Source organism: Podarcis bocagei (assembly GCF_964188305.1).
Source record: "Podarcis bocagei genome assembly, chromosome: 12".
NCBI lineage: Eukaryota > Metazoa > Chordata > Lepidosauria > Squamata > Lacertidae > Podarcis > Podarcis bocagei.
In genome coordinates, this window is record NC_138137.1 from 54,236,632 (window position 1) to 54,308,466 (window position 71,835).

General features: G+C 46.3%; 1 protein-coding gene across 1 annotated transcript; it reads left to right on the forward strand.

Moving 5' to 3' along the window:
• Positions 1-10,192: 10,192 nt before the first annotated feature.
• Positions 10,193-51,429, forward strand: GHRHR (growth hormone releasing hormone receptor). Its single transcript, XM_081163817.1, has 13 exons — positions 10,193-10,440; positions 17,571-17,673; positions 19,767-19,874; positions 21,404-21,501; positions 31,365-31,462; positions 32,167-32,299; positions 34,603-34,756; positions 35,760-35,820; positions 36,852-36,921; positions 37,804-37,895; positions 40,079-40,208; positions 43,726-43,767; positions 50,075-51,429. The coding sequence occupies exons 1-13, from the start codon at positions 10,390-10,392 to the stop codon at positions 50,198-50,200; spliced, it is 1,266 nt and encodes a 421-aa protein (XP_081019943.1). The 5' UTR covers positions 10,193-10,389; the 3' UTR covers positions 50,201-51,429.
• The last annotated feature ends 20,406 nt before the right edge of the window (positions 51,430-71,835 follow it).

Consider the following 71,835-nt stretch of genomic DNA (forward strand, 5'->3'; position numbering starts at 1 on the left):
GAGGCTGCTGATCCCTTATTTTCAAATCTGAAAGTTGACAGCTGTGCTTCTAAGTAGGACTGAGAATCATCCCCTTCCTGATACTCTATCAGTCAGTGCCAGCAGTACTGAGCTAGCTAGATTAATGGCCTAATTCAGTGTAAGAAGACAGCAGCCTTTGGCCTATGAGCTAGCAGATGTTGACCCCCACTGAAAAGCACAAAAGATGAGACTCCTGAAAGTTACTTCTAGTAGACGACATGAGATAAACTCTGGGGATGTGTGCTTTTGACAGAAGAAGAACCCTCTAATCGTGTCAGCCAGACAAACAAATATCTGGATGAATTTGTGCCCTGCAAGCTCACGCTCCATCCGTCCCCAGAATTGATCTACTGATTCCAGCTTTGTGCACCTGACAAAGTAGGTCGTGGCCGATGAAAGTCTCTGTGCTAAGAGTAACAGACCTTAGTCTCTCAAATGAGCAACCAGAAACATCATAGCCAGACACTGGAGAAACCTGTCAGGAGTAAGCATGGGCCAATGGTACCAAAGAGTATGGGAAACAGCCTTATTAGAAAAAATAAGCAATAAACTGAAACTGACATGGGGACAAATAGAAGACGCCTTCACCCTGGTATGGCTCCCTTTCACAGCCCAACAAGACAACAACAAGAATCCACTAACAGCATATGAATCAATATGGTTAACCTTTCCGAGCACAATTCAAAGTGTTGGTGCTGACCTTTAAAGCCCTGAATGGCCTCAGCCCAGTATACCTGAAGGAGCATCTCCACATTTATACCCCGCCCATCTGGCTGAGTTTCCCCAGCCACTCTGGGCAGCTTCTAATCAAGTGTTAAAAACAATACAGCATCAAATATTAAAAACTTCCCTAAACAGGGCTGCCTTCAGATGTCTTTTAAAGAGAAGATAGCTGCTTATTTCCTTCACATCTGAAGGGAGAGCGTTCCACAGGGCAGGCGCCACTACCAAGAAGGCCATCTGTCTGGTTCCCTGTAACCTCACTTCTTGCAGAGAGGAAACCGCCAGAAGGCCCTCAGAGCGGGACCTGAATGTCTGAGCTGAACGATAGGTGTGGAGATGCTCCTTTGGATATACAGGACCGAGGCCATTTAGGGCTTTCAGGGTCAGTACCAACACTTTGAATTGTGCTCGGAAACATACTGGGAGCCAGTGTAGGTCTTTGAGGAGCGGTGTTATATGGTCTCGGAGGCTGCTCCCAGTCACCAGTCTGGCTGCTGCATTCAAGGTGATTATCTTGGTGTTTCTGCCACTCGAGGAGGCTGCCTGGAGTGTCTGTGCAAGGAACCAAGGCTGAAGAACACAGGCCTGTTGAGTTAAGCTGGTCTTATGAATCATAGATTTGTGGACTTTGAAGGGAAGAATTACACAAATACCTGGAAAGAAATAAAAAAGGACTTGGATACCTGGAACAGAGTAAAATTATCATGGTCAGGAAGAATGGCGGCAATTAAGATGAATATACTTCCAAAATAGGGATGCAGGTGGCACTGTGGGTAAAAGCCTCAGCACCTAGGGCTTGCCGATCGAAAGGTCGGCGGTTCGAATCCCTGCGGCGGGGTGCGCTCCCGTCGTTCGGTCCCAGCGCCTGCCAACCTAGCAGTTCGAAAGCACCCCCGGGTGCAAGTAGATAAATAGGGACCGCTTACAAGCGGGAAGGTAAACGGCGTTTCCGTGTGCGGCTCTGGTTCGCCAGAGCAGCGATGTTACGCTGGCCACGTGACCCGGAAGTGTCTTCGGACAGCGCTGGCCCCCGGCCTCTTGAGTGAGATGGGCGCACAACCCTAGAGTCTGGCAAGACTGGCCCGTATGGGCAGGGGTACCTTTACCTTTTACTTCCAAAATTGCTGTTTTTATTTAAAAATATTCCGGTGATTAGGGGAACCATGGTATTTAAGGATTGGCAAAAAATGTTATCAAAATTTATTTGGCAGGGGAAAAGACCAAGAATTTAATTTAAATTACTTACGGACCGAAGAGATAGAGGAGGATTTGCGGTACCAAATTTAAAATTATATTTTGAAGCCTCGTGCCTTTGTTGGATTAAAGAGTGGATTGTCATAAAGAATACAGATTTATTGGATTTAGAGGGTTTTAACATCAGATTTGGATGGCACGCATATTTGTGGCACAATAAGGGGAAAGTGCACAAAGGATTCTCCAACCATATCATTAGAGTACCACTGCTTGAGCTATGGGAAAGACGTAAAAAACTGCTTGAAAGAAACACTCCCTGGTGGTTATCACCAATCGATATCTTAACAATCAAAAAAATAAATATGGAAGGTGAAAGATGGACGTACGAAGATCTACTGGTCAGAACGGAAAAAGGATGGAAAATCAAAACATATGAAGAGTTAAGAAATAAATTAATGGGCTGGCTACAGTTTCATCAAATCAGTGCTCTGTGGACTGAAGACAAAAAGATAGGGATGAATGAAAAAACATCTAATGTATAACCAATTGTTAGAATGGGACACTAAAGACGAGGAGATAAAAGAAGTTATGGTAAAATGGGCCACAGATTTGGGATATAATTTGGGATATGACAGTTGGGTAATGCTCTGGAATAAAGAAATGAAATTTATAGCTTGTGTTGCACTTAGAGAAAATATGGGAAAAAATGATGTATCGATAGTACATCACACCTGTAAAATAAAAAAAAAATTACAAGACTGGAGATAAAGGGTGTTGGAAATGCAAAAATAAGGAAGGAAATTTCTACCATATGTGGTGGACTTGTGAAAAAATTAAAAAGTTTTGGGAACTTATTTACAACGAACTAAAAAAATATATTTAAATACACATTTGTTAAAAAACCTGAAGCTTTTCTTTTGGGGATGATTGGAGGCGAAATTAAGAAAGAGGATCAGATATTATTTCAATATGCAACAACAGCTGCTAGAATACTGATAGCACAAAACTGGAAGACAACAAACATACCAACTGTTAAAGAGTGGCAAAGTAAATTATTTGAATACATAGAATTGGCAAAAATGACACAAAAACTTAGAGACCAGAAAGATACAAAGTTTATTAAGGAATGGAATAAATTTCTAACATATATTGAAGTAGAAGTAAGAAATTTAAATATCACAGTATGTTCAATATAACCCTTCGACGCGCAGATGTTATAAATCGAAACTGTGGGGAAAAATTATTTGTTATATAACCCAAAACCGAGGTGGAGGGAAGTCAATTATTTCTTTGGTGCTCTTTGTTGTTCATTTTCTTTTTTGTGGTGATTTCGTTTCGTTTTGTTGTTGTTTGTGTTTGACTGGTTAACGGAAATTAATAAAAAGATTTTTTTTTTAAAAAAAGGAGGGAAACTGTAATGGGTATGGGGTTGCTCGTGCGTAAGTTGCCGCCTCTCCTGGTTATGTTGCCTTGTTAAACCTTTCTGTCTGGACAGCCCTTCAATTCGTGGCTGCCTCAGTCGCTAGCAGAATCCGTCAGTGGGCGTTTCTTAAATCTTTTCCAACATAAAAGTTGTTTGACACCCAGTCTCCTCCTAGTCTCTCTGCACGGAAGTCTTCTGCGTAGGGTGGGCGTGGGTAGCGGAGGACCCATGCTCTCCCCGCTGGTGTCCAGTGAAGAGTCCTGGAGCCCTCTCGCCGATTCCCCCATCAGCCCCTCTATATCCCTGGTGTTGCGCTGATTTGCTTCCCCATCTGCGGAGCTGCCTCTCTCCCTGCTGGGCCCTTCTCCAGCATCATTTGAGAGCCTTCCCTCCGCCTCTAGCTCCGATGTCAGTTCCCTGACAGAAACCAATGATCACCCAGCCCCCTGCGATGCACATCTATCTGTCCAAGGTTCCTTGCAAATATGTCTTGGTACACAAACATCCACGTGCCCAGGCACACACATGGGCAGCGACTGCACACAAGCAGCTCTTCCCCAAAACTCAGGAGCTTTGGTTTAATTGGATGGCAGATGAGAAAGCCCAGGCCTCGCTTTCAGAAAGATGTCGGAGCTTTTGATTGAAGTTTGCTCGTTGCAATGAATCTTAAGGAACTGTTTTGTATGCAGCAACAGAACTTGGGACAGATTTCGTCCCTGGCAGCCATGGAAATGTTTCAAATTACCTGGTTAGCTGCTATTTGCTTTCTTGCTTTTCTTTTTTTAAGTCCCTCCATTCACAAACAGATTAATCTATGTACTTGGCTGGCTACACTGAGGTGCGTTGATTACGCTTGTTTTTGATACGTCCGAAGGCCAGAGGCTAAGTTGCTACAATGGGAGTGAGTCCTTCTGGTTACTTGTTTCTATGCAAAAATGTTCCTCCTGCGTGGAAGATATAAATAGGCCAGTTTAGTGTCAGTGCTGTTAATTTCCATATTGATGGGATCCATGAGCTACAGCTCCTGTAAACAATCCCATTTTCAGAGTCCATGTTCTATGCAAGCTATGCAGCTTAGTGTCAAAATCAGTTTCTTCAAAGTTTTCTTCCTCCGGGAGAGAGGCTTCAATGTTTCTGCCTAATTCTCAGGGCACTTACAGAGGTCATTTAGAACTTCAGCCAGTGAAGCATCTCAAGCTTACCTTGTCACGGTGAAATATGTGTTCATATTATATATATATATATATTTTGTATTTATTGCATTTATATTTCACCTTTTCCTCCAAGGAGCTCAAGCTGGCAGTTCACCCCCTCCTCGTTTAATCCCCACAATAAACCCTGTGAGGTAGACAGTGAGGCAGTGACTGTTAGAATTCCTGCTCTGTGATTGCAGTCATGGGATTGCTGTCTTTCACATGACGGTGTATGTTTTGTCTCCACAGAGTGGGATGTGACGGAGACAGGATGTTTGTGTTACTGTGTTCCGTGAAGTGGGACTATTGTCCTTTGTTCTTTTTCTCTTTGCTGTCTGATGCTAGAGAGAGAGAGGGAGCCATGTTGCAGTGCTCCGTGTGTGTTTATATATAAATAAAGTAAAGGGACCCCTGACCATTAGGTCCAGTTGCGGACGACTCTGGGGTTGCGGCACTCATCTCGCTTTACTGGCCGAGGGAGCCGGCGTACAGCTTCCAGGTCATGTGGCCAGCGAACCAGAGCGGCGCACGGAAACGCCGTTTACGTTCCCGCCAGAGTGGTACCTATTTATCTACTTGCACTTTGACGTGCTTTCGGATTGCTAGGTTGGCAGGAGCAGGGACCGAGCAACAGGAGCTCACCCCGCCGTTGGGATTCAAACCAATGACCTTCTGATTGTCAAGTCCTAGGCTCTGTGGTTTAACCCACAGCGCCACCACGTCACATTCATAAATAAAGTAGATTAGCCAAAATGCTGAGTTGCTGAGGTCTGTCACGCGAACTGCGCAGACTCTGCGGATCCCTAAGTGTGCCAATGTCTGTTGGCATCAGTCACTGTGATGTTCGGGCAGAAGAAAGCTTTAGAAGCTCCCAAACGATCGACAAGGAGGGAGAGAACATGCCAGTCGGGCATGTGTCTCTGCCAGGGTCCTACTCGAGTGTAAGATGAGCTCCTAACAGTGACTGGCCCAAGGTCACCCAGCAAGCTTCATGGCCAAGAGGGGAATTCGAACCCGGGTCTTCAAGATCCTGATTTGACACCCCAACCATCACACCACCACTGGCTCACAGAAATATGTTCTTGCCCAGAAATGGAGTAGTGTGCAAAAGAAGACGCTTTGTTTTATATTGTTGTGGTTTATTTGGAAGGAAAATCCCCACTTGGCTGTTAAATTCAAGAAGTGTTTGCCCTAGACTGTGGAAAGCCAGCTCTGGCAACTAAGAATTCAGTCGGGACAAAGTCTCCCAGGGGAAGGGGGCAGAGTCCAGAGATGTGAGAGTAAGGAAGCAGGAAGCAGGCAGGCAGCTGGAGGCAAAAAGACATGCTTGCTCTGAGCTGAATGAATGAAGAAGGAAGATCATTTTGGGTGTGTCGAAGCTGCAAGCTCCCCCATCTTATGCTCAGGTGGTTGTTGTTGTTGTTTAGTTGTTTAGTCGTGTCTGACTCTTCGTGACCCCATGGACCAGAGCACGCCAGGCACTCCTGTCTTCCACTGCCTCCCACAGTTTGGTCAAACTCATGCTGGTAACTTTGAGAACATTGTCCAACCATCTCGTCCTCTTTCATCCAGGGTCTTTTCCAGGGAGTCTTCTCTTCTCATGAAGTAGCCATAGTATTGGAGCCTCAGCTTCAGGATCTGTCCTTCCAGTGAGCACTCAGGGCTGATTTCCTTCCGAATGGATAGGTTTGATCTGCTTGCAGTCCATGGGACTCTCAAGAGTCTCCTCCAGCACCAGAATTCAAAAGCATCAATTCATCAGCGATCAGCCTTCTTTATGGTCCAGCTCTCACTTCCATACATCACTACTGGGAAAACCATAGCTTTAACTATACGGACCTTTGCTGGCAAGGTGATGTCTCTACTTTTTAAGATGCTGTCTAGGTTTGTCATTGTTTTTCTCCCAAGAAGCAGGCATCTTTTAATTTTGTGACTGCTGTCACCATCTGCAGTGATCATGGAGCCCAAGAAAGTAAAATCTCTCACTGCCTCCATTTCTTCCCCTTCTATTTGCCAGGAGGTGATGGGACCAGTGGCCATGATCTTCATTTTTTTGATGCTCAGGTTGTATCTATGTGTAAATAACACCATACTGTATTGGCCTGAATATAAGTCACACTTCTACCCCCCACCCCCAAATTCCGACCGTGAAAAGTGCGGCTAAAATTAATGACCTCACAAAAATGGGCCTTTTGTAATATTGCTGCTGAAACAGACATCATTGATCTCTCTCTTCATTCAATTCAGATGCATGGATAGGGGTGCGGGAAGAGGGGAAAGGATGCAATTAGGGAAATCCCCTAGGATGGAGCCCAGTTCTTCCCATAAAATAACATGGGGGGTTGGAGGAGAGAAAACATTTCTAACTAAGGCAGAAAAACAGCTCCTGTTAGCTCTATATCTCACTCACTCACCTGAACGTAGCTACCTCCTACTTAGTGCGATTTAAAGCTTCCTATTCAACATTTCCTCGAATCAACTCCACTCCTCATCAAAACCCACCTGCCCATTTTATGCGTAATTAAAATTAATTCATTGCCTCCAATTACTCTTCCTGCACGCTCAGAGGTGGGAGGGCGTTCCCCGCTCCCCATTGCAATCTGACTGTGCTTTGTCACCCAGAGAATCCATCATTGTAGAGTGTTGTCATTGCACTAAGGGCCATTGCACTTCCTAGTGTGCAGTTGCAGGCAGTGAATTGATCTTTATCTGGCCATTTCAGCCACAATAAGCCAGGTCTTTCAGCTGACAGGTGAGTGATGAACTATGGCTTCTCCCTGCCATAAAGATACAGATGACTATATGAAACTGCCTTCATCCCCAAGCAGCATGGCCAAAAATTAGGACTGATGGGATCTCCACCCCCATCGTTCTGCCCGGACGCTGAGGTCCAGCGCCGAGGGCCTTCTGGCGGTTCCCTCACAGCGAGAAGCAAAGCTACAGGGAACCAGGCAGAGGGCCTTCTTGGTGGTGGCGCCCGCCCTGTGGAACGCCCTCCCATTAGATGTCAAAGCGATAAACAACTACCTGACATTCAGAAGACATCTGAAGGCAGCCCTGTTCAGGGAAGTTTTTAATGTGTGACATTTTAGTGTATTTTTGGTCTCTGTGGAAGCCACCCAGAGTGGCTGGGGAAACCCAGCCAGATGGGCGGGGTACAAATAAATTATTATTATTATTATTATTATTATTATTATTATTATTATTATTATTATTCCCCCCTTGCATTCTGGGATTCAGCACATGGCTACAAACTTTCCTGCAGTCCAGCAACAGAACCTGTTGAATTACAGAAGTTGTTGGACTCCAACTTCCATCAGCCCCAGCCAGCATGGCCAATGGTCAAGGATAATAATAATAATAATAATAATAATAATAATAATAATAATAATATTCTGCCCATCCTGCTGGGTTTCTCCAGCTGCTCAGAGTAGCTTCCAGCACATATAAAAACATAATAAAACACCAGACATTAATAACTTCCTGATACAGAGCTGCTTTCAGATGTCTTCTTAAAGTTGCATTGTTATTTTGACATCATCTGATAGGAAGTGCCTACAAAGGGTGGTGAATACAGCACAAGGTTTTATGGACTGTCCCGTGAATCCGCTGGATGAAACAGTGGAAGAAAGTTGCCTCAGGAGAGTGAGAAAACTCTCAGGGATGATTCACACCCTGGCCGGCACTTTCTTGATCTCCTGCCCTCGGGCAGTAGATATAGAAGCATGATTAGTCTCACCAACAAGGTAAAGAACAGCTTCTATCCGTGGGCCGTTAGGCTGCTGAATGAAAAGATAACAACAGGGCAACTGAGTTTTGGGTTTGGTGGGTGTGTGTCAGTATACGTGGGGAATTAAGACTAAGAGAGCTGAGTGGGGGGTGCTCGTGTAATCTCACTGTATACAAGTTGTACAAGTGACAATAAAGTATTTCAATTTATTTATCTCCTTGACACCTGATGGGAGGGTGTTCCCCAGGGAAGGTGCCACCACCGAGAAGGCCCTCTGCCTCATTCCTTGTAACCTCACTTCACACAATGAGGGACTCACCCAAAGGCCCCCAGAGCTGGACCTCAGTGTCCAGGCTGAATGATGGGTGCGGAGACGCTCCTTCAGGATGATAGGAGTTGTAGTCCTCAACGTCAACAATGACAGGAAGGCACCCAGGTTGGGAAGAGCCATGGCTCAATGACAGAGCACCAGCTTCACGTGCAGAAGGTCCCAGGTTCAAACCACAGCATCTTCAGGTAGCCCTGGGAATATCTGATATCTGAAACCCTGGAGTGCTGCTGTTAGTCAGTGCAGACACTACTGGACTAGATGGGCCACTGTTGGCTTCCTATGTTCCAATGCTGAGGGATGGGAGACTGAGTCCAGAGACGCAACCTGATTGAGGTTGAATCCTGACAAGACAGAAGTACTATTTTGGGGGGCCAGGAGGCGGACAGGTGTGGAAGATTCCCTGGTCCTGAATGGGGTAACTGTGCCCCTGAAGGACCAGGTGTGCAGCCTGGGAGTCATTTTGGACTCACAGCTGTCCATGGAGGCGCAGGTCAATTTTGTGTCCAGGGCAGCTGTTTATCAGCTCCATCTGGTACGCAGGCTAAGACCCTACATGCCTGCGGACTGCCTCGCCAGTGTGGTGCATGCTCTGGTTATGACCCGCTTGAACTACTGCAATGCGCTCTACGAGGGGCTACCTTCCGGGGTGACCCGGAAACTACAACTAATCCAGAACACGGCAGCCAGACTGGTGACTGGGAGCGGCCGCTGAGACCATATAGCACTGGTCCTGAAAGATCTTCATTGGCTCCCAGTACATTTCTGAGCACAAAGTGTTGGTGCTGACCTTTAAAGCCCTAAACGGCCTCGGTCCAGTATATCCGAAGGAGCGTCTCCACCCCCATCATTCTACCCGGACACTGAGGTCCAGCACTGAGGGCCTTCTGGCAGTTCCCTCACTGCGAGAAGCCAAGTTAGAGGGAACCAGGCAGAGGGCCTTCTCGGTGGTGGCACCCACCCTGTGGAACGCCCTCCCACCAGATGTCAAAGAGAACAACAACTACCAGACTTTTAGAAGACATCTGAAGGCAGCCCTGTTTAGGGAAGCTTTTAATGTTCGATGTATTACAGTATTTTAATATTTTTTTTGGAAACCGCCCAGAGTGGCTGGGGAAGCCCAGCCAGATGGGCAGGGTATAAATAGTATATTATTATTATTATTATTATTATTATTATTATTATTATTATTATTATTATTATTATTATTATTATTATTCTCTCCCAATGTTGTTGGACTCCAACTTCCATCAGGCCCATCCAACATAGCCAACGGTCATAGATGATGGGAGTTGTAGTCCAAAGCATCAGCCCACAGTATCAGGTTGGGGAAATTTGCTTTCCTTCTCCCTTCACCCATAGCTCCAAACAATCCAGCTCCTTGCTTGGAACACCCACATTCCCAATTAATATGTTTCCTGCATGTGCAAGTTGCATTGATTTGCATGAAAGCAGTCAACTTGAGCAGGTCTGTGCACATCTTTTGTGTTGTCGCTGTTTGCGTTGCATTTCTGAGGGACCCGCCAGCTCCCGTTGGCAGTAATTGGCAGAGTTCTCCGAATGCACACAGGTGGAAGGCAAATCAATCGCAGCCAGGAGAGTTGCTAATAATATTGAGTCTCTCTCTCTCTCTCCACCACTCCCCCTCCTCACTTCCACTACACATATTCACCGGTTCTGTTGGTCATTTGTGTGCTTCAGATCAGTAACAGGCAATAGGGAGGAGAGAGGAGAGAGGGATGCTCCGAAGTGGGGGTGCCTCTCTAACTCCTGCAACATGAACTCGGGAAATATATGGATCTTCTTCCTGTTGACTCTGCCGTCTCTTGTAAGTAAACAGTCCAAAAGTCTTGTTGTCGTTGTTCCCGTGTATCTCTCCACTTCTGCTCGGATCAGATCCCTGTTTGATATCGCATCAATCTTTCTTTCTTTTGGCGTTGATTTGGCAGAAGGTGCTCAGAGAAGGGCAGAGAAAGGTGCCCTAATGGGATTTCTTTTGACTGTCAAATTGCAGCGCTTACCTCCGAATGTTTCCTGTGAACGCAAACTCTGATTTACAGAACTCCAGTTCTGTTTCTCAGAAGCACTAAGGATAAGAGGAATAAATGAGGAAATTTAAGGGCTTGTTCTGATACAATGATGGGACAGAGCTTGGGAAACATTGCGTGGGGACGTAGTGGCAACTCTGTGTGATCTGTTGGTTTGTCACCTTGAGTATTGCTTAAAATGTCTTGCTGAGTGGTCCTGGCATCTACGGATAGGCATGGAGATGCCCAAAACCCAGCCAGTCAGTGTAGACAATTCAGAACTGGGTGGACTGATGGTTTGACTATATTCCAGGCTGCCCTGCCAACTACCTCACCCCTTCCGGTATTCTGCTAAAGGTCACTTGTACATGATTCGAAATATAAATCAAGTAATCGGGAAAACTGCCAGTCTTGTCTGCAAAATCCACCTATGTTTTCCACTCCACCATCACCGTTTCCATCTGTGGCGAAGCAAATCTGGGAGAAAGAAATTCTCCAGTCAGTTAGCTTGCAAAAACTCCAGATGCAGGTTTTCCTAATTCCAGAGTGTTCCCAAGATTTGCAGCTGTGCATAAATTGAGGATTGAAGGGGAAGGTGTGTGTGATGGTTGTGAAAATATTCGCAGTGGCAAGTTGCCATTTAAAATCCACTGCCAAAGCTTGAGGTCTGACTTCATTCAGAGTGAGCCTCAGAGCTTTATTTCGGAAGCAAAATCTGAAAGATGCCCAAGAGAATCCCAAAGTTTCAGTTCAGCATATAAACTAAATGCTTAATTCATGCGATGTTTTTCTCAAATGCTGGGACGATCCATGTTTCCAAAAAAATTGGCTCCCAGTTTGAATCCTGAATTTTGCCTGAAGCTAGACTGAAGTGAGTCCTGATAACCCATTGCCTCCAAGCCCATCTGAAGTTGTCCCACCAACCCCCATTGATGAGCAAATCAGTTAAAAGGGGTGTTAGCCATTGTTACCAAACACCTCCAAATCCAAGGAGGACTTTTTGAAGGTTTAAGCTCCCCACCCCCCAGTTAGTCATAGTGTTGGAACCCTTTGCTCTGGCTATACAGTGGTACCTTGGTTTAAGAACAGCTTAGTTTATGAACAACTTGGATTAAGAACGCTGCAAACCCTGAAGTCAGTGTTTTGGTTTGTGAACTTTGCCTTGGAAGCAGAACATGTTCTGCTTCCAAGGCAGAGTGTGTTCCATTTGTAAATTGAGTCCCCCGCTGCTATGGGAAAGCACACCTTGGTTTAAGAACACCTTGGTTTAAGAACAGACTTCCAGAACGGATTAAGTTCGTAAACCAAGGTAAAGATAAAAGTACCCCTGACTGTTGGGTCCAGTCATGGATGACTCTGGGGTTGCGGTGCTCATCTCACTCTATAGGCCAAGGGATCCGGCATTTGTCCACAGACAGCTTCCGGGTCATGACTAAGCCGCTTCTGGCGAACAAGAGCAGCACACAGAAACTCCGTTTAGCTTCCCACTGGAGTGGTACCTATTTATCTAATTGCACTTTGACGTGCTTTTGAACTGCTAGGTTGGCAGGAGCAGGGACAGAGCAATGGCAGCTCACCCCATCGTGGAGATTCGAACCGCCGACCTTCCGATCAGCAAGCTCTGGGCTCAGTGGTTTAGACCACAGCGCCACCCGCGTCCCTAAACCAAGGTACCACTGTATATTATTTAAACTTAACCATGCCAAGATTAAAGAAGGGAATGTTATGACATCTACTGTGTGGTTAAGTCATTCAGCGCCCCACGGCATTTCAATTAATGTGCACATTTCAATGATTGTGTACTGGCTAGAGCTTTTGGACCAGGAAGATTTAGATTCATAAATCTCACTATCTCATCTGCACTACACTTATAAAGCACTATAATCCCACTTTAAATCATCACGGCTTCCCCCAAAGAATCCAGTAGTTTGTTAAAGGTGCTGGGAGTTGTTTAGAGACCCTTTCCCCTCTCACGGAACTACAGTTCCCAGACTTCTCTGGGAAAATGGATTGGTTGTGAAATTCTCCCCATCCCTAATCTAGGGGCACCCAAAAGGTTTAGTATAGCACAGACTCCCCTCTTGGGACAGTGTGTAGAGAGGGTGAGAAGCAGACTCTTTATATGTTCTTACAGAATTGAGAGGAGTGTGGCAAATAGAAGACTTGCATTGGGTAAAGTATTTGCCATCTCCAGCCATGTATTTGGCTGGAGGCCTCTTCATTAATGAAGAAGGCTGTGAATATGAATAGTGCATGCATTAGGGAGTCATTGCCTTCTGCACTCTTTGTGACCCGAAAAAAATATATGATCCAGAGATCTGGAAACTTTGCTGAATATTTATCCCGCTGGCGTGGAAATGAGCTGAGCAGCATCAGCTAGGCCACCTGTCAAGTAGGTCGATTTCACCGTGTTTTGATTGTTCTGGGTCTCATTCTCTCCCGCCCCTTAACAGGAACAAATCAATGGGTTGTAGCATCCAGCCATGACTAGTCAAAAGAATCAGGAGCAGAGGCCAAAAGGAAAGTTTGCAGCCATGTGCTGAATCCCAGAATGCAAGGGGGAATAATAATAATAATAATAACAACAACAACAACAACAACAACAACAACAATAATAATAATAATAATAATTTATTTATTATTATACCCCGCCCATCTGGCTGGATTTCGCCATCCACTGTGGGCAGCTTCCAACAAAATATTAAAAATGCAATAAAACATCAAACATTAACAACTTCCCTAAACAGGGCTGCCTTCAGATGTCTTCTAAAAGTCAAGTAGTTGTTTATTTCCTTGATGGAAGGGTGTTCCACAGGGCAGGTGCCACCACCGAGAAGGCCCTCTGCCTGGTTCCCTGCAACCTCATTTCTTACAGGGAGGGAACTGCCAGAAGGCCCTCGGAGCTGAACCCCAGTGTCCGGGCTGAATGATGGGGGTGGAGATGCTCCTTCAGGTATACTGTGCCAAGGCTGTTTAGGGCTTTAAGGGTCAGCACCAAAACTTTTAATTGTGATCAGAAACGTACTGGAAGCCAGTGTAGGTCTTTCAGGACTGGTGTTATATGCTCATCTGTAGATGGCTTGGTACATTTGGAGGAACAAATCTTTGCCCTTTTAAAAAGCAAATTAATATATAACATCCTCTGTATATGCATGTCTAGATTTTAAATTGGCTGTGATTCACAGAAAATCAGGTGGTCCAAAAGTGGAATTAGCAAAGAGCCCCTGGTGGTGCTAATTTACTTGTTCGCTAAGGAATGGAAGGCCAGCCTTACAAAGCTTTCCCAAACTTGCAGGGGTAAAAATTGGCAAAAGCTGCATTTGAGGCTGACAATTGAGGAAAGGTCATAGGCAGAGCATCTAAGGTCCCAGGTCCAATCTCTTGCAATGCCAGGCAAAGCTGGGGAGCCTCTGCCAGTCACTGTAGATGTGCTGGGTCCGGGGGTAACCCGTGAAACGTGGTCCAGGACCAGTCCAGAATCCGAAGGTTCTGCTGGGAATCAGTCTGACGGAGCCAAGGCAGGACACGAGGCAGGAAACCAGGCAAGGACAGGTACAGGATCTAGCATACAGCAGTGTTGCTCCCGCAACCTGGGGCGGGGTCCGACAGCCTTTTATCTCTGTCGGGGCAGCGGCCGGTCCTGATCTCCCATTGACTCACCTCCCTGTCTCGCCTGAAGGTGAGCACTCCTCCTGCGAGTACTCAGGTCTCTCCTTCTCTCAGACCTGAGTCTCTGCAGCTCGGGAGACGTCGGTGGGTTACTAGACCCAGGGGCTGCCTCAGCCTCCCCTGACCCAACTGGTAGAGGAGCAGCTGTAAGTGATGGCCCAGCTGAAGGCAACGAGGTCATCCCGGCATCTGGAGCCAGGGCAGGCTCAGGCCCCTGACTCGGCCCAGCTGGTGTTGGTTGCAGGGGAACCTGTGCAGGCTGGGGCTCTTCAGGATCAGGCCCCAGACTTGGTTCTGATGATGCCTGAGGCAAAGGATCCGGTGCAGATTGAGTCTCCTCTGGTTCCAAGTCTGAGCCCGAGTCCCAGGCCATCACAGTAGATAAAGCTGGGCTTGATGGAGTACTGTTTTGATTCTGCATAAGCATCCTTTGTGTTCCTAAAGGATCCTTTGTGTTCCTAAAAGGTGGTGGTCTCCAGGAAGGAGAGGTTGCATAGCTCAATTCTTTAGAGCCTGGTGCTGATAACACCAAGGTTGCAGGTTCGATCCCTGTATGGGACAGCTGCATATTCCTGCACTGTAAGCAGTTGGAAGGGCTGTCTTTAGCATATGTGGTGCCGGGGTGCAAAAAACTGCCCAGAGCCCCCAACTGGTGGGGGTGTGGGAATGTTTAGGGATGCGGGGGAGGATATATTGTCTAAGATATCCTATCCCAACTTGTCTTTACAAGTTCAAAAAAATCAGCAGAGTTAACATTCCCCCTTTTTTAAACACAGGCACAGCAGATAGCTTGCTTAGACTCGCTAGAGTCTCTGTAAATATTTCCTGGTATTTTCCCCATTTAATTCCTCCTAAAATAAGACGCTACACAGTCTTCTGTAAAGTATAAAACATTTACTCACAAGTAATCATCTGTTCACACAAAGGTTCCCAGAAGGCAGACTTAAAAGGTTAGAACATAGTTTAAATGTGGTGACTATCTCCTTATGGGAGAAAGACCCCCTTTTCTTCTCTTGGCCTGGAGCCAAGGGTGCATCTTAGTAGTGCTGTTGTTAAGATGGCATTGATGGAGACAAGAGAGGCAAGATGGTCGCCAGCCTGTGGTTCTTTCTTTTTCACTTCAGGAGAGGCCATGCCCATCTCAAGTTATACAGTGGTGCCCCGCAAGACGAATGCCTCGCAAGACGGAAAACTCACTAGACGAAAGAGTTTTCCGTTTTGGAGGTGCTTCGCAAAATGAATCTCCTATGGGCTTGCTTCGCAAGACGACAATGTCTTGCGAGTTCCTGCTGGTTCCCCCCCCTTTTTCTAAGCCGCTAAGCCGCTTATCAGCTGATCCGATAAGCTGATAAGCTGCTAAAAGCCGCTAAAAGCCGCTAATAGCGCTAATAGCGCTAATCCTCTAATCCGTCAATGGGCTTGCTTTGCAAGACAAAAAAACCGCTAGACGAAGAGAATCACAGAACGGATTCTTTTCGTCTTGCGAGGCACCACTGTACATAGGAAGTTTCGTCTCAGACCTGGAAAGCAGGAAGTTCCGGCTGGAGGACTGAGATAACCTTCATGTCTACTCTAGCCATGTTGTGTTTGACTGCACCTGCTTCTTACATCCCACAGGGGGCAGGCCAAAGTTTCTGAGCTTTTTTAAGGGGGCAGCTCAGAGTTGTCCAGCTTTTTTTGGGGGGGGGCCTGCAACTCTCGCCCATTCCGCTGTGGGTGGAGGGAGGAGAGCAATCCCCACAGAGGCTTGGGACAGAAGCTGCGCGCCTCATGCGAGCAGTGTGCGTGTGCCTCTCGACGGCCCACCAATCCCAGGCACGCAGGAGGGCAAAGCTGGCCTGCCACCTTAGTGCCCACAGCAGAAAACCCTGTGGCGCTCCAATGAGCTCTGCTCCTCTCGGCAGTGGCTGTCGGCTGGCCTGGCTCTTCAATCCCCGGACTCCAAATCTCTGCCCCAGACTCTCAGCCTGGCGCCCCTGAGAGCCCGGCGCCCGGGTGCCCTGTACCACTGGTGCCTATGGGTAATCCGGCCCTGGCGGTTGGATTAGATGAGCCTCGGATTCCCTTCCAACTCTCCAATTCTATGATTCTGTGACATTTCCCCCTTTTTCCGAGCACCAGATATACCCAATGTTGAGTCATTTATTCAGTAATAACTATTACATGTCACACCGTTTTCAACAACTGAATGATGATTGACGTAGTGAACTGATGTAGGATGTGCAAGGAAGAAGAAGGGAGGAATACATCACTCAAATGTTAACAGCATCACAAACAACAAAGGCTGCAATCCTCACCCTACTTCCCTGAGAGTAAGTCCCATTGTATTCAGTAGGAGGGGTATTTGAGTAGACGTGGGCACTATACAGTGCTGCCTCGCAAGACGAAAAGAATCCGTTCTGTGATTCTCTTCGTCTAGCGGTTTTTTCGTCTTGTGAAGCAAGCCCATTGACGGATTAGCGGATTAGCGCTATTAGCGCTATTAGCGGCTTTTAGCGGCTTTTAGCGGCTTTTAGCGGCTTATCGGATCAGCTGATAAGCGGCTTAGCAGCTTAGAAAAGGGGGGGAGGGAAACACCCCCGCAGGAACTCGCAAGACATTTTTGTCTTGCGAAGCAAGCCCATAGGAGATTCGTTTTGCAAAGCACCTCCAAAACGGAAAACTCTTTCGCCTAGCGAGTTTTCCGTCTTGCGAGGCATTCGTCTTGCGGGGCACCACTGTACATGTAAAGCACTATCCTACCACTTTAAACAGCCATAGGTCTCCTCCCAAAGAATCATGGGAAGTGTAGTTTCCTAAGGATGCGTAGAGTTGTTAGGGGACTGCTATTTATAGAATCATAGAATCATAGAGTTGGAAGAGACCACAAGGGCCATCAAGTCCAACCCCCTGCCAAGCAGGAAACACCATCAGAGCACTCCTGACATATGGTTGTCAAGCCTCACAGGGCTACAATTTCCAGAGTTACCAGGGAAGAGGGATTGACTGACAGAACACTTTGGGAATTGTAGGTTTAGGAGGTGAATAGGATCTCCTAACAACTCTCACCATCGTCTTTAACAAACTACAGTTCCCAGGTTTCTTTGCTGGGGGCAGCCATGGTTATTTAAAGTGGTATCATAATACTTCAGATGTATGGTGCAGATGGGACCATTGTTAGGATTGTACTATAAGGAGGGGGTTTTTTGGTGGGGGTGCAGGGAGGGAAAGAAGGTGAGGTTGTATAAACGTGCCCAGCCTCTTATTTCTCCCCTGTTTCCAGGGTCTTGGAATGTCTCAAGCAGAATGCGAAGCTTTAACAGAATGGAAGAAAAACGAGAGTGAATGCCTCAAGGAGATTCGGCAGCAGATGAATGAAACAGCAGGTACCTTAGAAGAAGAAGTGTTTGGATCTCTGGAGAGGCATTGGATATCTCAAGGTTGGGAAATTTCATGCCTTGGGACCCCAGACCTCCATTCTAGCTCTTGACGCTCACCCCAAGCCATGCCCCTCACTACTTCGGCTTCACACCTTCCTTAAGTATCCTTTCTTTGGCTGAAACAACTTGTCCTCAAACTCTGATCATGCCTTTCACTTGCAGGGATGGAGGGCAGAGAGGGGTGTGCAAGTAGCCCGCATGTATCTATTTTAGAAAGATGTAGTCAGCGTTAAGGGACACGGGTGGCGCTGTGGGTTAAACCACAGAGCCTAGGGCTTGCCGATCAGAAGGTCGGTGGTTCGAATCCCTGCGATGGGGTAAGCTCCCATTGCTTGGTCCCTGCACCTGCCAACCTAGCAGTTCGAAAGCACAGAGTGCAAGTAGATAAATAGGTACCACTCCAGCAGGAAGGTAAACAGCATTTCTGTGTGTTGCTCTGGTTTGCCAGAAGCGGCTTAGTCATGCCACATGGCCCAGAAGCTGTACGCCAGCTCCCTTGGCCAATAAAGTGAGATGAGCGCCGCAACCCCAGTCGGCTACAACTGGACCTAATGGTCAGGGGTGCCTTTACCTAGTCAGCGTTAAGGTGTTGGGCCACAGTTGTGTAGCTGTGTTTTGCTTAGGTCCTGGAGCCTGGTGTTACCTTCATTCACTTTGCAGTTTGATTACTAACTTTCACCTGGTGCGGGAACATCCTTTAATATAGTTTGGGTGTTTCAAGGGGTGCAGAATGAGGCTGCCTGGTTACTGGTTGGGGTGAACTTCAGTGAGTACATTACATCAGTCGCACAAAACGTAAAGGTAGAGCCAGGATTTCATAAGGGAAATCCCAATGTCCATATTAGAGCAAACCCTTGATTTTAGGCCAGCCAAAATGCCACAGAATAGTGCATAAGCTTCCTAGTTCTGCAGAGTTCTCCATCAGGCTAGGTATTTAAAAATCCAAACATAAGCAAAACAAGGGGGGGGAGGAGGCCAGTATCCTGTTCTCACAGTGTGGCCAAACAGGTGCTTGCTGGACTTGAGCACTCTCTCCTTATGCAGTTTCCAGCAGTATTCCAGTTGGTATACAGAAGCAGAGCTGCCTCCAATCATGGAGACAAAGCATAGCCATCTTGGCTAGTAGAAATAGATAAGCTTATCCTCTGTGAATTTGTCTAAACATCATCAAAAGCCATCCATCTTGGTAGCCATCACTGCCTCCCGAGAGAGCAAGTTCCATAATTTAACTATTTCTATAGTGTAACTTAAAAAGGGGAAATGGAAGAAAAGGCAGCTGGAGTCACTCCATCCAATGACGTCTGCATTTGACAAGTTCTAAGAAGGAATGTAGGAATGGCTAGCAGACATTCAAACAGAGCATTTCATGTGCTTACAGATTTCGACAAACCTCCCTGGGAAGAATTTCCATAAGCCTAAAGCATCTGAAAGTGTCTCTTAGCTCCTCCCACATCCCCTCTTAAAGTCATGCCTTGTGTTGCGCTTGCTTCAGGTTGAGTGTTTTCAGGTTGCGTCCCGCGGCGACCTGGAAGTACCGGAAAGGGTTACTTCTGGGCTTTGCTGCTCACGCATGCGCAGATGCTCAAAATGACGTCATGCGCATGCGCAGAAGCGGCGAATTGCGACCCGCGCATGTGCAGACGTGGGTTACGTTCTGCTCAGATTGTGAATGGGGCTCTGGAACAGATCCCGTTCGCAACCAGAGGTACCACTGTATATGGCTGGCTTAACTAATACCAAGAGCTTTTTCTCCCCACCCCCACCCCCCGTTGTGGTCCTGTCCCCATCGCCAACGTCTAGTCTGATAATAACTTCTGGGTCCTTGAAAGCATGCTGTTTTGTGACATTTTGGTTGAGATGCCCTCCAATGGATTTAGGAATATTATAGCCACGATATTGAAGGAGCTCCAGAGGTTACAAATCAGCCTCTGGACTCAGTTCAGGGCACTGGGATAATCCTATTAGCTTTTGCATTCCCATTTCCAAGAATGGCGAAAAGATGTGAGATTTCAAAGTGTCTTTTCCCCTCCCTTTGCAAGGTTGCAAGAGAATATGGGACCAACTCCTGTGCTGGCCGGATACAAATGCTGGACAAACGCTCACCTTTACCTGCCCGGGCATACTTCTCCACTTCACAAAGCATCCAGGTGAGGGTGTCATGACCCTCATTGTGTTGATTTGTTTCTAGGCATTGTTTACAACTGCGCTTAACCCTTTGCATATTGTTACCTGAGGTATCTTTTTCAGTAATTCCCTCCAATGTTTCCAAGAACACAGTTTCCAGTGAAATTTCTGATTTTTCGCAGAAGTGACATACCGTATGTTCCGCTCCATAAGACGCACCTTTTTCCTCCTAAAAAGTAAGGGGAAATGTCTGCGCGTCTTATGGGGCGAATGTGTGGTTGATCGCTGGCTCCCTTTCCGGCCCCTTGCCCCCTTGCCCAGGCCTCCATTGTTGAATGTTCTGCAGATGGAGGCTGTTTGTTCCCCCAGCGACATGTGACTGGCTGGTTAGATTATCTGTCTGGAAACTGTAGAAACGGCTCCCTTTCCTTTCCTAAAGAAGCTGCAGAACTGTGTGTTGAACCCCATAAAAACAGGACTTTTTCCCTTTGCAAAGTAAGCTCAACAACTTTGAGCTGATCCTCAAAAAAGGGGCTTTCCCCCTTTCCTCCTCTAAAAACTAGGTGCGTCTTATGGTCAGGTGCATCTTATGGAGCAAAAAATATGGTAAATGGTAGGGGTGCCTCAAGTGTTGTAATGAGCAGCAGAGACCCACAGTTTGCAAGAAAACAGGACTCAGAAGAGGCAGTTTAGAACTGAGAGAATCCCATCTTACATTTTCCCCTGTCGGGTTGGTTCCCATAACCCTACTGGATTCCTACCAATCCAAATGGAAAGCTACACTGTACAAAAAGCTAAGAGGCTTGGGGTTTTCCCCACAGGCCCTGATAGCTGTCGGTTATGAGAAAGCTAGAGCTATAATCTTCCAACGAATTTGGGATGTTGAACTGCAATGTCACGTGAGTGAGATGAACAAACACCCAGCAATGAAAGATAATGGGAGAGGGTTCACCTCAGCAATATATTTGTCAAAATTACAAATATCTAAATACAGACGGTCGTTTACCCTCGCTAGATTCAATGTGCTGCCATCTGCCTTATTGCAGGGCAGATTCGAGGGTAGACCATACACGGAATGAGTCTGCCCCTGCGGCTTGATGGAGGTAGAAACTGTCTCTCATGTCTTGTTACACTGTCATTTCTATGGGCGTATACGCTTGGCACTTATCATCCCTGCTATACAAAAATCCCCAAACAGGCCCGAACTTAAATGTCTAAAATCCCTGGTAGAGGACAAGGACCCAGAGATCATGCTAAGGATGGTCGAATTCTGTGCGACAGCCATAAAACCTAGGGAACAAGCTGTGCTACCATAATGACTAAGGCCTTAAATGACAATTTTAGGTTATATTTTAGTGATTAAGATTTAACTTAAATATTTTTAACTGCTGCCATATCTGTCTTGTCCCTGTTATACCCAATTGCAAATTCAAATGTATCCCTATCATGTTTTATGACTTCCTTGATATTGTATGTGAGCTGGAACTGGTCTGTGTCCGAAATAATAAATTCACCTGACATTTCTGACCTCTTTCCCCCTTGTTGTTCACAGGCTCAGTGAAAAGAAGCTGCACAGCTCAGGGCTGGTCTGACCCATTTCCTCCCTATTCCACAGCATGTCCAGTGGAAGATGAGGTTACTCTTTATGAGGTGGGTAGTTCTGAATAAGTACCTCAGAATGATACACCCTGGTATTTGGGAGGCAGGGGGAAGGCAAGGTGGAAGGGGGCAACTTCTTCAGGAGATCAATGCTTCCTGTGATTAGGTAGAGCAGGATGGATGGCAAGGAATGGTGCCTCAAAAAGTTGGCATTGAATTAACTCTGCAGTTCGAGTTTCTTTGCAGATAGGGGATTTCTGTGCTGGCCCTGGGGGTAACCCATGAAACGCGGTCCAGGACCAGACCAGAATCCAGAAGTTCCACTAGGAGTCAATCAGACAGGGCCAAGGCAGGTCACAAGGCAGGAAACCAGGCAAGGACAGGTACAGGGTCACAGGCAGGTTCCAGCAAACAGCAATGTTGCTCCCGCAACCGGGGGCGGGGTCCGACAGCCTTTTATCTCTGTCGGGGTATTGGCTGGTCCTGATCCCCTGGTGACTCACCTCCCTGTCTCGCCTGAAGGTGAGTGCTCCTCCTGCGAGTACTCAGGTCTCTCCTTCTCTCAGACCTCAGTCTCTGCAGCTCGGGAGACGTCGGTGGGTTACTAGACCCAGAGGCCGCCTCAGCCTCCCCTGACCCAACCGGTAGTGGAGCAGCTGTAAGTGATGGCCCAGCTGGAGGCAACGAGGTCATCCCCGCATCTGGAGCCAGGGCAGGCTCAGGCCCCTGACTCGTCCCAGGTGGTGCTTGTTGCAGGGGAACCAGTGCAGACTGGGACTCTTCAGAATCAGGCCCCAGACTTGGTTCAGGTGCCACCTGAGGCAAAGGATCCGGTGCGGACTGAGACTCCTCTGGTTCCGAGTCTGAGCCCAAGTCCCAGGCCATCACAATCTCTTGGACTGGCACACTTTTCAAGTCAGGGAAGGACTCTGCCTCCTACTATTCTGGTACCACACTTAACGTGTTTCTTTGTTGTTGTTGTCTTAGTCGTGTTCAACTATTTGTGACCCCATGAATCAGTGCATCCCTTGGAAACTCTCACTTTCTTCTCAAAGCATCTCCTTATTTATGTCCATGGAGTTTTCTTGGCAAAATACTGGAGTGGTTTGCCAGTTCCTTCTCCAGGTGGATCACATTTAGTCTAAACTCTCAGCCATGACCTGTCCATCTTGGGTGGCCCTGCACCGCATAGCTCATAGCGTCTTGGAGTTATCCAAGCCCTTTCGCCATTACAAGGCAGTGATCCATGAAGGGGAACGTATTTCTTACATCCTCCCATTTCGTCCAAGAAATTCAGAATAGGGTTCGGTGAGTGTTATAATTTCCTGTTTCTCTTCTTTCAAATCTCAGGTTCTGTTCTCTACATTTCCACACCTGTATGCAATTTATTTTCATCAAAACCCGTCAGATTTTAGTGTCACTTTCTAATATACACTTCTGTTTTTCAAAACAATTTTCCATAACGTGATGTTTTTGTGTGAGTTGTATTCGTTCTTGTACACAGTACTTGGCAGGAGAATGACATTCCAAAATTCCAAGAAAAGTAAATTCTGAAGGATGGCTGAATTTTGGTCCACATATTGCTTTTGGAAAGTGTGGATTTGGTCAATTCTGAGTTAAATGTGAACTGAATCAAATTTATCCCCCTAGTTCAGGGTGGTGTACATGGTTTGACAGAGAGAGGGAGGGAGGGAGGGAGGGAGGGAGGGAGGGAGGGAGGGAGGGAGAGAGAGAGAGAGAGAGAGAGAGAGAGAGAGAGATTGGCTTAGGTTCACAGTTGAGTGTGACTTTGAAGCTCTCCCAATGCTGTTGGACTTTAACTCCCATCATCCCTGACTACTGGGCATGCCAGCTAGGCCTGTTGAGAGCCAAAGTCCAAGTACATATGGAGATCCATAAGTCCCCCTCTCCTGATCTAGCCACTACACTGCTTTGGCATTAAATTGCTACCATTCAAAAAGGGCGCTCAGTTTGGTTTCTGAGTCAAGAGTCTAGAAAGGCACCATTCTCCCTAACCCAGGCCTCTGGTCTAAGTCCCCAACACATTCTGAGTAGCCCTACAAGGGCTACTACCGGTACTCAGCTTCAGCACCACTGGTGTCAGGGAAGCGGCGGACAGCTCCCTGTTCTGCTCTGTTGTAAACATCAAAGGCCTTGCTGGTGTGAACCATTCCCAGCTCTACCAGCCTCAAGTCTGTGGGAATGTTGTTTATAGTAGGAGAGGATATATTGATTAAATATTATCCTTCCTCACTCACACTAGTGAGCTAGTAGCAGAGCACATTCCCTGTACATTGCAGAAAGCTAGTTGGTAGATTCATTAGCATCTCTTGAGTTAAGCAATCCAGTCTGGCTTGTCCAGATTGGATTTCTTCCTGGTAAATTCCCCTTTAAGGGTCCGGGTGACTCTGGGGTTGTGGCGCTCATCTCGCTTTATTGGCTGAGGGAGCCAGCGCACAGCTTCCAGGTCATGTGGCCAGCATTATTAAGCTGCTTCTGGCGAACCAGAGCAGCGCATGGAAATGCCATTTACCTTCCCTCCGGAGCGGTACCTATTTATATACTTGCACTTGACGTGCTTTCGAACTGCTAGGTTGGCAGGAGCAGGGACTGAGCAACGGGAGCTCACCCTGTCGCGGGGATTCGAACTGCCAACCTTCTGATCGGCAAGCCCTAGGCTATGTGGTTTAACCCACAGCGCCACCCACGTCCCTTAAACTTTCCCTTTAACTTTAATTCCTTTAACTCCCTTTAACTCCTTTAACTCCCTCTTTAAAACAATAAAGACACAACAGTCTTCTCTGAAAAGTAATAAGAAGTTAACTTACAATCAGTTCACAGTATGACCCCTGAAGGCAGGCTTTAGCTTGTAGTTACAGAAGAGAGTGTGGGTTCATCCCATGTGGGGAATGAGCCCATGTGCTGCTAGCTGAGAGCCAGCAGACAGCATAAGAGCATCAGGAAGAGTCAAGAGAGAGAAGGGAGAAAGGAAGATGGCTGTGTGACTGGCCCTTTTGTAGGGGCTGCCAGGGTCACGCCCACCTACCTGGTCACACGCAGGGGGAGGATGCTCCAGACCAGGTGAGACAGGAAGTCCTCCTGGCTGGAGCAACACTCCCCTGTGTGTCCACTCTGGGCAAACAGGAAATGTTGTATTTGACTGCTCCAGAGATGATACATTCCACAAAGTCTGGGCCACTTCCTTGGTTTTGTACCAGGGCCATCCAGATATTGCAGGTTTTCTCATCCTTGCCCGTCATCCACATGAGCTGGGGTTGGTGTGACACCTGGAGGGCCACAGGTTTCGCCAGCCATGTTTTATATTTTTGTTGAACAAAGCACCATACCTTTCCTGTCCTGTGGAAGACTGGTCTTCATGCTTTTTTATATCGTTATATCTTTAATCTTTATATCTTATATCTTTAATCTCTTGCTTCTCTTCAGAGGTTTGGGCCACTCCTACACATTTGCTCCAAACTAATAGTGGCAGAGCTCTGTTTGGGAAGCTTAGCCACCCTCTTGGGGACCCCCTGGCGCTTGCTGATGCTGAGACGGTTGGCTCTGAGGCTTCTAGGTTATGAGCTCAGTGGTGTTCCTGCCTCCTCTGAGGTTTTGAAGACTAAAAAACTATCTCTAATACTTGCTGTTTACGAAGCAGGCTGCAGGGAGGAATGCTGAGGTTCAAAACCATTTGGTTGTTCAGTGTAGAGCACACAATATTTCTGAAGATTTGTTGGAATCTATACCTGAAGAATTTCAGGAGTTTATGCTTGCTTGGCCCAGATTGTTCATCTGTTTATAGCATGAGAATTGTGGGTTCCAGCCCCACATGGGGCAAAAGATTCCTGCATTTCAGGGAGTTTGATTTGATGACCCTCATGGTCCCTTCCAATTCTACAATTCCACAATTCTGTGATTCTATGGTATTTGTTTTTACCGTTCCACTATTTTATAATTATATGCTCTATTCATGTGGGTTGTTGTTTTTGCTTTTTTTTAACCTAGTAGTTTCAATATTTAATTGTTTGCTGGAAACCCTCCGGGGCCAAAGAGTGGGATGGCGGCAGTAAACAAACAAACAACCACAAAGGAAAGATTATCCACAGTGGTCTGAAAGGCACACTGTGTTCCCTTTTCAAAAGTGCACATCTTTTTCCAAGCAGTAGAATGGAAATCTGAATCATTGTTGTGGCTCACACGTGTTATTGTTGTCTGCCATTTGCTTATAATTGACCATTAAGCCTCAAATCTGTTTTCTATTTGCAATATTTCATTGCAACGGGAAGCGGGTAGTCTTTTGGAACAGTAGCTAAAGCCCACAGAGAATTGTTAGTTATTTAAAAGCATTTATTTTCTTTCTTAAAAAGAAAATACTTACAAAGTTAGCAAAAAGAAAGAGAAGGGGAAAGAAATGTGTGTGTTTGTGTGTGTGTGTTAGAGAGAGAGAGAGAGAGAGAGAGAGAGAGAGAGAGAGAGGGAGAGAGAAATAATTTACAAATAGTACTAATAATAACTGTTTAAGAATTGGTGCCTGAGTTTTCATTCTCCACCTCTCCTGTTCCCCTTTACCTTGTGTTGTTGTGTTTCTTTGGCAATTAGATTTTTATTAAAGTTTTCCATAATACATTAAAATAGCGGTTACAGAAATTCAAACAAAATAAGTGCAAGATGGAGTCCTCTCTTGAAAGTAATTCTTAGCCCTTACAACCACCTGCAGAAGATAGTAGCTCCTCCCAGCTCTCACCTGGTATTTTTCCTTTCTCCTCCCAGCCTCTTACCCTGGGAGACCAGTGTGTCGTGTTTCTTCTGATTGTAAGCCTGTGAGCAGGGACATTCCTGCTTTAATTGGATGTATGTAGTCACTGTGGGAACCTTCCTGGCTTAAGAGTTGAATAGAAATGCATTAAACAAATAAGAAATAACAAAACCCCACCATCAGTGGGCACAGAAGCCACCAATACTTGTAAGTAAAGGTAAGGGATCCCTGGACGGTTAAGTCCAGGAAAGGCAACTGTGGGGTGTGGCACTCATCTCGCTTTTCAGGCCAAGGGAGCTGGTGTTTGTCCACAGACACCTTTCCAGGTCATGTGGCCAGCATGATGTCAGAGGCTTAGTGCTGTCCAGCTGGCCATAGATAAGACTCCGGGCTCCCAGCCAGTTCCAAACAATTGATTTATTTGACAAAGTTCAAATGTACATCTCCAGCGTTTCCATTAACCTCCTTCCCCTTGTGCGTCAGTTGCTCCCTCTAATGTTACTTCCTCCTTTTCCGCACCCAGCATGAAAGTCTGCGAAAACTCCTCCCCTTACTTCCTCTGTGTACAGCATGACTTGTCCCAGGCTCCTCCTCCTCCCCCTCTACGTCAGACTGACTGTCAGACGACAAGCTGCTGATAATCAGGGGGTTGGACTCGATGGCCCTTGTGGTCTCTGTGGGATTTATTGATTAGGGCGTGACCTGCTAATTGGTTTACGATCCAACTTAGCTCTTTACAGCGGTCCGGCGCGCTTCCAAACAGCTGCGCATTCTACTCCGTTCAGTCACGCCTAGCAGAGTAAAACACAGCGGCAAAGCTGTCACTTAGCTTCAGACAAATACACAGAGTACCGGATTGTCCATTTACAGTTGTTTATTGCGCCATTTCTCAGAAAACTCCTGGACTTCTCGCAGCCATGACAAACTGCGTCCTTCTCCCTCAAAGACCGAGAGGAACAGAGAGAAACTCCTCCCAGCTTCCAAAGCTGATGTCAGAATGTTGAGGCATCATGGGAACAACTTAACCTCTTAAGTTCCAACTCTAACACCCCCTCTTGCATCACATTCTGACAAGACCTGTGGAACATCCACATAACTCTCAGATCCACACTGCGCGAAACTTACCCACGCACCTGTGGCCTGATACCTTTCAGGTGGAATACCCTTCGTTGTGCGACTTGACCGTCTGGGCACAAACTCAGATGTTTCCCCTGACACACCATCACCAGCAGGTGTGTCCTCAGCATCGCGGGATTCCCCCTCTGACTTAAAACGACTTCGAATCCTCTCCATCACACTCACCGGAGAACTAGGCTCACTCTTGGCCTCTCTTTTAGCAACTTGTGGAGATGCCCCACCCTGCTCCAGACTTTGGTCAGTGACCTGATCGTCATCAGCAGACTCAGCCTCTCCTTCCTCCTCCTCAGAACCTTCCTGCTCTGAATCAGAAAGACATTCTGATAGAACATCACGCTTGACAGGAGTCTTTGACCTTTCATCCTGTTCGTAGAACTCAGCGTGTTTGCTGATCAGCAGCTTACTCTGATCACCTGATGGGAACGCAAACCTCCATGCATGCACTGCTGGCTCATACCCACAGAAGATCATTTTCCGGAACTTGGATCCATCTGGCCCTTGCAAAGCCTTAGGCACCGGCACAGATGCACTCGAACCAAACGTACGCAGAAAATGAATCTGGGGTTTCCTGCCATGCAACAAACCAAAGGGTGTGTCACCTATCATTGAATTGTAGGTACGATTCCAGGTGAAGCTCACATACCTGATTGCCTCCAGCCAAAACTTTGGTGGCAACCCAGAATCTGCCAGCAACACCTTTGCAGCCTTGACCAGAGCCTCACATCTAAGCTCTGCCACCCCCCTCTGATTGGGTGAAGTAACTGTGTGACGTATCCCTTTCTTGCGAAAGAACTTCTGCAAAGCAGATCCTGTAAACTGAGCACCTCTGTCACTGGTGACTGCTTGCACTTTGGTGGAGAACCTTAGTTCCACCTCCTCAATCCAACCTTTGATCAGCTGTGCTGCATCTTCCTTGGATTTGAGACCATGAGTCCAGGTGTTCTGCGTAAAGCTATCCTGCATCGTCAGCAGAAACCTGGCCCCTCCCAGACTTGGTTCCTTTACGGGACCCAATAGATCTATGTGAACCAGTTCAAAGGGTTTAGTGTGTACCCTCTCCACCTTTGGGTAACTGCACCCTTTTACCTTTGCCTGTCTGAATGCTTCACACTTTATGGCACATCCACATTCTATAATGTTACAACCTCTGGCGACCTCAGGCAGCGCCTGTAGTTCTTCTAAAGAACCATGAGCTGTCCTAGTATGCAAAACATGGGCACATGACACATGAGTAGGAACTGTAGCACGCAGGGCTTGTGCTTTCTTAACCTTCCCCTCACCCTCCAGAGGCGTTTTAAGAATGAAGAGATCATTCTGCCCCTTTTTAACCTTGGCAAGTATCCTTTCTCCTTTGGAGATCGTGCAGACATCATCTTCGAAGCAAACCTTAAACCCCTTCTTTAACAAATAAGGCACAGACAAAAGACAGTGGTGTATCCCTGGGACGGTACAACACTCCAACTGCTCCTGCAAAATAGAAACATATACATTTGCAACATTAGTTACATTTCGTTTCTGTCCATTTGCGAAAAATACAGTTTTTCCGGCCGGAACTGCCCTGCAATTCCACATCTCGACAGCAGGGGTCTCTGGAATCAAATTGCAATTAGCTGCAGAGTCTATTACAAAACAAAGCTCAAAGCCTTTCTCACAGCTGTCCTCAAACAATGCCAGACTGGCTGTGAGTTGATAAGTCTCCTCATGGTGTTTGTCACGTCCACCTGACTCAGTCCCACGCCTGGCTGTTCTCCGAGGCTGGTTGCCATGGAAACCCGTCTGGTTCCCATGGGAGTTGACCTTGACAACATCCTGCCTTGCTTCCTTGCTCCGGTGGGGGCAATTGCGACGCAGATGTTCCGTCGAATTACAAACGTAACAACAACGAACGGAAAAAGCCTGGACCGTGCATTCCGCTGGCTTGGCTCCGCCTTTACAACCAGAGCTCCCGGTGCCAGCCCTGCCCTCTTTCTGGCGCCGTTCTTCTTCGTCCTGTAAGCGACCCACCAAGTAATTCAGCGTCAGCTGTTGCGGATCCATAGACTCCAGAGTTAGACACAGATTGTCATAACTCTTGTCCAGAGAGCTGAGCAAAATGTACACTTTCAGCTCTTCTGAAAAGTTGACTTGTAATAGTCGCAGCTGGTTAAACACGGCCAGCATATCAGTTACATGCTTCCTGATGCTATCCCCAGGACGTAACTTCATCTCAAACAAGCGTCTGGTGGTGCGGATCTTTGCCCCAGCCGTGGTTCTGTGGTGCACCCGTTCCAACGCTTGATAGGCCTCACATGCATTCTCCAGCACCTCAACCAAAGGCAGCTGCGAACCATCCAGGCTAAGCACGATTGCTCCCAGGGCCCTTTGATTTCTCCTCTGAGAATTAAGGGCATCTGCTATCTCAGCTGCTGTAGCTCCAGCCCCTGGTGTGGGAAGTGGGGGTCCCTGGACAGCCTCCCACAACCCCTTCGCCACCAGCCATGCCTTCAGCCTCCTGCTGTATTCTTGCCAATTCTTGCCGTCCAATTTTTCGAAAGGGACGGAATATGAATCGTGGCCTTCTGCCATGGTCTCCCGTTCTCCCAAGGCGCCCCCAAGCTGTACTCACTGGTCACCAGCTCTTCCGGCTCCTGTCCGTGGAGAAACGACTCCTTGCTGCCCTCAGCACTGCTTCATTCAGCACAGGCAAACCTTTGCGTCTTTCAGCCAGCTGCTTGCCTCAGAGTCAGACCTCTGCCTCCGGCAGCTCCACTGCCTCAGAACGCAGACTTCAAAGCATTCCGGCAGCCTCCAGTGACAGCTTTACAAGCGGTAAATAAGGCTCCATAACCTGTGGGATTTATTGATTAGGGCGTGACCTGCTAATTGGTTTACGATCCAACTTAGCTCTTTACAGCGGTCCGGCGCGCTTCCAAACAGCTGCGCATTCTGCTCCGTTCAGTCACGCCTAGCAGAGTAAAACACAGCGGCAAAGCTGTCACTTAGCTTCAGACAAATACACAGAGTACCGGATTGTCCATTTACAGTTGTTTATTGCGCCATTTCTCAGAAAACTCCTGGACTTCTCGCAGCCATGACAAACTGCGTCCTTCTTCCTCAAAGACCGAGAGGAACAGAGAGAAACTCCTCCCAGCTTCCAAAGCTGATGTCAGAATGTTGAGGCATCATGGGAACAACTTAACCTCTTAAGTTCCGACTCTATGATTCTATGATTCTATGATCTCTTTAGGCTCTCTGTAACTGCTGGTTTCTGTCCTTTCATCTTTTCCCGTTTGCCTCTCCCTGACACATGACTAAACTGCTTCTGGCACAATGGGACACCGTGACGGAAACCAGAGCACACGGAAATGCCGTTTACCTTCCCACCACAGCGGTATCTATTTATCTACTTGCACTGCTGTGCTTTCGAACTGCTAGGGTGGCAGGAGCTGGGACAGAGCAACGGGAGCTCAGCCCGTCACAGGGATTCGAACCGCCGACCTTCCAATTAGCAAACCCAAGAGGCTCAGTGGTTTAAACCACAGTGCCACCCGCACACTACCAATACATATACCTTAAGTCAAACATATAAGTCAACTTACAGCCTCCAGATGTCCAAACAGATATCCACATGAAACTGACGTTCAAATGCAGCCAGGCCAGTGAGGTTCTCAGACCATTGCATAACAGACCACAGGGCATTTATCCTCCCAGATCATAACAGATGGTGCCCCTCTTTGCAAGAATCTCTTTGTTTGTACATTTGTTGCTCTATTGTAGGACATGTATTCAATCGACTTTACAATATCCCATATTCTTTCAAACCATTCTGAGACTGGGGCTGCTGCTGGTGGCTCTCTCCCCCCCCCCCATGATTTAGCCATTTTTATTTTGCAGGAGATAGTTCAATGTTACCGCCAAATCCTCCTCTACTACGGCATCTTTCAAATGGTTCAATATTTTGGGTTTGTCTGGTAACGGCCATCCAATACTTTTCTATAATAAGATTCATCCTGTCGATGCCCTTTTTCTTCTTCCATTTCAGCACGCCTACCTGACAACTGTCAAAACCATCTACACTGTGGGCTACAGCATCTCCACCACCTCCCTTGCTATGGCCATCATGGTCCTCATCGCATTCAGGTATGTTCATGGGAACCTGACAGGTAGGGTGCTGTGCCGGGGGTGGGGATCACTAGAGGTATATGACTTTAGGAGAATCCCTTCCTCCAAGGGATTTCATTTCTGCCTGAACATTGAGCTATCTTTTATTACATCAGCTAGACTGGTGACAGCGAGTGGCTGTCAGAACCATGTAACACTTAAAGGATCTACATTGGATCCCAGTATGTTTCCGAGCAAAGTGTTGGTGCTGACCTTTAAAACCTTCAATGGTCTCAGCCCAGTATACCTGAAGGAGCATCTCCACCCCCATCATTCAACTTGGACACTGAGGTCCAGCTCCGAGGGCCTTCTGGTGGTTCCCTCACTGCGAGAAGTGAAGTTGGAGGGAACCAGGCAGAGGGCCTTTTCGGTGGTGGTGCCCGCCCCGTGGAACGCCCTCCCATCAGATGTCAAGGAGCTACAAACCTTTTAGAAGACATCTGAAGGCAGCCCTGTATCAGGAATTTTTCAATGTTTGGTGTTTTTATATGCGTTGGAAGCTGCCCAGAATGTCTGGGGCAACCCTGCCAAATGGGCAGGGTGCAAATAATAAAATGATGACGACGATGATGATTACTGTTGCTACTACTTAAGTTTACTAGGTAGACAAGCATAGGGTTGACACTGACGGTCTCTTAGCTTCTGCTCTCAGCCTCTTATGGTTCCATGTTCTGCTCCTGCAGGAGGCTCCGTTGCCCCAGAAACTACATCCATGTCCATCTCTTTTTCACCTTCATCCTGAAGACCATTGCCGTCTTCGTCAAGGATGAGGTTCTTTTCAAAACAGAAGATGTTGATTATTGTAGCTTTTCCACGGTAAGGTGTAAAAAAGTGTGACTTGCTTGCATCTCTGGTTTTCTTCTGTGTGTGTCATGGCCACAAGGGTACCAGGGCTGCTTTCCTCTGCTTGCTCCTTCTCCTAAAGCACAAACTATAGCCTGGGAACCTTCTGAAGAACCTAAAGGGAGGGGGGGGGACACACCAACTGCCTGGTTCTAGCAGAACAAAGCTTGATGTAATCTGGCATTTTGCTTTCAGCTGGAGACAGAGTCTGTCACAAAGTGAGCCAGCAGTAAATCACACAATTCAAAGTCGGAGTTAACTTTTTATTAACAAGAATACAATCTTCACAGCCTTGGCTGGGTGTCAGGCCTTAGGAACACAGCAGCTCGATTTCATGAATTGGTTGCCGAGTCTGAATGTCCCCGACTTCTCTGGGTATAACAAGTCCCTGAGAGGGATGGGAGGAAAAGAACAACTCAACACTCATTTAATGCTGAATCTATCAAATCAGAATTTTCCAAAACATTTTGTTTTTAGCTGTTTTCATTTTTTAATCTGTAAACTAACTTGAGGGAAAAGGTTGGAGTATAAATTTAATAATAACGATAATGATGATAAAATGCAAACCGAAACACAGCTAGTTTTCAAAATTCACACTTATCTGAATTTTGTGGTGTAGTTCTCCAAACATAAGAACATAAGAGCCTGCAGGATCAGGCCAGTTTGCCTATCTAGTCCAGCATCCTGTTCTCACCAGATGCCTGTGGAAACTCACAAACAGCCCTCACCTCTTTTGGTTTCCAGGAAATTTGGAAGCTTTCTTGCCTCCAACTGCAAACGAGGTTTACAAAAATGCACATATCAGGGAAAAGTAAGGCTTTTTTTCAGCTGGAACTCACCAGAACTCTGTTCCAGCACCTCTCAGGTTGGGCACCATTGCCGTTCTAAGAGAACAAGGGAGGCGTTCATGGTGAGTTCTGGCACTTCTTTATCTAGAAAAATAGCACTGGGAGGAAGCAAACATAAAAAGGGAACTTATTAGTAAAAATAACATACAAAATGCATTATATTAGGGGAAACTGCTTGTGGAAACGTGTACATTGGTGAAAGAAAATTGCACTCTTCTTCTTCTTCTTCTTCTTCTTCTTCTTCTTCTTCTTCTTCTTCTTCTTCTCCTGCGATTCCTCATAGCCAATTAAGATTGTCTTCCATGAATATAGTCTTAACAATGAGTCCGTAAGTGACTGTGGAGGCCAGTTCTGGATCCACACGTCCTTCCACAGTGGGGACATTGGTTTCCAGGTGGGAGTTGATCATGGTGAGGGTTTGCATGGTGAGCATGTTTCTTCCTTGTGTCCTGAGTTCAAGTGTCTTCAAAACGTGTGACACCTTTGGTAAAGGCTGTTCGCCAATTGGAGCGTTCACAGGCAAGTGTTTCCTAGTTGTCGGTGTTTATTCTACATTTTAAAAGATTTGCCTTGATAGAGTCTCTAAACCTCTTTTGTTGACCACCAGCATTACGCTTTCCATTTTTAAGTTCAGAATAGAGTTGTTGCTTTGGAAGATGATAACCAGGCACCCACAAAGCATGACCAATCCAACGAAGTTGATGTTGAAGAATCATTGCTTCAACACGGGTCATATTTGCCTCTTCCAGTACACTGGCATTAGTTTGCCTGTCTTCCCAAGTGATGTGTAAAAATTTCTGGAGACATCATTGATGGAATCTTTTGAGGAGTTGGAGATGGCATTTATAAGTGGCCCGTGTTTCACAAGCATACAGTAAGGTTAGGCTGACAAATCTTTTAAAAATAAAATTCACAAATTGCTGCAAAATGTAGAGAATTTGAAAACTGATATGCCCCAAATCTACAAATCCTACACATGGATGCTGTTAGAATTGGGCTGAGGAACCTGTGTCCAAACGTTGTACTCCAACTGCCATCAGCCCCAGCAAGCACGGACAATGGCCATGGATTATGGGAGTTGTAGTCCACAACAAATGAATGTTTCTACCCTCTCCATAATTTCCTTCTGAAGCTCCCTTGAAACTCAGGGGTAGTTTGTGCAATATGGGAGCCTATAGTTTGTGCCGTCAGGGCACCTATAGAAGGGTTCTGGGTTTGTTTTGTTCTTGTTCATATCATGTCTTTTGTGTTTCTGTTTTGTATTTCTATGCTGTGAACTGCCATGAGATCTTTTATGAAGGGCAGTATGCAAATTTAAGAAATAATAGTAATAATAATAACAACACACACACACACAACCAAAAAAACCCAATGCAATGCCCTACAAATGAAGGTGCTCGTTGAAGTTTCACTTTCTGTGTTCTTTAGACCGAATGCAAGATCTCGGTGGTTTTCTGTCAATATTTCACAATGGCTAACTTCATGTGGCTGCTGGTGGAAGCTCTCTACCTCAACTGCCTGCTGCTGTCCTCCTTTCCCCATGGACGAAAATATTACTGGTGGCTCATGCTGTTTGGCTGGGGTAAGTGAGGAGGACTTGCAGCAGTGGTGGACCTCAGGCTGGCAAGCCAAATGCTGCGCTCCGAGCCACCCCAAGTCTGGCCCCTAGATGTTTATCCAGGCCACTCCCCTCACTAACTCTGCTTCACCCCCAAGTGCTTTTGCCTGGCTGGAATTTGCCCTTGAACTCTGATCCTGTGCACGCTGCACATTACCTCATAAATCCCCGGAATGCTGCAGCAGCCAACAGCAGTCCTACTCCGGTGTAAAGCCTCATATCTGGGCCCATAACCTCAATGTCAGAATCTGGGGTCAAAAAGGCCAGCTGGCTTGGCCCCAGCTGGAGCGTCTCCCCTCAGCCTTGCCGCTGCAGAGATCCATCAACCTCTGCTCCAATGTGCATCAGTGACTCAAGCTTGCAGATTTGAACACACTTTACTCAGCGTGTAAAATGCACAACGGAAGAGGCTTGAGGCTGTAGACACATACTAAACTACGCATTTATTACACATAAATCAGGACAAAGAAAACATTGCATCTCTCCTTGCCGTCCTCTCGGAGAGAGACAGAAAACAAAAGCCATACGGAGTGGAAGTTCCGCTCACGCCAGCCATCTGTGCTGGAATGTAAACAGACATGTGACATGTAACAATCCCATGTCTGCAGCAAAGGGTGGGATGGAATCCCAACACCGGGCACCAGAGCGGCTATCCTGTGCCTGGGAGGGCACCCTCCCCGCCACACTGCCCCTTGGGAGCATGGCTGCCCTGGACAGCATGGGCATATGCACCGCCGCTGTCTGGATGCTGCTGGACTACAACTCCAATCAGCCCCCAAAAAGCATGGCCAGGAATGATGGGAGTTGTAGTACAGCAACATTTGGAGAGCCAAAGGTTCATCACACCTGCTCTAGAGACACAGATCAAGGATCTGTCACCTTAACAAGTAGGTGGTCAGTTTTGGAAAATGATGCGGGTAGATTGCATCCATAAAAATCACCATGTCCTCTGTTTTCGATCCTACAGGTGTTCCAACATTTTTTACCATACTGTGGATATTAGTCAAGGTGCATTTCGAAGACATTTCGTGAGTCATGTCCTATGTTCAGATTCATAAAAATGAGGGGGGCGGGAGGGCACAGGAGACAAGAATGTAATCCAGGCTTCCAGAAATACCGGCCCACCAAGCTATGGATCTATGAGCCATGCATGGTTACTCACCCTGGAGGTGTTCATCTCCTTTTTGGTGGTCAACCTGCTATTGCAAACATGGCAAGAGGTGGCTGTTGGCCTGTGTTTGGATTGTAATGTGTGTGTATCACAAATTGTGCAGGCTTAAAGTGGTCAGATTAGTGTTGGGCTGATGCTTAACACACACAAAAATCCAAAAAAAAATTGCCTGGAAGATCATTATTGCTCAGGTAAAGAAGAAGAAGAAGAGTTTGGAATTGATATCCCACTTTATGACTACCCGAAGGAGTCTCAAAGTGGCTAACATTCTCCTTTCCCTTCCTCCCCCACAACAAACACTCTGTGAGGCTGTGGGGCTGAGAGACTTCAGAGAAGTGTGTCTAGCCCAAGGTCACCCAGCAGCTGCATGTGGAGGAGCAGAGAAGCGAACCCAGTTCACCAGATTACGAGTCTACCGCTCCTAACCACTACACCACACCGGAAGACCCTTATGGCATTTCTCATCTCAGACCCTCCAAGTGTCCCTGTTTTCCAGGGATATCCCTGATTTGGGCAAAGCATTGTGTAAAAATACACAGTAAAATGCTGGCAAATTTTGGAGGAGGACTTTTTAAACAAAAGAGATTGTAAAGTGATGCAAAAATGAGACAAAGCAAATTTAAGACTGCCTTGATTAGAGGGTGCCACAAGTCGGCTGTGTTGCACATACAAGCACTGTCTTCCCACATTTGACTGCTGCCTCCTCTGTCCCCTGAGGCAGTTGTCTTTGTAAAATAGTAGGGCCGGCCCTGCTAAGAACGGACCACCCTCCACTCCACCAATACCAATGGAGAGGGAGACACAAGAGGAAGGATAAATAATTCAGTCATACAATATTCAGAAAAGATCACACATTCATTTGCATTAACCATTGCATGTTCTTTCCAGTTGCTGGGATGCAAACCAAGGTTCTCCTTACTGGTGGCTAATCAAAGGACCCATTATATTTTCTGTTGGGGTATGTATCCTATTTGCTTTTTTGTACATTTGAATGGTGGGAAGTTCTGGCTTTCATAACTCTGTGTGTGCGTGTGTGTGTGTTAAGGAGAGAGAGAGAGAGAAGTTCAAAGACTGCTAACGCTTCGTCCCAGTCTCTGCTGATCAAGGCCTTTTTAAATCTTGCCTACTGCTTAGCTTTATTCAGTGGTTCTAGTGGTTATTTGGTTGTTGTTGTTGTTAATGTCGTGGTTTATTGCAGAGTAAGCCAAACCTTCTCGGAAGAGGGTTTTCTGAGATTTTTTTTCTTTTATTTTTAACTCCCATAGAAAAAGAGTGTGCCTGTATTGGGTATGAACTTTTGTATATCTTTGGGCAAATATCAATACAGTCATACCTCGGGATGAATACGCTTCAGGTTGAGTGCTTTCATGTTGCGCTCCGTGGCGACCTGGAAGTAACGGAACATGTTACTTCCGGGTTTTGCCGCTCGCACATGCGCAGATGCTCAAAATGACATCACGCGCATGCACGGAAGAGGCTAAACGCGACCCGCACAGGCGCAGTCGCGCAGTCGCGTCATACGTTCCTTTCAGGATGCGAATGGGGCTCTGGAACAGATCCCGTTCACATCCAGAGGTACCGCTGTAAATATATCTGAAAAGAAAAGAAAGAAAACGAGTGTGTTTTCCAGAATATGATTTGAATCCCCACCCCCATTTCTGCAAAGCAGACCCTCAGCTGTCAAGATCATTTCTCCATCCAGAACATTTCGGAGGATATATTTTAAATCTGGTGAAGGACGGCCAATCAATCCATCAATCAATAAAAAAATATATTGTCTTAACATTAACTGTGCTCTCTTCTTCCCTCTTCCCCTCTCTCCTCCCTACATCTGGGACAGGTCAACTTCATTCTTTTTATCAACATCATCAGAATCCTGCTGAAAAAACTGGACCCGGGACAAATCAGTTTCAACAACTCATCTCAGTACAGGTGAATTGAGTGGAACCAGCCAGCATGAAGTGCTGGCAGGCTGCATACTGTGAACATATTTTTGAGCAGAGGGCTTAGAGAAAGATCTGAGGTCCCTATGAATTTGGAATGGGGTGAAGGTAGTGGAATGTTTCTTTTTCATTCCTTAATTCTAGAACATCTGGGGTGGGGGTGTGACACATTGGGAATGATTGTTTATGTACTATTTTATTTATTTCAGGCATTAAAAAAAACACCCTACTCTTTGGCTAAAAAGACTCCTGGAGTGCCTTGTACATTTCAGTAATGAGGCAGTGTCTGCTCCCAGGCTTGCAATCTAAGAGGCACAGCACAAAAGGAAAAAAGGGAGGAGGAGGGAGGAGGAAAAACAAACAAACCCAGGCACTTAGTTCTCAGTTATAAAACTGGAGCATGAACAGTTCGAGGAGAGGAGAAGCCAAATGTTTTTCGTCTCTTGGCCAGTAGTGTGGTCCTGCTCCAGACCTCTCCCTCTGCCTGAGTGGTAGCAAGCTCAGGATGGAAGGGGCTTCCTTTAAGAACATGCAGCAAATGTACAGGATTCATGGCCACAGAGTATGAGGGAATGGGGCACTGATCCAACAATCTCAGCCAATCCCCACTGTGGCGATCACACAGGGTCCCCGGACGTTTCATTGTCTATTGATCCCTGTGCCACTACATTATTTCTCGCTGCCACCACCCAGGCCCTACCTGGTACAATACTGAGTCCATTCAGGGTTAACATAAACTTCTGCTTATTTATTGCAGTTTAACAAGTGTGTGGTTTCATAAACAGTATTGGTCAATTACAATCATGGGGTGCCTATCCAGACTTATAACTTCCGCTACCTGCTCTCCCTCACTAAACCACCTCTCAGATATTTACTTGTCTTCCTAGCTCCTAACTGTTCCTGACTCAGCTTATTTCGCTACACTAACTCAACCTACCGTATTTTTCGCCCTATAAGACGCACTTTTTCCCCTCCAAAAATGAAGGGGAAATGTGTGTGCGTCTTATGGGGCGAATGCAGGCTTTCGCTGAAGCCTGGAGAGCAAGGGGGGTCGGTACGCACCGACCCCTCTCGCTCTCCAGGCTTCAGGAAGCTATCCGCTAGCTGTGGGAGCTCTGCACGCCCCAAGCTTCGGGATTGGCGCAGCGGTCCGCTAGCCCTGGAAGAGCCGCGCGGCTCTCCCAGGGCTAGCGGACTGCTTACCGGCACCCAGAAGCTTGGGGCGCGCTGAGCGCCGCACGCCCCAAGCTTCGGGATTGGCGCAGCGGTCCGCTAGCCCTGGGAGAACCGTGCGGCTCTCCCAGGGCTAGCGGACTGCTTGCCGGCACCCAGAAGCTTGGGGTGCGCTGAGCTCCGCACGCCCCAAGCTTCGGGATTAGCGCAGCGGTCTGCTAGCCCTGGGAGAGCCGCGCGGCTCTCCCAAGCCTAGCGGAGACCTTGCCGGCACCCAGAAGCTTGGGGCGTGCTGAGCTCCACATGCCCCAAGCTTCAGGATTAGCGCAGCGCACCTGGGGGGGAAATAAAATTTTTTTCCCTTTATTTCCCCCCCAAAAAACTAGGTGCGTCTTATGGGCCGGTGCGTCTTATGGGGCGAAAAATACGGTACCCACAGACTCTATCCCAATTCACTCCCACTCCAACCAAACTCCCAACGAATTCCCCCCTTTGCCCCTCCCGGAGCTGGTTTTATAGTCCCTCTGACTCCACCCCCTGGGTTCTGATTGGGTAACCTGTTTAACTATTTCACCTCCAGTACTCTCATATGTTAACGTCACACCCACCTGCCTCTTTACTTACAACCAGGAGGTGCCAATGGCTGCACCTTCTTGTTAGCTGTTATGTACTGAGTTGAATAGGATCCAAAAGGCGGCAGTCTGACTGGTCTGAATAAAGAGCATGAAGTCCACTCTCAACTCTGAGTATATTTCATTAGTCCTGCCTCCCATCAACAGATAGGCAGTGGGGACAAAGCTAGGATCCGTTTGCTCTCTTTTCCATTGGCTCAAATTCCACTATTTGGCGGCTCCCCTCATTTCCTGCCTTGCCAGTTCCAACGGGCCCTGACCCTCACTTTAGATCAATTGAGATGCTGGGAGCGCCATCTTGTGCCTGTTTTCTGTAAGCCAGGGTGTCATGACTGTGTTTTTCTCCCAATTTCTCCTCCCAAACCAGACGTCTCTGTAAGTCGACTCTGCTCCTCATCCCTTTGTTTGGGACGCATTACATCATCTTCAATTTTCTTCCCGATTACGCCAACGTGGGGATTCGCCTCTCCCTGGAGCTCTGCATCGGATCATTCCAGGTGAAGTATGGACTTAAGGGATTTTATAGTGTGTGCTTTGCCACTGTTGAGTTGTTTTTATTATTATTTATTTATTCCCTTTTTCCAGTCAGTACAAACACCAAACTAAAAAGACACGTACAAGAAAAAAAACATAATAACAATAATAAAACAAATTGACAGCGCAAATTTAGATACAGTAATATCCCTATGCCTTGTTGTTGTTTAGTCGTTTAGTGGTGTCCGACTTTTCATGACCCCATGGACCAGAGCACTCCAGGCACTCCTGTCTTCCACTGCCTCCCGCAGTTTGGTCAGACTCATGCTGGTAGCTTCAAGAACACTGTCCAACCATCTCATCTTCTGTCGTTCCCTTCTCCTTGTGCCCTCCATCTTTCCCAACATCAGGGTCTTTTCCAGGGAGTCTTCTCTTCTCATGAGGTGGCCAAAGTATTGGAGCCTCAGCTTCAGGACCTGTCCTTCCAGTGAGCACTCAGGGCTCATTTCCTTAAGATTGGATAGGTTTGATCTTCAAGCAGACTCTCAAGAATCTCCTCCAGCACCATAATTCAAAAGCATCCATTCTTTGGCGATCAGCCTTCTTTATGGTCCAGCTCTCACTTCCATACATCACTACTGGGAAAACCATAGCTTTAACTATACGGACCTTTGTTGGCAAGGTGATGTCTCTATGCCTACTCCTTGTTTATCACCATTCTCTCCCCCCTCTATTTCTCACTGTTATCTGCCTTGTCACTTAGATATTCATTCCAAATTTCTTTGTATTTTGCATCAACAAGCAATTCTTTTGTACATAGCTAATCTGTCCATATTATCAGTCCATATGCTCAGTGGAATCTTTCTGCGACTCTTCCAATTCATCAAAACAAGTTTTTTTGCTTCTAATATACAACCACCTTTTTTGGCCCCTCAAGAACTTCCAAGTTTCCGGAATATAATTTAGAATTAAATTCAGTTCCCCTAAATAACAGTTTCTTTTTATTACTTTTGCTATAAATATCCTTACCTTGCTCCAGAATGGTCTGATCGCCGGGCGGTTAATCAACATATGTATTAAGTTCGCATTTTTACTCCCACATCTCCAGCAATTATCTGCACTTGTTATTTTCTTCTAATATAATCTTGCTGGAGTCCAGTGGACTCTAAATACTATCTTCTGCTGAATAAATCTAAGCCTTAAATCTATAGAGGTTTTTTCTATTGATTTTATACTTGTCTCCCATATATCATTTGTTATCTGTACTCCTAGCTCTTTACTCCATCTTTATTTTTCATATTCTAAATCGTATTTCTTCCTCTTAAGTAAAGTTTTATATAGTGCATGTGTAGGATTTTTTGTTTTTGTTGCAGAGATTAAATCTTGTAACAGCATGGGTGTTTCCGATGCTCCTATAGCTTCAGGGCCTGCTAATCTTAGATTTAGGTGGCTCATCTTGGTTTATAATCACAAGTTAGCTCACTGCTGCTGCTCCCAGACTGAATTGCTCACACAATTCAGGGTATCATCTAAATCAGGGTTGAGGTACCTTTGTCTCTTCGATTGCCATCAGCCCCAGCCATATTTTCTGGTAGAAGAAGAAGGACCTTAAGGACCTCCGTGGGGCATACCAGGAGAGCATACCATATAACACTGGTCCTGAAAGACCTACATTGGCTCCCAGGACATTTCGGAGCACAATTCAAAGTGTTGGTGCTGACCTTTAAAGCCCTAAACGGCCTTGGCCCAGTATACCCGAAGGAGCGTCTCCACCACCACCATTCAGCCCGGACACTGAGGTCCAGCTCTGAGGGCCTTCTGGCAGTTCCCTCCCTGAGAGAAGTGAGGTTACAGGGAACCAGGCTATTATGTACTGAGCTTGGATCCTAGAACAATAGGCAAGTAGGAGCCTAGAAGGCAGCAACCTGATTGGTCTGCAGAAGCCGCCCAATCCGGCTCCAGGAGGAGGTGAATCAGCAACCTGATTGGCCTGCAGGATTGGCCTACAGTCCATTCAGGCTCCAGGAGGGGAATTGAATCAGCCAATCACACAGGACCCATTGTGTAAATAATGTATATATAGCCAGGGGTTTTTGGGGAAAGCACTCACTCACTGTTAGCATGAGCTGAAATAAAGAGCATGAAATCAACACTCAACTCCGAGTATGTTCCACTGGCAACAAAGGTGTGAGAAGTGAGGTTGTAGGGAACCAGGCAGAGGGCCTTCTTGGTAGTGGCGCCCACCCTGTGGAACGTCCTCTCATCAGGTGTCAAGGAAATAGACAACTATCTGACTTTTAAAAGACATCTGAAGGCAGCCCTGTTTAGAGAGGTTTTTAATGTTTGACATTTTATTCTGCTTTTAATATTCTGTTGGGAACCTCTCAGAGTGGCAGGGGAAACCCAGCCAGATGGGCTGGGTAATAATAATAATAATAATAATAATAATAATAATAATAATAATAATAATAATAATAATATATTTGCCCAGCTTTGGGAAGGAGACAGGAGGAGTCAAGGACCCTGCCAGAGCCTCACAGCTCCTTTTCCAAGCCCAGTACCTCGCTACCCTGGCTTTGGGAAGGCGACATGAGGGCTGGGAGCGGTGGGGAGGAGCCTCAAATTTCGTCCTCACCAAGGACGTGGGTGACGCTGTGGGTTAAACCACAGAGCCTAGGACTTGCTGATCAGAAGGTCGGCGGTTCGAATCCCCGTGACAGAGTGAGCTCCCATTGCTTGGTCCCTGCTCCTGCCAACCCAGCAGTTCGAAAGCACGTCCAAGTGCAAGTAGATAAATAGGTACAGTGGTTCCTCGCAAGACGAAAAGAATCCATTCTGTGATTTTCTTTGTCTAGCGGTTTTTTCGTCTTGCGAAGCAAGCCCACTGACGGATTAGCGGATTAGCGCTATTAGCGCTATTAGCGTCTTTTAGCGGCTTATCGGATCAGCTGATAAGCGGCTTAGTGGCTTAGAAAAGGGGGGGGGAGGGGAAAAAACCCGCAGGAACTCGCAAGACATTTTTGTCTTGCGAAGCACCTCCAAAACGGAAAACTCTTTCGGCTAGCGAGTTTTCCGTCTTGCGAGGCATTCGTCTTGCGGGGCATCACTGTACCTCTCCGGTGGGAAGGTAATCGGCGTTTCCATGTGCTGCTCTGGTTCACCAGAAGCGGCTTAGTCATGCTGGCCACATGACCCGGAAGCTGTACGCCGGCTCCCTCGGCCAATAAAGCGAGATGAGCGCTGCAACCCCAGAGTCAGCCACGACTGGACCTAATGGTCAGGGGTCCCTTTACTTTTAAGGGCACCATATTACTAAGGTCCATCCCTGTCAGGAGCATAATTACATCTTAGGGAAGGGGGACCAGAAGAGGGTGTGGGAGAGGGACTGTGGTGTGGTTTTGGGAAGGAGGTATGATCAATCGAGAATCCTAGGGCCTAGGTAGAGAGATCTAGAGGAATCCATTTGGCTCGCAGACCTGAGTTCCCCCAGCTCCCGGTTTAGTTGTTTAACTTCTGTGTTTTTTCCTCTTTGTTATACAGGGCTTCATTGTTGCTGTTCTGTACTGCTTTCTAAATCAAGAGGTAAGGAGGGCTGGGGCTGGGGCTGGGGACTTTTGCATTATTTTTTCCTTGGCTGCATTTTCAGGGAAGCAAAGGCTTGCGATTCCCACGACCACAGCAGAAAACGAAATTGAGCGATTCAAAATCTGGCCAGGAAATCCTAAGCGCAACAAGACACAGAAGCAGAGAGTATAAACGAGGCTTCCTCAAACTCAACCCTCCAGATGTTTTTGGCCTACAACTCCCATGAACCCTAGCTAGCAGGACGAGTGGTCAGGTATGATGGGAATTGTAGTCTCAAAACATCTGGAGGGCTGAGTTTGAGGAAGCCTGGTATAAACCCTTCCCTGTTCTCATCTTCGTGAGGATGTGGCCCTCTTGTGGTTACACAAATTATTGCTTCCCTCAGCCTCCAACATCAGCAGGGCCATAGAATCATGGAATTGTAGAATTGAAAGAGACCCCTGGGGTCATCTAGTCTAGCCCCCAGCAATGCAGGAATCTCAGCTAAAGCATCCATGGCAGATGGCTACCCAACCTCTGCTTAAAAACCTCAAAGGAAGGAGAGTCTACCACCTTCTGAAGGAGTCCCTTCCACTGTTGAACAGCTCTTTACTGTCAGAAAGTTCTTCCTAATGTTTAGTCGGAATCTCCTTTCTTATAACTTGAAGCCATTGGTTTGGGTTCTGCCCTCCAGAGCAGGAGAAAACAGGATTGCTCCATCTTCCAAGTGACTGTTCCAACTCTATGATTTTGTGAGTCAATCAATCAATCAATCAATCAAATGACCTTTTTTGACAGAATTACAAGCCTGGTAGATGAAGGGAACGCAGTGGATGTAGCCTACCTTGATTTCAGCAAGGCATTTGACAAGGTGCCCCATGATATTCTTGTAAAGAAGCTGGTAAAATGCCGTCTTGACTATGCTACCACTCAGTGGATTTGTAACTGGCTGACTGACTGAACCCAAAGGGTGCTCATCAATGGTTCCTCTTCATCCTGGAGAAGAGTGACTAGTGGGGTGCCACAGGGTTCTGTCTTGGGCCCGGTCTTATTCAACATCTTTATCAACGACTTGGATGATGGACTCAAGGGCATCCTGATCAAATTTGCAGATGACACCAAATTGGGAGGGGTGGCTAACACCCCAGAGGACAGGATCACACTTCAAAACGACCTTGACAGATTAGAGAACTGGGCCAAAACAAACAAGATGAATTTTAACAGGGAGAAATGTAAAGTATTGCACTTGGGCAAAAAAAATGAGAGGCACAAATACAAGATGGGGGACACCTGGCTTGAGAGCAGTACATGTGAAAAGGATCTAGGAGTCTTGCTTGACCACAAACTTGACATGAGCCAACAGTGTGACGCAGCAGCTAAAAAAGCCAATGCAATTCTGGGCTGCATCAATAGGAGTATAGCATCTAGATCAAGGGAAGTAATAGTGCCACTGTATTCTGCTCTGGTCAGACCTCACCTGGAGTACTGTGTCCAGTTCTGGGCACCACAGTTCAAGAAGGACACTGACAAACTGGAACGGGTCCAGAGGAGGGCAATCAAAATGGTCAAAGGCCTGGAAACGATGCCTTATGAGGAACGGCTAAGGGAGCTGGGCATGTTTAGCCTGGAGAAGAGGAGGTTAAGGGGTGATATGATATTTTTTTTTATATAAATTTTTTATTGGTTTTACAGAGTTTTTTAAAGACAAACAAACACCTAAAAAGACATACAAACACGTATAGTTTCATAATATTTCTTCATGAACCTCTTTTCCGGGACTCCCCCATACCCCCCCTTTCTGCATCCCAATGTCCATAATTTTTTTAGCAACTTCTAAATATTCCTTTCCGACCTCTGTCATTTTAATCTTTTCTATGCTTTGATCTCATATCACTGTATCCCTTTTTTCCTGAGAACCTTAACATTCTAGCATTCGTCAAGTTTATAATAGTCCTTAAGGTATCTTTTAAATTTTCTCCATTCTTCTTCCGCCGTCTCTTTTCCCTGGTCACGAATTCTGCCTGTCATCTCAGCCAGTGTCATATAGTCCATCACCTTCATCTGCCATTCTTCCAGAGTAGGTAAATCTTGTGTCTTCCAATACTTTGCGATGAGTATTCTTGCTGCTGTTGTAGCATACATAAAGAAAGTTCTATCCTTCTTTGGCACCAATTGGCCGACAATGCCCAGGAGAAAGGCCTCTGGTTTTTTAGAGAAAGTACATTTAAGTACCTTTTTCATTTCATTATAAATCATTTCCCAGAAGGCCTTAATCCTCGGGCATGTCCACCAAAGGTGATAGAAGGTACCTTCCGTCTCTTTACATTTCCAACACTTATTGTCAGGCAAATGATAAATTTTTGCCAGCTTGACTGGGGTCATGTACCACCTGTAAACCATTTTCATAATGTTTTCCTTTAAGGCATTACATGCTGTAAATTTAATACCGGTGTTCCATAACCATTCCCAGTCAGCAGACATAATGTTATGACCAATGTCCTGTGCCCACTTAATCATAGCTGATTTAACTGTTTCATCCTGTGTATTCCATTTCAGCAGCAAGTTATACATTCTTGATAAATTCTTAGTATTGGGTTCTAACAATTCAGTCTCTAATTTTGATTTTTCCACCTGAAAACCAATTTTCCTGTCCTGTTTGAAAAATTCCATTATTTGATGATATTGAAACCAGTTTTGTACTTTGTGTTTCATTTTCTCATGACTTTGTAATTTCAATTTATCTCCCTCCTGTTCCAAAATTTCCCAATACTTCGGCCATCCGACATCCATATTGAGTTTCTTCACTGCTTTAGCTTCCACTGGAGACACCCATCTGGGGGTTTTATTTTCCAATAGATCTTTATATCTTATCCAAACATTAAACAATGCTTTTCTGACAATATGATTTTTAAAGGCACTATGCAGCTTAATTTTATCATACCATAGATATGCATGCCAACCAAATGCATTATTAAAACCTTCCAGATCCAAAATGTCTGTGTTCTCGAGGAGCATCCACTCTTTCAGCCAGCAAAACACTGCTGCCTCATAGTACAATTTTAAGTCCGGCAGGGCAAACCCCCCTCTTTCTTTAGCATCTGTCAATATTTTAAATTTGATTCTGGGCTTTTTGCCCTGCCAGACAAATTTCGAGATATCTTTCTGCCACCTCTTAAAACATTCCATCTTGTCAAGAATCTGCAAGGTTTGAAACAAGAATAACATTCTAGGCAATACATTCATCTTAATCACTGCAATTCGGCCTAACATTGACAGTTTCAAGTTTGACCATATTTCTAGATCTTTTTTAATTTCTGACCAACATTTTTCATAGTTATCCTTATACAAATTCAAATTTTTAGATGTCAAATAAACCCCTAGGTATTTCACCTTCTTGACCACCGTCAACCCCGTCTCCTCTTGGAATTTCTCCTTCTCCATATCTGTTAAATTTTTTCCTAAGACTTTATTTTTTTGTTTATTCAGCTTAAATCCGGCTACCTGGCCAAACTGTTGGATTATTTCTAACACCTTTTTCGTACTAGTGTTTGGCTCTTGCAAAGTCAATACTAGGTCATCTGCAAATGCTCTTAACTTGTAATGTTTAGCTCCGACCTGTACACCTTTAACCTGCTGGTCATTTCTAATCATGTTCAGCAACACCTCCAGAACTGAAATAAAGAGCAATGGGGAAATTGGGCACCCCTGTCATGTTCCTTTTTCTATCTTAAATTCCTCAGTTATTACATTATTTACAATCAACTTAGCTTTTTGTTCAGAATATATTGCACCCATACCATTCTCAAAAGCTTGGCCTACCCCCATCCCATGAAGGTTCTTTATCATAAAACTCCAAGATATATTTTCAAAGGCTTTCTCCGCATCCACAAAAATCAGTACTGCTTTAGTATTTATATTCACCTCTAACTTTTCCAAAATGTCTATTATATTCCTTACATTGTCTGCTAGGTGTCTTTTTGGGAGAAAGCCTGCTTGGTTCCCATGAATCTTTTCCATCAACACTTTTTTAAGTCTTTTTGCCAAAATGTCTGCAAAAATTTTGTAATCCACATTAAGTAATGATATTGGGCGGTAGTTCTTTAGTTGAGTCTTTTCAGTCTCTGTCTTTGGTATGAGTGAAATATACGCTTCTTTCCACGATTCAGGTGCCCTTTTTCCCTCTAGGATCTCATTACAGACTCCTTTTAGTGGTTGAATCAACCACTCCTTCAAAGATTTGTATTATCTGGAAGTCAGTCCATCTGGTCCTGGAGATTTGCCCAATTGCATGTTCTGAATGGCAGCCTCTATCTCTTGTTCTGTTATTCTCTGATTCAGATCCATCTTGCTTTGATGAGAGATTTTTTGTAATCCATATTTGTCAAATAATTTGTCTATATCTTCTTCATTTTGCGGTCCTTGAGTATAAAGTTTTTTAAAATAACTCAAAAAGCAATTTCTAATTTCATTAGGTTTAGATATGTTCTTTCCATCCACCTCTAGGTTTGTGACTGTATTTAGTTTCTGCCTTTTCTTCAATTGCCATGCCAGAAGTTTACCACATTTATTTGCCGATTCAAATGTCTTTTGTTTCATTTGCTTTATCTTCCATTCTATCTCTTGGTTCATCAATTCCATGTATTGTGCTTGGTATAGCTTAATCTCTCTTAAGATCTCCTGGGACTTTGGTTTTACTCTTAATTTTTTCTCTCCTTCCTTTATCTTTTCCAAAATCTTTTCCTTTTTCTCATTTTGTTTTTTCCTCTTTATTGAATTTTGTTGAATCAAAAAACCTCGCATCACAGCTTTGCTTGCGTCCCAGATCACTCTTTTTTCCACATCGGCCCTTAAGTTTATTTCAAAATAGTCCTTTAAAGTTTTTTGGGCCTTCATGAGGATCTCCTTATCTCGAAAGAGGGTGTCATTCATTCTCCATCTAAATTGACCAGTTGTTGTAAGTTTCATTTCCATCTTCACCGCGTTATGGTCGGAGCAAGTTTTTGGGCAGATTTCTACCTTCTTAATCTTTGGAGCCATCCCACTAGTAATCCAGATTTGATCGATTCTGGTCCAGGTTGTCATTGCTTGGGAGAAAAAGGTTCCCTCTCTCTCCAGAGGGTTCCTCGTTCTCCATATATCTATTAAGTCCATATTTTCCGTCATTTCAAAGAAAGTCTTAGGAAGTCTCCCTTCCTTGGTAGCTGTTAGTCTTTGTGCCTATGATAGCCATGTTCAAATATATAAAAGGATGTCACATAGAGGAGGGAGAAAGGTTGTTTTCTGCAGCTCCAGAGAAGCGGACACGGAGCAATGGATCCAAACTACAAGAAAGAAGATTCCACCTAAACATTAGGAAGAACTTCCTGACAGTAAGAGCTGTTTGACAGTGGAATTTGCTGCCAAGGAGTGTGGTGGAGTCTCCTTCTTTGGAGGTCTTTAAGCAGAGGCTTGACAACCATATGTCAGGAGTGCTCTGATGGTGTTTTCTGCTTGGCAGGGGGTTGGACTCGATGGCCCTTGTGGTCTCTTCCAACTCTATGATTCTATGATTCTATGACCTGATGCTATGGAAGCTTCTGCTTATTTCCTTCTATATATTTATATGCTGCTTAATATCACAACAGTCTCAAAGGTAAAGGTAAAGGTAAAGGTAAAGGTACCCCCTGACCATTACGTCCAGTCGTGGATGACTCTGGAGTTGCGGCGCTCATCTCGCTCTATAGGCCGAGGGAGCTGGCATTTGTCCACAGACAGCTTCCGCATCATGTGGCCAGCATGACTAAACCGCTTCTGGCGAACCAGAGCAGCGCACGGAAACGGCGTTTATCTTTCCGCCGGAGGGGTACCTATTTATCTACTTGCACTTTGACGTGCTTTCGAACTGCTAGGTTGGCAGAAGCTGGGACAGAGCAACGGGAGCTCACGCCGTGGCGGGGATTCGAACAGCTGACCTTCTGATCGGCAAGTCCTAGGTTCTGTGGTTTAACCCAGAGCGCCACCCGTGTCCCTCAGTCTCTAAGTTAGGTAGATATTAAACAGTGAAACTAAGCAAATAGTAATGATGCAACACTAGAAAAATGATAAAGTTCCCCCAAAGTGCCCACTGTGTTTTCTGATGCCAACAGTTGACACCTAAACTTTTGCATTTGTTGGCACTGACAAATTTCAGCCGAAGTGCAAAATAGCTAAGAATAATCCAAAGGTTTATTCCTTCTGTGCTTGACATATGACAAATGTCACTGTCAGAGCTTTGCACTTTTATTCTGTCTGTGTCTGAGAACTGAAATGGCAGCTTTCTGGTAATGGCAGCTCTTTGATTTTCAAGGTTCAGGCGGAAATTTGTCGGAAATGGCGTGGCAACAGCTATGGATTTATGCCGATTTGGAGGAAGAGGACAAGGTGGACCATGCCATCGAGTTCTGGCATCAAGATGACAACCTCGGTGTGTTAGGGGTGACTGATAAGGCGAAAGGAAACAGGAAGGACCAGAAGAAAGGAATGTGGAGTTTGGGAAGAAGCTGTCACCCAGATTTATCACTAAGCTGAGAGTTAGTTCTCCAAACCAAGCACCTCCATCGCTTAAAGATTGCGGCTTCAGCATAGAACATTATGACCTTCTCATTTCTCAGATTTTGGATCTCTTGCACCTGCCTCTCAAGTGGAAATGATGGTTAAGAAATCTCCGTTGTCCCCCCCCCCCCTCAAATTGTGGTATACAGAGCGCTGCATCTTGCTTATTTCAGCTCCTTTGTTTTGCTTTGTGGAATAGACTATGGCTCAAGCCCCTGCTTTGCAAGCAAAATTCAACCATTGGCGAGATCAGGGAGCAGATTATTGACTTGGATTTGATTTAATATTTGTATTCTGCTTTTCCAGCTACAAATGTTGAGTTCAGGGAGGCTCCCAAAAATCACAAAAACATTGAAAACACACAAATGTCCCAAACATTGCAATTGCTATAATATCAAGCACAGGTAAAGGTAAAGGTACCCCTGACTGTTAGGTCCAGTCGCGGACGACTCTGGGGTTGCGCGCTCATCTCGCTCTATAGGCCGAGGGAGCCGGCGTTTGTCCGCAGACAGCTTCCGGGTCATGTGGCCAGCATGACTAAGTCGCTTCTGACGAACCAGAGCAGTGCACGGAAACGCCATTTACCTTCCCGCTGGAGTGGTACCTATTTATCTACATCACCAGATTCATCCAAACAATTAATACAACTCGATAAAGCCAAAGTAACTCATGGTGTTGCCAGGATATTTCCTAATCACAATATGGAAACTTACTCCAGAACAAAAAATTAAATAAAAATAGATTAGCTGTGCCCTACTGTGATGTGAAAGGACTTCTAGATGGACTTCTAGAGATGAACTACAACTCCCATCACCCTGAACTATTGGCCCTGCTGTTTGTGGCTGATGGGAGTTGGAGTCCGCCGATTGGACTCCATGTTGACTATTTCCCAACCCTCAAATGTATGTCCTGATTCTCCTTGATATAGGGGAAGAGGTTGCTCATCTTGTCACATGGTCACGCCAGTCCATTTGTGGGCTGGTGAAGTCACTGCAAGCCAGGACTCTGACACAGGGATGAGGGACATGGGACCTGCTAGGCCAGCGTTTCCCAAACTTGGGTCTACAGTTGCTTTTGGACTACAATTCACATCATCCCTGACCACTCGTCTTGTTCCTGTTCCTGTACCCAGAGTGGCGCTTGTCCCAGGGGGTGTGGCACACGTCCTGGTGGTGTGCAGCGAGCGGCGCATGCCCTGGGGGGGTGTCACCAATCGGGGGTCGGCATTTTGTCACCCCCCCTTTGGAATGTTACCTGGAGCGGACCGTCCCCATCCCCTGGAATGCCCCTGGTCTTTCTAGCTAGAGATGATGGGAGTTGTAGTTCAAAAACAGATGGAAACCTAAGTTTGGGAAGCATGTTGCTGGATGTTGAGGGACTACAAAACCCCTCGCCCCATGACCATTGGGAATGCTGCCTGGGGCTGATGGGAATTAGAGTCCGAGAACATCTAATGTCCTGTCCTGTGGACATTCCGGCAACTGGAATTCAGAGTCATTCTGCCTCCAGCCGTGGAAGCAGACCATAGCCACTACGGTTGCTGGCCCTTGCTGATTTTCACCTCCACAAATTTGTTTCATTTTATCACCCACAAATGGTGCATTGAATTCTGGGAGGCCATTTTGGCTCAACGTGGATTTTCGGCTCATCCCTACGAATGCTTTACTATCGGAATTGCAACAAGATTCCAGAAGCCAAATTGTGGAAATGAGGCCACCGCATCCAGTTCGGATGGGACATTGCAAGGACATTTCTCACAGCTTTCCATTTACCCAGTTTCAGCCTGGGTCAACATTGGCTGTTTCGCCCTCTGTGAAGTGCGGAATAAGCCTTAATCTTCAGGAGAGGACTGCTTCATGGAATGGACTCCATGGGAATGGACTCGATGTTGCCATAGCAACGCCACCCCTTACAGTTCCCGCCAGACATCTGGAGGAGGGAACATGATCGTTAATCATAATTAGGAGGGCGTTTCGGGTTAATATGCGCAGGGAAGGTTGAGGATTTTCAGCCGAGATCACCTGGGGGAAAAATATACCGCACATTTAAGTGGCGGGGAGCATTCGATTTATCATGTAAATGTAAATGTCTCCAGAGGAAGGAGTTCCCCCTAGCTGAGGGCCTTATGTAATGTGCGATCTGTAAGGAACAGAATTAATTCAGAGGGCTTGTCATATGAAAACCCCCAGGCAATTAATTGAGTTTTTAAACCCAGACAACAGAAATTATCCAGCTTCAATATGATTACTTCTCTCCCCATGATGCGATAAGGCTAACAGCCTGACATTGTCTGCATTGTTTAAAACAATCCAGATTTGGAAATGTGTCGCTGAGGCTCCAGGAACACAAATTTGATGTGAATATTTGAATCGCCGCAGATATATCATCACGGACAATTTCTGCTTCTGTTTCGCCCCGCTAAATTCGTTTTGACTTCAGTGTGCTCTGGCCTCTGAGTAAGCTAGCATATGATTCAGCAGCCATGGAACCCAATCCTCTGGGTGCTATTTACCCATGAGTAAGCCCACCTCTGCTCAATGGAGCCTACTCCTGAATAAATGTGTTTAGGATTGTAGTCTAGGGTCTGTCGAACTCAAGGGGTCCTGTGAGTAAACGTGGACGGGGGTGGATAAGTTTGCAGCAAGAATTGATTGGGAATTGTGGGAAAGTACTCACCCTTACTTGTTAAAATAGATGTCTGCCATGAAACAAAAGAACCATACCAAATGAATTTGCTTTCACAATTTCGTGTGTGTTTGTTGTTACAAGGTGCATGTCTGAACCTGCGTACGTGTTCACCACTCGTATAGACCTGGCGTCCGCTCTTGAGAGGAATGCAACATTTTGACATGTGCCCATTAAAAATATGTGTGTATACCTTTAAAACTTGTGCCTAATAAAGAACTTGTCACACCAGGAAGTAGAAAACAAGTAGCTTTATTACTCAGGAATGAAAGAGCCAGAGCATATCGGTGCTGCTTTAGTCATTGGCATTGCAAATTATGGGCAGAAAAGAATCATTTGAGACATCCAACTACCAGAACACCAAAAACAACTACCAGACTTTTAGAAGACATCTGAAGCCAGCCCTGTTTGGGGAAGTGTTTAATGTTTAATTGTTGTTGTTGTTTAGTTGTTTAGTCGTGTCCAACTCTTTGTGACCCCATGGACCAGAGCACGCCAGGCACTTCTGTCTTCCACTGCCTCCCGCAGTTTGGTCAAACTCATGCTGGTAGCTTCGAGAACACTGTCCAACCATCACGTCCTCTGTCATCCCCTTCTCCTTGTGCCCTCCATCTTTCCCAACATCAGGGTCTTTTCCAGGGAGTCTTCTCTTCTCATGAGGTGGCCAAAGTATTGGAGTCTCAGCTTCAGGATCTGTCCTTCCAGTGAGCACTCAGGGCTGATTTCCTTCAGAATGGAAAGGTTTGATCTTCTTGCAGTCCATGGGACTCTCAAGAGTCTCCTCCAGCACCATAATTCAAAAGCATATATTCTTCGACGATCAGCCTTCTTTATGGTCCACCTCTCACTTCCATACATCACTACTGGGAAAACCATAGCTTTTACTATACGGACCTTTGTTGGCAAGGTGATGTCTCTGCTTTTTAAGATGCTGTCTAGGTTTGTCATTGCTTTTCTCCCAAGAAGCAGGCGTCTTTTAATTGCGTGGCTGCTGTCACTATCTGCAGTGATCATGGAGCCCAAGAAAGTAAAATCTCTCACTGCCTCCATTTCTTCCCCTTCTATTTGCCAGGAGGTGATGGGACCAGTGGCCGTGATCTTCGTTTTTTTGATGTTGAGCTTCAGACCATATTTTGCGCTCTCCTCTTTCACCCTCATTAAGAGGTTCTTTAATTCCTCCTCACTTTCTGCCATCAATGTTGTGTCATCTGCATTAATGTTTAATAGACTATTGTATTTTAATATTCTGTTGGAAGCCGCCCAGAGTGGCTGGGGAAACCCAGCCAGATGGGCGGGGTATAAATTATTATTATTATTATTATTATTATTATTATTATTATTATCCACACACCTAGAGGAAGTAGTGTAGGGATGTGCCTCAACACGCACACTAAGGGGAAAAACAGGGGAAAGGTATAGCCAACGTGGAATTTTTGTCTCGTTTGTTTGAAGTCATTGTCACTGTGGCCAATGTCACAAGCAAGAACATACCACGAAACTGGTAAAATTGCAAAAGCGCATCGCAGTAGTCCAAGCAGGAAATAACCAGAACGTGTGCCACTCTATTGAGACAGTGTGCAGGCAGGGAGGGTCTCAGCCGGCGTACCAGTTGGAGCTGGCAGACAGCCGCCCTGGACACAAAATTAACCTGCATTTCCATGGATAGCTGTGAGTCCAAAATGACTCCCAGGCTGCGCACCTGGTCCTTTAGGGGCACAGTTACCCCATTCAAGACCAGGGAGTCCCCCACACCTGCCTGTTTGGTTAAGAACACCTGAAGAGCCTTTTTAGATCAGGCCAATGGTCCATTTAGTCCAGCATCATATTCCCACAGTGACCAACAAGCCCATAAGCAGGAGCCAGAGTAAAAGAGCACTGTATCCTTCTGTGGTTCCCAAGTTACAGGGAACCAGGCAGAGGGCCTTCTCAGTAGTGGCACCTGCCCTGTGGAACGCCCTCCCACCAGATGTCAAAGAGAAAAATAACTACCAAACTTTTAGAAGACATTTGAAGGCAGCCCTGTTCAGGGAAGATTTTAATGTTTAACAGGTTATTGTATTTTAGTGTTTTGTTGGAAGCCGCCCAGAGTGGCTGGGGAAACCCAGCCAGATGGGCAGGGTATAAATAATAAATTATTATTATTATTATTATTATTATTATTATTATTATTATTATTATTATTATTATTATTATTATTATTATTATTCCCAGTAACTGATTGACAGAAGCATGTTGCTTGTGACAGGATAGGTAGAACGCAGCCTTTGGGGCTACATAAAACCTAAGTTGACACTCCCAAATTATTTTAAAATGATAATAATTCAATATTTGTTGAAAAATATTTCCAGCCCATTTTTCATTACAAAAAGAACCGCAAAGTGGGCCCCAAGAACAAAAAGTTCAAATCTTTACCTACAAACTGTAGATTAAGACAAACCTTAAATCAATAGTGATGTGGAAGTTAGATACAGCTGCCAGCAATTACATCAGTGAACATACAACAAATTAAGCTGAACTAAACACCGGCCACAGTCGGAAAAGGTGAAACTGCAGAATCTGCCGACATGTTCTGCTGAGTTAAGAGAATTCAAGGCAGAAAGCAAAAAATGTTGCCTATGGATGTTTGCATGTCATTGGATAATCTGATCTATAGTTGCAATAAAGAAAAACAAACAGTAATTGCGGCATTTCAGCGGAGGGAAATAATTGCATTTATATATGAATGTATTTTTAGGCTGCCTTTCCAGGTGGCTTATAATAGATAAAATACAAAAACAACTATGCAAGAAATAAGCGAAATGAAAGCACGGCAACTATTTAAAACCCAGCAAATTGACAGGAGATGAGACATTATCATTATAGCTTATTATGCCATTATAGCGAAAAGATTCAGGATGATGGCATCACCAGCCAGTAGCAGAGTGGCGCTGCTCTCCCAATACAAGATTCCTGTGCTGGCTTCTATAAGAGGCTCACTTCACAGCATTCCTTTGTGGCACAAATTCTGGAGACGTGTGAAGATGAAGTGTGGAGATGGAGAGAAGCTGGAGAATCGGAAGACCGCTGGAGAACTTGACTTGGAGATCTGTGTGCTGCAAAACTTTGGCAAGTGGACTTTATACTTGCTTTGTGAGCTTTGCCTAAGCAATGGCTTTGAAAGTGAAAGCCCTCTCTGGGCTCAGAGAGAGAGAGAAGACTTCCTCAAGCAACTGTTTGTATATAATGTGTTTTGTGTTTGTTGTTGTTTAGTCGTTTAGTCGTGTCCTACTCTTCGTGCCCCCATGGACCAGAGCACACCAGGCACTCCTGTCTTCCACTGCCTCCCACAGTTTGGTCAAACTCATGCTGGTAGCTTCGAGAACACTATCCAACCATCTTGTCCTCTGTCGTCCCCTTCTCCTTGTGCCCTCCATCTTTCCCAACATCAGGGTCTTTTCCAGGGAGTCTTCTCTTCTCATGAGGTGACCAAGTCTTGGAGCCTCAGCTTCAGGATCTGTCCTTCCAGTGAGCACTCAGGGCTGATTTCCTTCAGAATGGATAGGTTTGATCTTCTTGCAGTCCATGGGACTCTCAAGAGTCTCCTCCAGCACCATAATTCAAAAGCATCAATTCTACGGCGATCAGCCTTCTTTATGGTCCAGCTCTCACTTCCATACATCACCACTGGGAAAGTTTAGGAACTTAGAAAACTGTTTGGTCACATTTATATTGATAGCATTTACTAAGTCAAACAATCTCTACTACACTTTCTTTTGCTGTGGTAAACTGAATCCCATGCCCAGCAGGGACCACTCCGGACAACTCTTTGCTCCCACTGGTCCACACACATGGCTTTGTCCGTGGCCTGCTGGAGATCATCGACCAGCACAACCAAGGTGGTTTCAGCCCCATAATGGGGCCTGAATCCCAACTGGAAGGGATCCAAATGGTCTGCATTCTCCAGGAGTGCCTGGAGTTGTTCAGAGACCACCTGCTCAATCACCTTGCCCAGGAATGGAAGATTTGGGTGATGATTAGCCATAACGGCCAGATCCAAAGATGGTGGTTTTGTTAAAAAACAAATATTTAAAGCAGCTTAATAACAGCTTCTTCAAGCGGGTCTGGTAAGACTCCCTCACAGGGGGAAGCATTCACCAGCCCATGGAGCCCATTGCCTAACCCTGCCTGGCTCACTTTTATGAGCGATGGGCAAGAATCAAGGAGATAGGTGGTCATTTTCACTGGTCCAAGCAGTCTGTCCACATCCTCAGAGCCTACGGGTTGAAACTGATCCCATACAACTTGACTAGACAGAGCTCTGCCACTCTCCCACCCTGGCCCTACTACCACAGTGTAATCTACATTATCTGCAAAATTTATTTGTCTAAATTTATACATAAAAGTGGAGGAAAGATGCAGCTGTATAATTCTATATTTGCGCAGTGTGTGGGTGAATCTTGACCGCACTAAGAAAAAGACATTTGTTAAGTGTTGTCATTTAAGGCTACATTCACACCATATGTTTAAAATATTATACTGTCATAGAATCATAGAACTGTAGAGTTGGAAAAGATCCTAGATATCATCTGGTCCAATCCCCTGCAATGCATAATGCTAATTTATACAGTTATAGTCTCCTCAGAAGAAATCTGGGAGCTGTGGTTTGTTATGGATGCTGAGAGCGGTTAGGCAATAATCATAATCATAATTTATTATTTATACCCCGCCCATCTGGCTGGGTTTCCCCAGCTATTCTGGGCGGCTCCCAATCGAATATTAAAAACACAATACATGGTTAAACATTAAAAACTTCCGTAAACAGGGCTGCCTTCAGATGTCTTCTAAAAGTCAGATAGTTGTCTATTTCCTTGGCATCTGATGGGAGGGCGTTCCACAGGGCAGGCACCACTACAGAGAAGGACCTCTGCCTGATTCCCTGTAACCTCACTTCTCACAGGGAGGGAACCTTTCCCCTTCCCAGAGCTACAATTCCCAGAGTTCCCTGGAAAGAGGCAATGATTGTTGAGCCACTCTGGGAATTGTAGCTCCAGGAAGGAAATAGGGTTCTCCTAACAACACTCAGCACCCTTAACAAATTACAACTTCCAGAATTCTGGATGGGTCATGTTCCAGCAGCCTCACCTTACATTCTTAACCTGGTGCCCTTCAGATGTTTCAGACTACAACTCCCATCATCTCTAGATAGCAGGACCAGTGGTCAGGGATGATGGGAGTTGTAGTCCAACAACAGCTGAGGACCCAAGTTTGGGAAACACTGGTCTAGGGCAGGCACCCCCAAACTCGGACCTCCAGCTGTTTTGGGACTACAATTCCCATCATCCCTTCTTTTCCCCTCCAGGGTAGGTTGAAGATAGCATGCATGGTGTTTGCCTAACATCTTAGACTCAAGGAAATGCTAGGCTTTGCTGATGGAATTGCAACAACGGACTCCTGGCCATGTCCTAGACCAGGAATCCCTAAACTCAGCCCTCCAGCTGTTTTGGGACTACAATTCCCATCATCCCTGACTACTAGTCCTGTTAGCTAGGGATGATGGGAATTGTAGTTAGGCAGACACCATGCATGCTATCTTCAACCTACCCTGGAGGGGAAAAGAATGGAATGCAAATGTAATAAAATTAAGAAATAAATAACCCCAAGGACCATAAGCCCCTCTGGCCATCCCGAGAAACAGCGTTTAATGAACTTTGCTTTGACACGGAATAGAAATCTCTACCCTACTGCCACTTCTCTGGCAAAGTATCTGTAATTGGTCTCAGACCTTTAAATTATGTGACAATTTTCATCAAATAGCCCATCTTCTCCCCCCACAAACGACTCCAGATCAAGCTTTCAAGGGCTGTGTGATTTGGATTGGAGAATAGCTCTTGATTAAATGTGTTATGCTCCCCGGAATAATTGGATGGTAATTTCATTCTTGAGTGCCTCATAATAGGAACCTCGGGCACGTGAGCGCTGGACTTGGGACATGCCCTCCACCCAACGATGTAATTGTACCTCTTCAATCAAGTGGAACGGCGGACTTCAGATGACATCCAGCTTGCAGTTCTTGGAAATGTCTTCAGTCGGTGGGAGGCAAATTCTTCACAGGCAATGTTCCTTGTTGACTGTTGCATCATGCAGTTGTAGTGGTAGAGCAGGCAGAAAGTCACAGGTCTGATACCCAGTATTTTCAGATAAATGTAGGGAAAACTCCTGGGCTGAAATGCTGGAGATCTGCTCCCAGTCAGATAGATAAAAATGAGGTAGGTGGACCAATGGTCAGATGATGAGAGGCAGTTTCCTATGCTTCCCATCTCTCCTGGACTCAGATACCTCCTTCTCGACCTATGCCTGTGGGGTCAGAGCCAGTGTGATATAGTGGAATAGGACCTGGAAGACCAGGCTTATATAATAATAGTATAATTTATTATTTATACCCCGCCCATCTGGTTGGGTTTCTCCAGCCACTCTGGGCGGCTTCTAATCGAATATTAAAAACAGTACAGCATCAAACATTAAAAACTTCCCTAAACAGGGCCACCTTCAGGTGTCTTTTAAAAGTCAGATAGTGGTTTATTTCCTTGACATCTGATGGGAGGGCGTTCCACAAGGCAGGCGCCACTAGTGAGAAGGCGCTCTGCCTGGTTCCCTGTAGCTTTGCTTCTCGCAATGAGGGAACCGCCAGAAGGCCCTCAGCACTGGAACTCAGTGTCCGGGCTGGATGATGGGGGTTGAGATGCTCCTTCAGATATACTGGACCGAGGCCGTTTAGGGCTTTAAAGGTCAGCACCAACACTTTGAATTGTGCTCGGAAACGTACTGGGAGCCAATGTAGGTCTTTCAAGACCGGTGTTATATAGTCTCGGTGGCCACTCCCAGTCACCAGTCTAGCTGCCACATTCTGGATTAGTTGTAGTTTCTGGGTCACCTTCAAAGGTAGCCCCACGTAGAACGCATTGCAGTAGTCCAAGTGGGAGAGAACCAGAGCATGCACCACTCTGGCAAGACAGTCCGCGGGGAGCGCCACCCGTGTCCCTAAAACCTGTTAATAGATCAGTCTATATTGCTGTTTACCTGTGCTTACAAACTCACAATACAGAGCTCATATTCGTTGAATTGAATCCTGTCTTGAACATGGATTGAACAAGCGAACAGCAGCAAACTTTGTTCCTCTTTCTGCTTTTGTCAGAATTCTCCAGCATTCCTTGTTGCCTTGTGAGCATCTATTACCACACCAGCGTGCAGCAGGCGAGCTTAGGGGAAGCTGCTGGAAATGTGGCACACCACCTATGATGCTCTCCAACACCTCATCCTGCTGCCTGCGCCCTTCTCTCCAGCATCTGCCACCCGAGGCAGCTTTTCCACATAGCCTAACAGAAGGGCCGGCCCTGCTGGAGATTTCATGCTACTGAATCTGGTCCAACTGAAAACGTTCTTCCTTCAGAAGCCATTTGTTGGTTTGGAAACAAAACCATCTGAGATCAGAGCAGCTATCCAGTCTCTCAGCCACAAGGTGGCAGGCAGTCTCTGGAAGCCAGACTGCTGGGTTTTTTCCGCTGAGATGTTTTGACTGCCTCTGCGGCTCAGTCTCCCAGCGTGAGGGCAGCTGGCTGGTGAAGAGCTTCTGCGGGGAGAAATTTAAAAAGAAAACGGCACGAGTCAGACTCATCATTTGCTGCACGGATGGATCGAACAATAGTCCACTGGGAATCCCAGGGACGTATGAATATCAAGCTTGGGGTGTAATCTTCTTTCTGCATCTCCTCCTTTTATCTCTTTTTTGAAATTGAAAAAACCTCAAATGCTTTACTGCTGGCGGTATACCATCTCCTGTATTGTTTAAAGTCCTATTTGGCCATCCAGATGTTACTGAACTACAACTCCCATGATTCCTGGCCATTGTCCATGCTTCTCGGGGCTTATGGGAGCTGTAGTTCAGCAATTTCTGGAGGGTCTCTCTGCATCTGCCTTTAGATCTGAGCTTATCCACACTTATCCTTTGCTTCACCCTTTCCAGGCACAGATTTAAAGCTCCATGTCCGAAAGCTCTTTCCCCCCGCCCAAGTTTCCCGGTGAAAACTTGCTCTTTAAAACCAAAGCACAACAAATAATAATAATATAATTTATTATTTATACCCCGCCCATCTGACTGGGTTTCCACAGCCACCCTGGGTGGCTCCCAACAGCATATTAAAAACATGATAATACATCAAACATTTAAAGCAGGGCTGCCTTCAGATGTCTTCTAAAATTCTGATAGTTGTTTATTTCTTTGACATCTGAGGGCGTTCCACAGGGCAGGCGCCACTACCGAGAAGGCCCTCTGCCTGGTTCCCTGTAACTTTTCTTCTCGCAATGAGGGAACCGCCAGAAGGCCCTCGGAGCTGGACCTCAGTGTCTGGGCTGAACGATGGGGGTGGAGACGCTCCTTCAGGTATACTGGACCGAGGCCGTTTAGGGCTTGAAAGGTCAGCACCAACACTTTGAATTGTGCTCAGAAATGTACTGGGAGCCAATGTAGGTCTCTCAAGACCAGTGTTACGTGGTCCCGGCGGCCACTCCCAGTCACCAGTCTAGCTGCCGCATTCTGGATTAATTGCAGTTTCCGGGTCACCTTCAAACGTAGCCCCACGTAGAGCGCATTGCAGTAATCCAAGCGGGAGAGAACCAGAGCATGCACCACTCTGGCAAGACAGTCCGTGGGCAAGGAAGGTCTCAGCCTGCATATCAGATGGATCCGGGTTTGCTCCAATTCAGCAGTAAAGAGACGGTTTTCGCTGAGAAAGCTCTGTGGTGATGAAAAGAATGTGGACCATGCCTGGAAATTGTGGAGGAAACACAAGTGTCGATAAGCCCCATTTCATATGGGGATGAGGATGGTGAACTTAAAAAGTTAGCTGTGATTCCTGCCTTGCAGGGGGTTGACCCTCTGGGCTCCTTCCAATTCTACAGTTGCCAGACCCTCCAAGTGCCCCTATTTACAGAAGCCATCCTGGTTTCAGATTCAGATGTTTTAATGTACTTTTAATCTTTTGTTGGAAGCTGCACAGAGTGGTTGGGGAATCCCAGCCAGATGGACTGGGTATAAATAACAAATTGTGTGGCGAGTTCCTGCCCCCCCCCCTGGAAATAAAGACACATGACACAATTATTAAGGTTAATGGGCTAAATAAGGCCACAACTTTATTGGTTACAGGTGATGAGCGGTATTGGCTTAGGCATTGGTCCTAACCAACTATATCCGACTCCAGCCCATCTTCATGAAGTCCGGGAAGGGTTAACCACCAGTAGGGGGAGACCTGCTGATGCGCATCAACTAGGAACTCCCCCAGGGTCACCACTCGGGGGCGTGCCTTTGGCCCTCACCTCCCCAGGCTGCAGACAGGGCCATGCCTCCCGGAATCCTTTACTGGACTACCCTTCAATATGCGGGGCAGGTGATGGCGCGACCTCCCCCCTTCCATCTACAGAACTATACCAATGCCTAACCGCCAATACCAAGAAAGTTGTGATGATTTGCTACAAGGCAGGCAAAAACCAAGTGGCTGGTGCCAATTTGCCAAGTGGAAAAATTCCTACAGGCCCCTCAACGGCAATCAACCAAGGTCCATAGCAAGGTCAAAAACGAAAACCTTAAAGAGCAGGAGGGTGGGAAACAGGAACAGCTGGTAGGCGGGAAAAGAGGGGGATCCCTGGCCACGCCTGCATTTTAAATCGGGCAGGTCACACCCCCAAAGCCAGGGTGTTACGCGGCTGGGGATTCCCCCAGTCTTGTAGGGGCTGGGCTCCAGCCACCGCGCACATTGTGGGGCTGTGACGCCTGCAATCCCACCTCCTCCGCAGGGCGGAAGTGGCATCATCATCATTATTATTATTATTATTATTATTATTATTATTATTATTATTAGATACCGGAATGTCCGCTTTTCATTAGGAAGTCCCTATTTTCACTGGAGAAATGTTGGAAGGGGGGGAGTCTCTATTTGAATCAGAGAAATGTTAAAGGGTATGGAATGGGATGTCTCTATTTCGATCAGAGAAATGTTGGAGGGTGTGCAGCTGTGCGGCTGAAAGGCTTGGGGGATAGGGTGGGGCATTTGGCCCCATATATCCAGAAGGAATTCTGGGCAAGAGATGCATCTGTCAAAGCTGGAATCTCTTCCACGAGATATTTATCGCCTTCCTGGAAGAAAACCTGGAAGCAAGGGGAGGGGAGTTCTTAATGAGGGCACACCATCTAAAATCTGGAGTCTGAGCTCTCTCTCTCCAGCATGTTCTAGAATCCAGCTGAGGAAAAGAGCCAGGGCAAAGAAATCCTTTGCTTTCTGCCCATAAAATAAGGATGGCCAAGCTCGGAGTGCCGTTGTCATGGCAATCTCAATAAAAGATCTGAAATGCTTCCTACATTAAAAAGTTTTCTGCGAAAGGGGGTTCTTCTTTTTCACCCGGAGAGGATTCCTTCTCTCTCTCACAGGCAGCTTCTGGATATTAGGGAGTTGTTGAGCCACTCTGCCCATACCACCAGCTCCAAACTGTGTGGTGTGTGGTAGCCAGTGTGGTAGCCAGACTGTGTGGTATCCAGTGTGGTGTAGTGGTTAAGAACGGTGGACTTGTAATCTGGTGAACCGGGTTCGATTCCCTGCTCCTCCACATGCAGCTGCTGGGTGACCTTGGGCTAGTCACACTTCTCTGAAGTCTCTCAGCCCCACTCACCTCACAGAGTGTTTGTTATGGGGAAGGAAGGGAAAAGAATGTTAGCCGCTTTGAGACTCCTTCGGGTAGTGATAAAGCGGGATATCAAATTCAAACTCTTCTTCTTCAAACTTGCCACGCCACGCCACCCCTGGCCCACTACAGCTCCATGCAGGTAAATTATGGCTGTGCTGGAGATGGGTTGTGCGGGCTTTGTGGTTGTGCTACAGTACATCAGCTGCAGATGACTGTACCACTTGAGACTGTGAGAGGATTCGAGCAACTACCAGTCGTCTACCCAGTCACTAGTCAAAACGACAGCAATATTAGTAGCAGAGATAGGCATTTCACATTTCAGAAGGCTAAGATATGCCACCATGTGTGCATAGCTTAGGTTCCACTTTTCATCTTACAGTCATACCTTGGGTTACAGACGCTTCAGGTTGCGTTACTTCCGGGTTTTGGCGGTTGCGCATGTGCAGAAGCTCTAAATCGCACTTTGCACATGCGCAGAAGCACCGAATCGCGCAGCTGCAGGTTGCGAACACTGCAGGTTGTGAACGTGCATCCCTCACGGATCACGTTCGCAACCTGAGCGTCCACTGTATTTTATAATCTTTGTTTATCTTGTATATCTCAAAGAACCTGATACGCAACAACTCCTAAAGCAATAGATATGCAGGTCAAAACGGTCGCCTCAGTATGGATATGTGTGTGTTTAAGTATCAGAATCATTTATACTATAAGTTCCAGATTTCTTTTGTGGCTGATAAAAGTCCCACCATGCAGAGTAGAAATGTTAAGGCGTTTGTTTTCCTCGAAATAGTCTAAATTTGAGAGTTATCGTTTCTGAAAGGGCTAATGTCTGCATAACATCAGAGGAGCATATTATAGTGGGGGGAAGATATATGCACCAAGTATGTATCAGAGGATTACCAAAGGATGTGCCATCAGGACGCAACAAGTCAGGTCATTTGTTATTCAGATCTAGAAATCCCAGCCCTCCCCCCATTACTTTCTCAGGCATGCACTCTTGGGTTGGGGCAGCTGGCTAAAATGGTTTGAAATGTTTTAAATAGTTCTAATTTTGGTTCCTCTGTTTTGTTTTTGTCAGGCTGATGTTGGTTAAATGTTGAGTTGGGGTTGGAGGTTATTTTATTTTGGGTATAACTGCAAACTGCTTATTATTACTGTTATTGTTGTTGTTATTATTGGTTTCGATTGATTTATTGGTTTGTTTGTTGCTCGTATAGGACATTTTGTTTTTTAATGTTTGGTGCTTCTTATACATGCTGTAAGTCGCCCAGAGTGGCAGGGTAAACCCAGCAAGATGGGTGGGATATAAAATTACTATTATTACTATTATTATTATTACTGAGATTAAATTGAGCCAGGGTTATGCTCTGAAGGCACAAAATGCAGCGATCTGCCTCAAGCTAAGCAGGACTATGTTTGCAAATGGTTGCGTCTATATTATTGGTGTGGGTGTGTGGGTGTGTTTGTGTGTAAAATTGAGCTCGATAAGGCAAAATGGACAAGAGAGGTTTTCTTCCCTTTCTCCTGAACATTGGAACATTGGAAGACAAAAGAAAGGACAGTGCAGGAGGCAGAGGTGGACATGGAGATTTTTAAAGGAGGATTAGACAATTTCATGGAGGAGAACACTATCAGTGGCAACTAGCCACAAGGTTAAAAAAAAGGTAAAGAACGTCTGGACAGTTAAGTCCAGTCAAAGGTGACTATGGGCTTGTGGCGCTCATCTCCCTTTCAGGCTGAGGGAGCCGGCATTTGTCCAAAGACAGCTTTCCCGGTCATGTGGCCAGCAGGACTAAACTGCTTCTGGCGCAATGGAACACTGTGACAGAAACCAGAGTGCATGGAAACGCCGTTTACCTTCCCACCGGAGCGGTACCTATTTATCTACTTGCACTGGTGCGCTTTCGAACTGCAAGGTTGGCAGGAGCTGGGACCGAGCAACGGGAGCTCACCCTGTCACTGGGATTCAAACCACTGACCTTCTGATCGGCAAGCCCAAGAGGCTCAGTGGTTTAGACCACAGCGCCACCCGAGTCCCTGTGCCAGGAGCAGTGCACCCCCCCTAAAAACATAGCCTGGCCTAGATCTACCTTATGATCCCACTGCCTCTTGTGGTGTCCAAGTCTCCTACTTTACAGAGGATGTCCTCTGCTCACAAAGGCATCGTTTGTTTGAAAGGCTGTCTGGTATGAGTCCAGTTTGTAGGTCAATAATTCTAAGTCGGGGGAGCAGGAGGGGCCCTGAAGTTACGCATCTACAGTGAGCACCCAGATTGCAGACTGTGCAGGGACTTGCGAGATCATCTCCACTATTGTGTGCTGCGTGGTGTTTAAATCATAGCTGTCAAGCGTCCCTTATTTGAAGGGACAGTCCCTTATTCCAGCGCCATGTCCCGCTGCTGTCCCTTATTGATGGATGTCCCTTAAATGTCCCTTAAATGATGTCCCTTAAATTTCAAAGGAAGCAGCTCCTCCCCCTCCCTCCCAGCCAGGGAGGAGGGAGGCTCCAACTGTGTTGCTTGGCTGTGTTGCTCACCCAATAAGAAGTCTAAGAACGACTGGAGGGTGGAGCTTGCATGCCTGGGGACTCGCCTTTGCTCAGCGCTTCCCAGCGGAGAGGTGACAGTGGTTTTCCTTGAGGCTTCATTTGGCTGTTGGCTGGGCTTTCTGCCTTTGGCTCAGAGGGGCTCAGAAGTTGAACATACCTGTGCTGAGTGCTCGGATCAGAATCGGATGGATACGTTATCAACGGCCCACTCACCCTTGCCAGCGAAAAGGTCTGTCTGGAGCGGGGGCACATGGTGGGGGGAAAGGAAAAGAGATCTCGTGGGAGGGGGGGCTTTTGAATTTGTTTTGGAGGCTCCTTCGGTTGACTTATGTGGGGAAAGAAAGAAGCTGGTTGACTAAAATGGTGGGTGACTGGTGATCTCGTGGCGAGGGGGGAGGCTTTGTGTGTGTGGCTAGTTAATGCAAGCTGAGGGGGTTTTTGAATGCTGGACGCCATTTTGTTGCATGTGCTGCTGCAAACTTTGCAGTGCAAGGCCAGGCCGGGGAGCCACCTTAAGTTGAGGCTGCATAGGACTTGTGGTGCATATGATTCAGATTCTATTCAGTTGAACCTCTGGTTACAAAGTTGGTTGGACAGTGTTCTCAAAGCTACCAGCATGAGTTTAACCAGACTGCAGGAGGACAGGAAGACTGGAGTGCCTGGAACAGGTGAGGCTGCAGGTCCCTTATTTTCAAGGCTGCTGGTCCCTTATTTTCAAGGCTGCTGGTCCCTTATTTTCAAATCTGTAAGTTGACAGCTATGGTTTAAATTATCGTGATTGTGTCTGCATTTGCACCCACCCATCCATTAGCGTGTTCCATTTTCGTGTGCGCATCTCCATCCTCTTTGCATGAATGCGATCCATTTCCTCTCTTTTGGAGTAATTGGGCATGTAGCTCTGTCCTCGTCGGCCAGCTGCCTTGTTACCGAAAGAGTAAATGAGGGTACTTGTTGCTCGCAGGCAGCTCTTGAGCAAAGGTGGCTGAATACCTTTCAGATGGTTTGAGAGGTTGGAAAAATAGGAAGGGGAGAAAAGCTTTCTGCATATGAGTTGTGAATTAATTTAATTAAATAGCGCTCTCTGCAGCCGCTGAAGAGGCAGGGAGAAAAGTGAAATGATTGCCATTCCAATGCTTTCCCCTTTATTAAAAGCTACTCTTCCATCCTCCTCCCAAACCTACCCCACACTCCCCAAAGCTCTTAAAGCTCAGAGAGGTAAAATTAATATCCAGCCAGCAGTTAAAAGCTACTTAGTTTGCTACTGAAAAACAAGGCTGCGGGTGTGGAGTGCATTCAGGAAATTAGGACTATTTAGAGAGGCAAGAAGTGATGGGGAGAGAGAATTGGGGAAAGGAACATCAAGCCCTTCACCCCAAAATGCTTGGAGATGTGATGCTCTGTAACATCAGGATGGAATGTTGTTTAGTCGTGTCCGACTCTTCGTGACCCCATGGACCAGAGCACGCCAGGCACTTCTGTCTTCCACTGCCTCCCGCAGTTTGGTCAAACTCAGGCTGGTAGCTTCGAGAACACTGTCCCACCATCTTGTCCTCTGTCGTCCCCTTCTCCTTGTGCCCTCCATCTTTCCCAACGTCAGGGTCTTTTCCAGGGAGTCTTCTCTTCTCATGAGGTGACCAAGTCTTGGAGCCTCAGCTTCAGGATCTGTCCTTCCAGTGAGCACTCAGGGCTGATTTCCTTCAGAATGGATAGGTCTGATCTTCTTGCAGTCCATGGGACTCTCAAGAGTCTCCTCCAGCACCATAATTCAAAAGCATCAATTATTCGGCGATCAGCCTTCTTTATGGTCCAGCTCTCACTTCCATACATCACTACTGGGAAAACCATAGCTTTTACTATGCGGACCTTTGTTGGCAAGGTGATGTCTCTGCTTTTTAAGATGCTGTCTAGGTTTGTCATTGCTTTTCTCCCAAGAAGCAGGCGTCTTTTAATTGCGTGACTGCTGTCACCATCTGCAGTGATCATGGAGCCCAAGAAAGTAAAATCTCTCACTGCCTCCATTTCTTCCCCTTCTATTTGCCAGGAGGTGATGGGACCAGTGGCCATGATCTTTGTTTTTTTGATGTTGAGCTTCAAACCATATTTTGCACTCTCCTCTTTCACCCTCATTAAAAGGTTCTTTAATTCCTCCTCACTTTCTGCCATCAATGTTGTGTCATCTGCATATTTGAGGTTGTTGATATTTCTTCCGGCAATCTTAATTCTGGAATAGAGGATGGATGGAACAGAGCACATAAAAAACAACAACAGGGCTTGTACAGTTATAACCTCTCCTCTCCTCACATCATGTGCTGGAAAGGGAGTCAGTGTTAACTAGGGCTATGCCCAAACACATGCACACCTTGATCTGCCCCATGGCTCTGACCTGTGGGGAGGGAACAGCTGACCCACTTCGGCTGTACCTCGGGAACACTACCTGCCCTGAACCCAGTCCCGAATAAGTATGGGGACATGGCTAATGCGGAAATAGAGTTTTGCGCAGTATATGTATATAACTCTAGATAACCACGAGGAAGCAGGGGTAGGAGACATTGTGTCTCCTCTGGCCCTCCTGACTGAGACAAGGGGTGCCTTTCCTCCCCATATATTTCCTTCTACAGTGGTACCTCAGGTTAAGAACTTAATTCATTCCAGAGGTCCGTTCTTAACCTGAATCTGTTCTTAACCTGAGGTACCACTTTAGCTAATGGGGCCTCCTGCTGCCGCTGCGCTGCTGGCAAGCAATTTTCTGGTCTTCTGGCGGTTCCCTCACTGCAAGAAGCAAAGTTACAGGGAACCAGGCAGAGGGCCTTCTCGGTAGTGGCGCCCGCCCTGTGGAACACCCTCCCACCAGATGTCAAAGGGAAAAAAACAACTACCAGACTTTTAGGAGACATCTGAAGGCAGCCCCGTTTAGGGAAGCTTTTAATATCTGAAGGACTATTGTATTTGAATATTTTGTTGGAAGCCGCCAGAGTGGCTGGGAAAACCCAGCCAGATGGGCAGGGTATAAATAAATTCTTGTTGTTGTTGTTGCCCCAGGCACTGGCAACCCATGCTACGCTACTGGGCAGCATGCCTCTGAAAGAGGCGCAGGAGAATGCTGTTGTTTAGGTCCTGCTTGAAGACTTTCCATAGATGTGTAGTCGGCAGTTGTGGTAACAGAATGCTGACCTGGGCCAGCAGAACTCTTTGTATGTTCTTAGAAGGTAGACAGAAGGTGTTTTGTCCATTCACAAGGACTGTGATTCCCCCTCCATCCACATCACCCAATTACATTGCTAGTTATAGCATTGCTAGAATCATCTCCTGATGTCAGGTCATGGAGTGAGTTGTTCCAGACATTGAACGTAGGAGAACATTTCACATGCCTTTTGTTTTTAGCTGCCCTGAATTCCTTGCAATGCTTTATTCCACCCCGAGAGTTCGAGATTGACAACCTCTTCACTTAATTCTTCTCACCTTCCTGAACGTCATCCTGTTCTGCGAGAACTTGAATATTCAATGATTCTTCAGTTGGCAAAGCAAGACGCATGCAGAGACCAGCATTGCTCTCATATTGATGAGATCTCTTGAGCTCAAAGTGAGCTTCTCAACACACCTGCAATGATTCACTCTGTACCTTAGTGTATGGGATGCAGATGCAAAAGAGAAACTGTGTGTTTTCATGACCAGAACACTCACTGGAAGTGAGCGGAAACATCAGCCGATGAAGAAACCAGATTGCAGTCAAGTTACAGGGACTGTCAAATTGTGGGACTGTCTCTCCAGTCAGAGAGCCAGTGTGGTGTAGTGGTTAAGAGCGGTAGTCTCGTAATCTGGGGAACCGGGTTCGCGTCTCCGCTCCTCCACATGCAGCTGCTGGGTGACCTTGGGCTAGTGACACTTCTTTGAAGTCTCTCAGCCCCACTCACCTCACAGAGTGTTTGTTGTGGGGGAGGAAGGGAAAGGAGAATGTTAGCTGCTTTGAGACTCCTGAAGGGGAGTGAAAGGCGGGATATCAAATCCAAACTCCTCCTCCCCCTCTTCTTCTTCTTCTTCTTCTTCTTCTTCTTCTTCCTCTTCCTCTTCCTCTTCCTCTTCTCCAGAGTATCTAGCATGTTATTTGCAATACTTATTTAGATACATCATTTCTTCCAGTGTGCACATGTATTACAACTGATACTGAAAGTGGCCACAAAGAGATTTCTCCCCTTCAGGCAAGACATCTGAGGAATTTTGAAGGAAGTCAAAAAGAGTTTAGATGAAACTAGAGAGATTTTGGAGGACAAGTGAAACTTTGATGCAGATGTAAAAGCTATGTGTTCAGAAACAGACACATGCATGAAGGACAGGTCTAGGAATGGTTGTTATCCAATGGAGGCCCAATGGAGGCCCAACATCAGGAAGAGCTTTATGAAGGTAAGAGTTGATGGACTCTCCTTCCTTGGAGGTTTTTAAGCAGAGGCTGGATGGCCATTTGACATGGATGCTTTAGCTGAGATTCCAGTACTGCAGAGGGTTGGACTTGGTGACCCTCACGTTCCCTTCCAGCTCTATAATTCTATGATTCTAGTCTGGCAGCCTGTCTCTCCACAATTGTCAACCAGAGTGCCTCTGGGAAGCCCACAACCTGGACATAAGCTCATCAGCAGGGCCGGATTTAGGTTTGATGAGGCCCTAAGCTACTTAAGAGCCAGTGTGGTGTAGTGGTTAAGAGTGGTAGACTCGTAATCTGGTGAACCAGGTTTGATTCCCCGCTCCTCCACACACAGCTGCTGGTTGACCTTGGGCCAGTCACACTTCTCTGAAGTCTCTCAGCCCCACTCACCTCACAGAGTGTTTGTTGTGGGGGAGGAAGGGAAAGGAGAATGTTAGCCGCTTTGAGACTCCTTCGGGTAGTGATAAAGCAAGATATCAAATCCAAACTCTTCTTCTTCTTCATTAGATATCATCTCCCAGAAAGCTTTTGTTACCTTACAAACCCACCACATATGATGAAAGGTACCTTCTTTTTCTATACATTTCCAGCAGGTATTTGTACTTGACTTACACATTTTTGCCAGCATAGGTAAAGGGACCCCTGACCGTTAGGTCCAGTCGTGGCTGACTCTGGGGTTGCGGCGCTCATCTCGCTTTATTGGCCGAGGGAGCCGGCGTACAGCTTCCAGGTCATGTGGCCAGCATGACTAAGAGCAGTGCACAGAAACATCGTTGACCTTCCCGCTGGAGTGGTACCTATTTATCTACTTGCACTTTGATGTGCTTTTGAACTGCTAGGTTGGCAGGAGCCGGGACCGAGGAACAGTAGCTCACCCCGTCACTGGGATTCGAACCGCCGACCTTCCGATTGGCAAGCCCTAGGCTCTGTGGTTTAACCCACAGCGCCACCTGCATCCCTTTTGCCAGCATAGTAGGAGTCAAATACCACCTTCCTTTTGCCAGCCCAGAAACTCCCATCCTGCAACAGAAATGGATGGCCCTGAGTTCTAATCCTATGGGAGAGTGGGGAGAAATGTCTATCCATTTTCTCTACACTGTGCTTAATTGTACAGACCTTTCTCATGTTTCCAGCATTTGCTATTTTGCTGCACTCGA

Excerpts from the sequence above, each read along its gene's own strand:
- GHRHR (XM_081163817.1), top strand. The coding sequence starts at position 10,390 with ATGAACTCGGGAAATATATGGATCTTCTTCCTGTTGACTCTGCCGTCT. Across the intron at positions 10,441-17,570 it reads TGTTGACTCTGCCGTCTCTT|GGTCTTGGAATGTCTCAAGC; the intron begins GTAAGTAAACAG and ends CCCTGTTTCCAG. Across the intron at positions 40,209-43,725 it reads TCTGCATCGGATCATTCCAG|GGCTTCATTGTTGCTGTTCT; the intron begins GTGAAGTATGGA and ends TTTGTTATACAG.